A 72,089-nucleotide genomic window follows, 5' to 3' on the forward strand; every position below is an offset into this window, starting at 1 on the left:
TTGATTAAGAACATAAAACACGTTAAAACATTTTATAAAAACATGGTTTTTACCCTTCTAGAGGTCTCCGACACCCGAGGTTCCACCGGACGATAGGAATTCCGATATCGGAGTCTAGCCAGGTATTACATTCTCCCCCCCTTAAGAACATTCGTCCCCGAATGTTCCTCAACTAGCACAAGCAAGACATAACACACATCATACATATAAAACACACATAAAACTAACCTCAGAAGAGATAAGGGTACTGCTGGAGTATGGACTCCCGTGTCTCCCAAGTGCATTCTTCCAAATTATGGTGGTTCCACAGGACTTTCACTATCGGGATTTCCTTGTTTCTCAGCTTCCTGATCTGGGTGTCTATGATCCGTACTGGCCTGTCAACATAAGTGAGATCTTCTTGGATCTCCACATCAGGCTCACTAAGAACCTTGCCCGGATCCGACACAAACTTCCTCAACATGGAAACATGGAAAACCGGATGGATTCTTTCCATTGAAGCAGGTAAATCCAGCTTGTACGACACATTCCCAATCTTTTGCAAGATTTCAAAGGGTTCGATGTATCGTGGGGCTAGTTTACCTTTCTTCCCAAAGCGAACCACTCCTTTCATAGGAGACACCTTGAGCAATACCAGATCCCCCTCCTGAAACTCTACTTGCCTTCTGCGAATGTTTGCATAACTCTTCTGTCTGCTTGTAGCAGTCTTGATCCTTTCTCTGATTATAGGTACCACCCTACGGGTGATCTCTACTAGCTCAGGCCCTGCCAAGGCCTTCTCTCCAACCTCTTCCCAGCAAACAGGTGATATGCACTTCCTTCCATACAAAGCTTCATATGAAGCCATCCTGATGCTAGCATGATGGCTATTATTGTAGGCAAACTCCACCAAAGGTAGATGTTGCATCCAAGAACCGCCAAAGTCCAGCACACACATTCTGAGCATATCCTCTATTGTCTGGATGGTCCTTTCTGATTGTCCGTCCGTCTGTGGATGGAAAGCAGTGCTAAAATCCAACCTGGTACCCATGGCATTCTGCAGACTCCGCCAAAACCTGGAGGTGAACTAGGGCCCTCTATCGGACACTATTGAAATAGGAACCCCATGCAGCCTGACGATCTCATCAACATACACCTGCGCCAACTTGTCCACAGAATAGCCACTCCTGACAGGGATGAAGTGAGCAGATTTAGTGAGTCTGTCCACAATCACCCATATGGAGTCCAATCTGTTGGACGTTGCCGGTAACCCCACTACGAAGTCCATAGTTATATTCTCCCATTTCCACTCTGGAATAGGTAGCGGGTTAAGCATTCCAGCCGGCTTCTGATGTTCCAGTTTCACCCTCTGACACACTTCGCAGGCTAACACAAACTGTGCCACTTCTCTCTTCATAGCTGGCCACCAATAAACCTTCTTCAGATCTTGATACATCTTGGTGGCTCCGGGGTGAACACTGTATCTTGCATTATGAGCCTCTCTCATAATGTCTCCCTTTAGCCCTATGTCATCTGGTACACATAGTCTGCTCCCATAGTGGAGGATCCCCTTGCTGTCGAATCTGAACTCACAATCTTTGCCTGACTGAACAGTCCTGGCAATCTTCACTAACTCTGGGTCCTCATGCTGTTTCTGAGCCACCTGCTCCAGAAACACGAGTGCCACTCTCATCTGGGCTACCAAAGCACCTGTACCAGACAACTCCAACTGTAGACCTTCATTCATGAGCTCGAAGAACTCCCTCATTACTGGCCTCCTCTCAGCCGCGATGTGGGATGGACTGCCTAGTGACTTCCGGCTTAGGGCGTCTGCCACAACATTCGCCTTACCCGGATGGTACTGAATCTTGCAATCATAGTCACTCAGCAGCTCCACCCATCTTCTCTGTCTCAAGTTCAAATCTCTTTGACTCAGGATGTACTGCAGGCTCTTATGATCTGTGAAGATCTCACATTTAACCCCATAGAGGTAGTGCCTCCACATCTTGAGTGCAAAGATTACCGCTGCCATCTCTAGGTCATGTGTGGGGTAATTCAACTCATGCTTCTTCAGCTGTCTAGAAGCATAAGCAATCACCCTTTCATTCTGCATTAACACATAACCCAAACCCACTCGAAATGCATCACAGAAAACTGTGAAATCTTCATTTCTAGCTGGCAAAGCTAACACTGGTGCTGACGTTAACCTCTTCTTAAGCTCTTCAAAACTCTCTTCGCACTGGTCAGTCCACACAAACTTCTGATTCTTCCTGGTTAGTCTGGTCAGAGAAGCTGCAATTTTTGAGAAGTCCTGAATGAACCTCCTGTAGTAACCTGCCAAACCCAAGAAACTTCGAATCTCTGTCACTGAAGTGGGTCTAGGCCAGTTAGCCACAGCTTCTATCTTCTTAGGGTCCACCTCTATCCCATTTTCTGACACTACATGCCCCAAGAACGAAATGCTCCTTAGCCAGAACTCACACTTAGAGAACTTGGCATACAAGCCATGTTCCCTCAAGGTCTGCAGAACTAACCTCAGATGATGGGCATGCTCCTCTGCATTCCTAGAATACACTAAGATATCATCTATGAAGACAATAACAAAGTGATCCAGGTATTGGCTAAACACTCTGTTCATGAGATCCATGAATGCTGCAGGGGCGTTGGTTAACCCGAACGACATTACAAGGAACTCAAAGTGCCCATATCTGGTTCTGAAAGCTGTCTTTGGCACATCCTCTTCTCTTATCCTCAGCTGATGGTACCCCGATCTTAGATCTATTTTGGAGAAACAACCTGCTCCGGCTAGCTGGTCAAATAGATCGTCGATCCTTGGCAGAGGGTACCTATTCTTGGTAGTGACTTTGTTCAACTGCCTGTAGTCGATACAAAGTCTAAGGGATCCATCCTTCTTTCTCACAAACAAGACTGGAGCACCCCAAGGTGAGGTACTCTGTTGGATGAAGCCCTTTTCTACCAGCTCTTGCAACTGTTCTTTCAATTCCTTCAACTCAGCTGGAGCCATCCTGTAGGGAGGAATAGAGATCGGTCTAGTTCCATACATCAATTCTATCTCGAACTCTATCTCCCTAGCAGGTGGTAAACCTGGCAGTTCGTCTGGGAAGACATCCTGAAATTCTCTTACAACTGGCACCGAGGCTGGCTCCCTGACCTGACTATCTAGCTCTCTCACATGAGCCAAATACCCCTGACATCCCTTCCTAAGCAACCTACGAGCCTGAAGAGCTGATATCAGACCTCTAGGTGTACCCCTCTTGTCTCCTCTGAAGACAACCTCTGACCCGTTCTGATCTCTGAACCTGACTACCTTGTCTCTGCAGTCCAAGGTAACACCATGGGTAGATAGCCAATCCATCCGTAGAATGACGTCAAAGTCTGTCAAATCTAGAACCACAAGGTCGGCGGAGAGGCATCTTCCCTCAACAAAAACTAGACTGTACTGGCAGACTGACTCTGCCACTGACGGGTCACACTTGGGTCCACTGACCCATAGGGGACACTCTAACCCAGAGACCATCAAACCCAACCTCTCAATGGCTCTCGGAGCAATAAAAGAATGAGATGCACCCGGGTCCATTAATGCATACACATCAAAACACCCAATGATAAGATTACCTGACACCACGGTGTTGGATGTGTTAGCCTCCTGTTGTGTCATGGTGAAGATCCTGGCTGGAACTGATGGACCTTCACCTCGGGAACTAGAAGAAGAGGCTGCCCCTCTCCCTCTACCTCTGCCACTGCCCGGTGTTGTGGCTGGAGCTGCTGGCTGTGCCACACTACTAGAAGCTGTCTGCTGGGGCTGGCCCATAAAAGGTGCTCTAGGACACTCCCGAGCCATGTGTCCCTCCTGTCCACATTTGAAACATGCATTAGTCCCAGCCCGACACACTCCCTTGTGTGGCTTCCCACACCTTAGGCATTCTGTACCATCTGAGCCTGAGCTCGAGCCACCGCCTAATCCCAGACCGGATTTCAACTTATTCCAGAACTTGTTCTTCTTCGGCTTCTTGGTGGTGTTACTCCACCTCTTGCTACCTGAGCTCTGAGAAGAGGGACCTGGCCCTCCTCTACCTGGGGTCTTAACTCCTGAAGACTGGGTCACTGACTGCTTCACTGACCCCTCAACTATAGCACTAGCCTTCATCCTTCGGGCCATATCCACCACAGTGTGGAAACTTTCCCTCTCAACTGACTGGATCAAAGAGGAGTACCTAGAATGCAGTTTCATAACATATCTCTTGGCTTTCTTTGAATCTGTATCTAGAGCTTGCCCTGAAAAAGGCAATAGCTCCAAAAAGTTATCCGTGTACTCCTCTATACTCATGTGTTCTGTCTGCCTCAGCTGCTCAAACTCAATCATCTTCAGTTCTCTGGAACTGTCTGGAAAAGCCCATCCAGCGAACTCTTTTGCAAATTCCTCCCATGTCATGCCGTCTAGTCTTGGGTCCACATAACACTTGAACCATTCCCGTGCCTTTTTGCACTTTAAAGTGAACCCTGCCATCTGAATGGCCCTGCTGTCATCTGCCCCTAGCTCATCAGTTATCGTCTTCATTACTCTCAGGTACTCAAAGGGGTCATCCCCTGACTTGTATTTGGGAGCATCCAGCTTAAGGTAATCTGTCATCTTCACCTTGCTCCCACCGGCTGAACTAGGTCTAGAAGGTTGAGTAACTGGGGCTGCTGGTTCTGTAGGTGGTGGAGGTGGGGGCGCAGCATTCCCCGAGGTGGGGTTTGCCGGGGTAGGATAGAAGGGTGAGGGTGGATAAGCTGGGTACTGTGGGTAAGGTGGATAGAAAGGTGGATAAGGCATGTAGGTAGGGTAGGGGTTAAAGCTGGAGTAATCCAATGTGCCTCCCATCGGATACCCTGAACCCTGTGGGAAGGGTGGATAATGGGGTGGAAAACCATACCCCGAGGCCTGAGCGCCTCCCTGTGACTCCCCTGTCCCTTCTTTCGACCTGCTGACATCCAGATTCCCATCCCTCCTCTGGTCCTCTTCCATAACCTCCCTCACATCTGAAGAACTTCCTCCTCTATCTGTTCCCCTTCTGCTAGCATCAAAAGACCTTCTAGGGTCCCTTGACACTCTTTCTCTGTTTGATCTACAAGACATTGCCCTAGGTAAAGCAGGAGGACGGGCGCTCGTGCCCTCATCCTCAGGTGATACTCCAGTCAATCTTGCAGATCGACGGGTTCCTCTCATCCTGTTTTCTGAAAAAATAGTACACAACACTAAAAACATCAGCATCATATGGTTCATGTGGAAACACATGAACCTGCATCTCATACATATCATTCATATCATAGCATTAATGCACATGTATATAATCATGGCATTTCACATCATCAAACAAGACAGGACTCCACATCCTATCCTAGTGGACATGATCTTTCCTATTGTGCTTGACCTTCTAGAACATCTATGAGCCCGACACTCTAGGTCCGATCATATGAACCTAGGGCTCTGATACCATTCTGTAACGACCTGAAAATCGGACCGCTACCGGTGCTAGGATCCAGGTCGGCTTAAGGCCGCCGGGACCCGTAGCAAGCCTGACATACAACCTGAAAACCTGCTTAATCCCATACATGATCAACAACATACATAAAATTTTGAACTTTTCTTTTCTCTTACCAAGCTTAACCTGAGCATACACATAACATAAACATAAACCACACACTGGAGTCCTCATCAAATGCTCCAATGGGGTATCATAATCATGCATTAAGCTTGGTCTAACATAAACATTATAAAGAACATGGATCATGTACACAAAAGGGATAACTATACACATAGGGTCAAGCACAATACTAATCCTCAATAACCTCATTACATAACATAACTATCCAATATTTTTACATTACATCAACATATATCTCATGTCCACATCTAGCTATTACATAAACATGGGACTTCATTACTCTTGCTGACCTCCTGGTCTACCCTGTACCTGCAAGCCTGGGGGTTAAGGGAGAGGGGTGAGCTATAAAGCCCAGTGAGCAGAATAATAAAAACATTATATTAACATTTCATGCTCTCATGGAATGCATCACATCACAAACATATCACATCAAGGATGAACTTGTCACCAGTAGCCCTCTACATAATCCAATAGTGCCAGAACGTAGAATGGGTCCTGGTCTTTCTCTTACATAGTGCCAGCGAACGTAGAATGGGTCCTACTAGTCTTTCATTCCATACCGTACATATCATATCGTCACATCATAGATCGAGGGCTATGGATCATCCAACGTTCATCCACATCAACAATAAATTATGCAATGCAACATATTTGTGAACTCTAATGCAAACAACCTAGTATATCTCATGGTATTAATGATGCGAGAATCATGCTAAAATGTCCATTATTTACTTTAAAACGTAATGAGTTATTCCACTCACCTCTGGATAGCTCTGACTAGACACTGGAGCAGCTGACTCACTGCTGGGGTCCTCGGTTCCTCGGGTCCGAACCTACACAGGTGGACTCAAATGAGGGACCAAACATACACGAACATAACTCTAAACTACTCCCCAAAGACCCCCTAGAACATCATGATACAATCATAGAAAAACATGCAAAGGAGGGCTGGACAGGGGACTTTCGGCGGCAGGTTCGGCGGCCGAAAGTCCCTCCAGAGTCGAAAGTCAGGCAGGTTTGGCGGCACCTTCGGCGGCCGAAACTCCCAGACAGATACGAAACTCATGCATGTTCGGCGGCAGTTTCGGCCTCGGCGGCCGAAACTGCCCTCCAGAGACGAAAGTCTTCTTTCGGGGGCAGGCTTTGGCAGTCGAATGCTGCCTCCACAAGCGGGTTTGGCGGCCGAACCTGAGTTTCTCCAAAGTGGCAGAAACTCAGCTCCAACATGCACAAACGCCTCCCAACCCTTTCAAACATGCATAAACCTATTCTACAACACTCCCAAACAAACACAATCAAGCATACAAGTTCATAGGGGTCTCAAACTAGCCTAAACCCCAACTATAACACATCAAACATACTCACATTGCTCATGAACACACATTAAACCCATAAACTCAAAACAACCTAAACATGCATTTCTACTCCATAAACTTGTATAAAACTTGATTAAAACACATCATAAGCTAGAGATCGACTCTTACCTCTTGAAGATCGAGAGTAGAGGCGATCTAACTTGGAGTTGGGAGAGATTTAACTCCTTGGGTCTCCAAGCTCAAAAACTTGTCCTTTTGCTCAAATACCTTCAAAACAAGGTGAAAACTAGTGAAAATCGTGAAAGATTTGAAGGAAGGAACTCAAGATCGGTGAGGGGCGGCAGAGAGCTCACCTTGGCCGAAAATGGGGAAAAGCTCGCCCGTTTTCGGCTAAGGGACCCCTTTATAGGTGGCTGGCCAGGCCACATTCGGGAGCCGAACGTGCCTCTGTATGCATGCCATGTTCGGCGGGCGAACCTGGACTTTCCTCACTTATGCTTTCGGGGGCCTAAAAGCGCTCCCGAAGGCATGCATGTTCGGAGGCCGAACTTAAAGTTCGGCGGCCGAACCTGAGTTTTCCTCCTAGGTTATTTTCATGCAAAAACTCATTTCTTTCTTGATTAAGAACATAAAACACGTTAAAACATTTTATAAAAACATGGTTTTTACCCTTCTAGAGGTCTCCGACACCCGAGGTTCCACCGGACGATAGGAATTCCGATATCGGAGTCTAGCCGGGTATTACAATGAGGTAATGTGATATTCGCATCCATTTCATTTCTCACGCTCTTGGCTCCTATGTTCACATTATCTCCTCCCTACTAAAAAAGATTTGTCCTCAAATATGAAACAACAAAGAGTTAAATAAGAAACATTGAATGTAGCATAAACAAAATACTTATAAGGTAATTTGATGCAGTAAGCATTATCGCCTATGCTCTTTAATACTTGGAATGGACCATCTCCTCGTGGATCTAACTTAGATTTTCATTCCTTGGGAAATCTTTATTTGCGAAGGTGTACCTATATCCAATTGCCAGATTCAAAGATCAATTCATCCCTTTCACGATTAGCTTTCTTCGCATACACTTTATGACATGCAATAAAGTGTGCCATTTTGCTTAACCTATCAACAAAAAAAAATGCTATCCCTTCCCTTCTCAAACCTAGGTAATCCCAACACAAAATTCATAGAAATATTAGTCTAAGATTAAGAAGCTATAGGCTAAGGTGTGTATAGACCATGCGATATAGACTTAAACTTAGCTAGCCTAAATGCAATGCATTGTGCACATGTTCTTTCCACATCTTTTCACATGTGAGGCCAATAAAAATTTTCAAATACCACATCTAAAAACTTATGCACCCTAAAGTTCCCATTAGAACACCACTATGAGACTCAAACACAAGCAGTTCATGCACTTAACAAGTAGGAATGTTTCCTCGGAAAAGAAAACCATTATGCCTATAAAACTTTTAAAAAGCAGCATGTTCATATGTATCATACACGACACTAAATTCCACATCAATAGCATAAAACTTCTTTTATTGCTTAAATCCTAACATTTAGATCCAAGAGTAGTGATAACAGCATACCTGCGAGATAGTGCATCAGCTACTATGTTATCTATATCATGCTTGTACTATCACATATGGGAATGATTCTATGAACTTCACCCATTTTGCATGGCGTTTGTTTAGCATTCCTGTAATACCCGGCTAGAGTCCGGCACCGGAATTCCTGTCGTCCGGTGGAATCCAGGATGTCGGAATCTTTAGAGGGTAAGATTTATGTTTTGTTTTAAAGGGTCTAAAGTACATTTTCATGTTTTTAAGCTAAATAACCTAAGTGTTTGAAAGAAATGAACCAAGGCAGAAAAGCCAGGTTCGGCCGCCGAAGTTGAGGTTCGGCCGCCGAACATGCATGGCTTTCGGCTTCACGATACGCCGCCGAAGGTGGTCTGGCCAGCCACCTATAAAAGGCCCTCAGTCGGTTGAAAGGATAAAGCACGCCACTTCCTTTCGCTTTCTGAGGTGAAACTCTGTCCTTCTTGAGTATTTGACATGTTTTCATCAAATCTTGCAAAGGTTTTATTAATTTTTATGTTATTTTGAAGGTTTTAAGCTAAAAACTCAAAGTTGTGAAGTTTGGAGAGTTTGAAGAAGAGTTGCTCCAAAACTCTATGTTAGGATCATTCATCTACTTGATTTCAAGAGGGAAGTGAAGATCATGAGCTTGTTTTTATGATTTTTGATGGTTTTATGGGGTTTATGGAGAGAGTTGCATGAATAGGGTTAAAAAGAGAGTTTTGATGATTTTTGTGAGCAAAGCTTGTTTCTGTGTTATATGTGTTGTGTTGTTGGGGTTTTTAGGTAGTTTTGACCCCTTTGAGCATATACACGAGTGTATGCAAGTTGAGGAGTTGAGGTGTTTGAGTTGAGATGAGTTTTGGTGCATTTGGCGAGAGGCAGGGCAAGTTTCTGCCCTGCTGATGAACTCAGGTTCGGCAGCCGAAGGTACATTCGGCCGCCGAACTCCTGAGGAGGTGAGAGGAGGTGGTTTCGGCTGCCCAAGCTTGCCCCCGAGCTTTTGGACTTTCGGCTCTGGAGGGGGAGTTCGGCCGCCAAAGGTGCCGCCGAAGGTTAGAGACTTTCGTCTCTGGAATGCCTTTCAGCCCCCGAAACTAGCCCCCAAAAGGGTTCGGCTGCCGAAAGTTGAGATTCGGCCTCGGAAGGTGATTGAGTTTCATATCTGGAGAAGACTTTCGGCCGCCGAACCTGCCGCCGAAAGTGTTCTGTCCAGCTTTCCTTTGCATGCTTTGCATGGATATTAGAGTGAGTTTAAGGGGATTCTTGGGGAGTTTAATAGAGTTGGTCATAAGCTAGTTTGGTCCCTCATTTGAGTTTATCTGTACCTATACAGACCAGAGGAACCAGAGAGAGCAGCAGTGAGTACTGCTCCAGAGTTTTCAGAGCCTGCACAGTCAGTCAGTCCAGATAGCCAGAGGTGAGTGGAACTAAAATTAATTCTTTTAATTGAAACATGGAATGTTTTTGGCATCTTTCATGCATCATGTTTATGCAATACGTTGATTGCATTATAACTCACAAAGATGTGCATTGCATAGCTATATTGTTGGTGTGGGTAAATGCTGAATGATCCAATAGTTCCAGACAGGAAGTCCAGGAGCCTTTGACTACGCCCTGGCAGGTATAGAGAAGTCCAGGAGCCTTTGACTACGCCCTGGCAGGTATATAGTAAAGTCCAGGAGCCTTTGACTACGCCCTGGCAATGGTAAGTACAGAGGTGTTATATACACATATACATATATCACAGGAAGACCAGGTGCTCGATTCTACGCCTTGGCACAGAGTTACTGGGACTATATGGTGACAGGTTTACCTTTGATATGGATTGTCTGTGATATGGTGCATTCCATGAGATCATATTTTACTGAGATGTTTTACTGTTCTACTCACTGGGCTATAGAGCTCATCCCACTCCCTTAACCCCAGTTGTGCAGGTTTAGTGTCCAGTGTACAGGGACAGTCCAGCAAAGTACAGAAAGAGTAAAGAGACTTGTAATAGCTTAGAGTGGACATGTAACTTTAAAGAGATGTAATAGTTGTGTTAAAGTTGTGCTTGACTTAGTTATGTTGTGTTGTAAATCTTTTGATCTGTACATGATCTGTATATGTATATGTTTTACAAACCAGGCTTAACAGGTATGAATGAACCCATCTAGAGCAAGCTCTAGTCATGGAGTACAGAGTACAGAGTACAGAGTACAGAGTACAGAGTACAGAGATAGTGCATGCACAGGTTAAGCCGTGGTTCAGCAAAGAGTTTTTATTTTCACAGAAAATGTATGATCATGTATGAGATTTACAGGTACACAGAGAGTATAGCAGGCTTGCTACGGGTTTTGGCGGCCTTAAGCCGACCTGAATCCTAGCGCCGGTGACGGTCCATTTTGGGGTCGTTACAATTCCTTACCCCTTTAGGTATTTCAACAACTCATGGTCGATATGGATGACAAACTTTTTAGGAAGCAAGTAGTGTTGCCACACATTCAAAGTTCTCACCAATGCATACAATTCCTTATCATATGTGGAGTAGTTCAATTGCGCTCCATGCAGCTTCTCACTGGAGTACGCTATAGTGCATTTCTCTTACATCAAAACTACACCTATTCCCATACTTGAAGCATCAAGGTTAATCTCAAAAGCTTTTGAAAATTTAGATAAACCCAAAATCAGAGCAGTATAAAGTTTTTCTTTAGAATTTAGAATGCTTAGTTCCTCTCCCCATTTAAACCCTATGTCTTTCTTGATAATTCATGTTAGTGGTGCTGCAATGGATGAAAATCCTTCATGGACCTCCTTTAGAAGCTCGCGAGTCCATAGAAACACATTACCTCAGAGATGCTCCTAGATGTCTACCATTCTTGAATAGCCTTAACCTTCTTTTTCATATGGATCTAATAGGGCAGATTTGCAACAATGGTGTGGAGCAACCTTATATCATTCAAATGGGTCAAAAAGGAGTTTAAAATCATATTCATTTGGATCAAATACACTTGGAGCATGCTTCAATTTATATGAGGTAGATTTGGTGCAACACTTGCAATTATGGGCTGAAGGAGAATAATCAAGCCTATGGGCCAAAATTACACAAAGGGAAGGCTAAAGTGAAGATCAAGGAAGGCTTTTATGAAGATTCAAGTCCATTGGGCCTAATTAGAAGGTGTACAAGTCCATCAAACCAAGTGGACAGATTTAAAAAAACATGTGCAATGCATGTACAACTTAAGGAGTATGTGCAAGGCACGTGCACAACTCATAGGCAGCCTTAAGGGATGTGTAATACATGTTATTTAAGCCTTAATGATGTATTTTGTAAGCCTATATTTTTGGGTTAAGCTTATGCTATCTTATTTACTTTATTATTGCTAGTTTAGTTATTTGGACCTAATTTTTTGATCTAGTTTTTGGGCCTTAGTGTACTTCCTCGTTTACTATGGGCTTCTAATTTGGCTAGCCTTGTTTGGAACTTTAGAGTTTAGTTTATTCTTAGTATTTTAGGGTTAGGTTAGTTTTCTCTATATAAACTCCAACCGTCCTTTGTGTGAAGAAAAGTACTTTTTATCAAAATTCAGAATTATTCATGCTATTTGCATGTCTTTGTTATTGTGAGAGTGTGAAATTGCATTCTTCCACTTGCATCAAGGATCAAGGTAAACTTATCAATTCAATTGCGGTATTTTTCTTGTTTCTCTAATCCTCAATTATTAGTATTCTTGTTGTCCTTTGCATTGGGTGCCATAGAGGGGAGTTTATTGTTGATCTTTGGAGCTATTCTATCCTGTCATAGAGTTCTTGAACTTGATCCATAGGGTTCCGCATTAGTTGGTATCAGAGCTAAAGGTCGAGAAAAATTATGATTTATCTTAGTTTAGGTTTTAAATTTGAGTTTTCTTATTTTTTTTAATTTCTGGATTTTCTTTCTTGATCTATTTGTTAAAAAAAATACAGAAAATTAAAAGAAGAAGAAGAAACATAATCCTTGATGTATCTTGTTGGATTCGCTTTCCTTATCTTCATTGACGTAGGATTTGCTTTCCTTATGCCTAAAAAGGAAAAAAAAAAAACCTGCTCCCTTTGCCCTAATTTTCAAATTCCTACTGTTTTAAGGACTGTTTGGATTGATGGTCTCTAATTTTAATCAACTTGTTTTCATACATATGTTGAATATGAAAGTAAAAGAAGAAGGCTTGGAGCAACGAGAAAATATCATCCACATGCAATACCTCATAAGTGGGAAGGTATATGTAATAATAATTGATAGTGACAGCTATGCTAATGTTGCTTGTACAATCTTAGTTGAAAAGCTGGGGTTCAAATGTAAAAAAGCATCCCAAGCTGTATCGATTACAATGATTAAATGATAGTGGGGTAATCAAAGTCATAAAACAAGTTGTTGTGCATTTCTCCATAGGTCGATATATTGATGAGGTCAAGTGTGACTAGTTCCAATGCAACCTAGTCATGTTTTGCTGGGGAGGCCATGGTAATTTGATAGAAAAATGTCGCACGATATGTACGACAATCGATATTCATTCCATTTAAATGGACAAAACTACACTCTTGCACCCTTATCTCCTACTAAAGTATATGAAGACAACTCAAAATGATAAAATCTCAATGTTAGGCTTCAAAAAGTGAGGTGAAAGGAAAAGAGAGCAAAGAGGCCATGAGTGAAAAGAATAAATAAAAAGGCCTAAAAGTGAGTAATTACACAAAAAAGGAATTGAGCAAAAAAGACAATACTTTGGTGAGCAAAAAGAAGACAAGTTTTTTTTGCAAACGAAAGAGAGCTAAAAAGAGCCTATATTGGCCAAAAATCACTAGTGTTAATTAGGCTTAAGGAAAGCTTACTTTCTACTACTGACCTTGACCTCAATTTACTTGGCATGTTTGTTTCATTTGTGTAGAAAATTAAGGATGTATTTCCAAAAGAGATGCTCGCAAGATTACCACCATTGCAAGGCATTGAGCATCAAATAGATTTCATGCTAGGAGCTTCAATTCCAAATCGACCACTCTATAGGAGCAATCCAAAGGAAATGAAGGAGGTACAAAGGCAAGTCAAAGAATTACTTGCAAAAGCATGAACCTATGTGTTATACCTATGCTACTCGTGTCAAAAAAATATTGATCTTAGGCAATATGTGTTGATTGTCGTGTAGTCAACAAAATTACTTTAAAGTATCACCATCCTATTCCTAGATTAGATGACATATTAGATGAGTTGCATGGTACATGTGCTTCACAAAAATTGAATTGAAAAGTGAATATCACCAAATAAGGATGAAACATGGTGATGAGTGGAAAACAACATCTAAAACAAAACATGGTCTATATGAATGGTTGGTGATGTCTTTTGGCTTAGCCAATGCACCTAGCACTTTCATGCGTTTAATGAATCATGTTTTGTGGGAATTCATAGAGAAATTTATTTTTGTATATTTTGATAATATTTTAATTTACAATAAGTCTCTCGATGAATACATAATGCAATTAAGTTAGTTTTAGTTATACTTCTTAAGGAGCAATTGTATAGTAATTTGAAGAAGTGTACATTTGCATAGAAAAAGTGATCATTTTAAGTTTTATAATTAGTGTGAAATGTGTCAAAGTGGATAAAGAGTGATGCGAAACCCTATGGATCAAGTCCAAGAACTCTATGACAAGATGGAATAGCTCCAAAGATCAACAATAAACTCTCCTCTATGACACCCAATGCAAAGGACAGTAAGAATACCAATAATGAAGAATTAGAGAAACATAACTATAAAAGGTGTCGAAGTGGATCAAGAGTGATGCGGAACTGTAACATCCTCAAATCCATAGTTAGAATAGTGACATCACTAGGTATGGGTTAGGCTATTTCACTATTAGAGCAAGTGGCATAAAGGGAGGTGCTAGCTTACCCCGAGTTACTTAGGGGAGGCGCTAGTATAACTCTAAGCTGCTAATAACTGAATTATAGAAAACACAAATAAAGAAAAGGACATATCCTGAAATAAAGTAGACAGTGTGATTAGCGAGTCAGAAATAAGTCACTTTCGGGATGGTGCTTAGGGTTTTCTGACATGCTCGCTTGAGGTGCTTGTCAAAATCCGATGTGCTTACTCAAGTGAAAAGGACTTCTAAAGGCTAAAAGCATAATTTAGTATGTCAACCTATGAATATTGAAAGTTTAAAAACTAAATTGAAACATGGTAAAGAGTTTAGCAGGTTAAAGTATAAATATGAAAAGTTTAAAGGCAAAATTTAATTTTAGTCCTTCATTTTTTCACCTCTTCACCTAAACCCTCTATGTGTTACCTAATTAAGTATGAAAGAAATGACAAAGCAAATGAAAAATGGGTTGTCTTCTTTCACCTAACTTATGGCCAAAGCTTATACTATTTGAAAATAAAAATCCTTTTTTTTTTTCTTTCTTCCATCAAATTCAAGCTAATCTCTCACCAAATCAAATTCTTTCTTTAACAAAAATTCACCTTAAGATCAATCGCTAAAGAAAGAGCTATATACTGAAAGAATTGAAGAAGGAAAAGTTTAGGGTTCCATATGCACTAAGCTTGAAAATCAAAAGTGAGCTTAGAAATGTGTAGAAAATAGCATATTCTCATTTCTTCATGCATGAATTTGAATTATAAAGCCTTAATTTTTAATTTATTCAATCCTTCCCTAAGATATAAATTTACCTAGATGAAGGAACATTAAAGGGAAAGGAGATAGCTAGAGAGTAGAAGTGAAAAAGAAAGAGAAATTCAAGAAAGGTTTGTTATTCATCTGATTTTTTTGTTTTCCTTTGATTTCCTCATGAATATGTAATATGAATGTTTGAATGATGTTTAAAAGGCTTAAAGTAAAGAAATCTAACATGAAAATTAAAAGTGCAAACCTGGCAGGATAGGTTTTAACAGGGCAGTATGTGTTAGCAGTTTCATAACTCATTGTGTAGGTATTGAAATTAGGCCTAAAATATATCGAATGAAAGCTAAGACAAAGAGATAAAACGTTCATAAATTGATCATATTCTGAATCTGTAGGTAAGATGATGTAAATTTCATGTGAACCTAAACTGGACACAGTGATAGAGCATCGGGATTAAACTGTATTGATTGTATCATAACTAATTCTATACTCAATGAAATTATTTAAGACCAATGTCAAATGAATCTTAAGAAGTATGTCTAAAACTTTGTAGAGGATACTTAAGCTTGAATTTATATGAAATTGCATGCATCTGATATGTTTTGTGATACTATAAACAAGTACTAATATTGGACTGATTAAGACTTTATTGAGCAGTTAGTAAAGAAAAATTCATAACTTAAACTGGAGTGATAATATTTGTATGAATTATACCTTATTGAAAAGATAAGATATAAATACACATTTTCTATGTAGAAACTTAAGTCAAATTATAACTTTAAAGTGCTTGAAAAGTTGATGCAAAATATGACAGAATGCAGACTTCTTGAATTATAATGCATAAAAATTGACATGCTTGCTTAATCGGTAAGAGTTATGCACGTGCTTGCTTATCGTACTTGATTTTTGCACGTGCTTGCTTGATAATAAAACTTATTTGTACATGATGATTTGAGTAAAATTTGTCATTCTTTACTTGTTAATGGTATGAAATGCAAGAAAGGAATTGACATGACGCAATATTGGTGTAATACCCGGCTAGATCCCGACATCGAAATTCCTACCTTCCAGCTGAATCTCCGTTGGAATTCGGAATTCTCGGATGTCAGAACCTTCTAGAAAGGTAAAATAAAGGTTTTCTAAAATGTTTTTACATGTTTTTATGGTTTTAATGAAGAAAGAAATTGAGTTTTGAAAGAAAAGACCAAGGAGGGAAAAGCCAGGTTCGGCCGCCGAACCTCATGTTCGGCCACCGAACATTGGGCTCTTGCAGAAGCACCTTTGGCCCCCGAAGGTGGTCTGGCCAGCCACCTATAAAAGGTCCTATGTCCGAAAATGGGCGAGTTTTCTCTCTCTATTTTCGGGCATAGGTGAGATTTTGCCCTTCTATGGTTGATTTTGTATTTTTCTTCAATCCCTTCAAGTTTTTGATGAGTTTTACATTGTTTTGAAGATTTTTAAGCTAAGATCAAATTTTTGAAGCTTGGAGACCCCCGGAACTCGATTTCTCCCAATCTCTAAGTTTGGATCACATCTCCTCTCGATCTTCAAGAGGTAAGTGTAGATCCACGCCTTTTATGATGTTTTAAGTAAGTTTTAAGAAGGAGTTAAGAGTTTTGATGCATGTTTAGGCTAGTTGTAAAATGTTAGGATTTATGTTAGTTTAATGAGAAATGTGATGCTGTAATACCCGGCTAGATTCCAGCATCGGAATCCCTACCTTCCGGTGGAATCTCCATTGGAATCTGGAATTCTGAAGATCCAGAGTCTTCTAGAAGGGTAAAATGTGTTTTCTAAAATGTTTTCACATGATTTTATGGTTTTAATGCAAAGGAAATGGAGCTTTGAGAAGAAAAAGACCAAGGAGTGCATTGCCAGGTTCGGCCGCCGAACCTCAAGTTCGGCCGCCGAATAGGGAATCGTTTAGGGGGCAAGTTAGGCTTCCGAACATAGCTTTCTTTTGGCCGCCGAACCCCATGTTCGGCCGCCGAAAGTGGTGAAGTTTTGGAAGCAGGTTTGGCCGCCGAAAATGGTTGACCAGGCCACCTATAAAAGGCCCTCAGACCGAAAATGGGCGAGTTTTCTCCCTATTCTCGAGCTCAGGTGTGTTCATGCCCTCCTTTGGTTGATTTCATGTCTTTCCTTCAATCTCTCAAGGTTTTTTTATAAGTTTTATGGCTGTTTTGAAGAGTTTTAAAGCTTAGATCAAGGTTTGAGAGCTTGGAGACTTTTGGAGCTTGGGTTCTCCATATCTCTAGCTTTGGGTCTCACCAACCCTCGATCTCCAAGAGGTAAGTGTAGATCCTTGCCACCTTTTATGTTTTAATGAGGTTTTAAGTAAGTTTAAAGAAGTTTTAATGCTTAAGTATGGGTAGATATGCATGTTAGGGTTTATGTGGGTTTTATGCCCAATGTATGTTTATGTGATGTTATGTTGAGAGGTTTAAGCTAGTTTGTGCCCTATAGTGTGTATGCATGTTTGGGAGAGAGCATGTGAGGTTTTGGGTGTTTGGAAGGTTTGGGAGACTTGTTTGTGCATGAGGCTAAGTTCGGGATGAACTCAGGTTCGGCCGCCGAAGGTGGTTTCGACCGTCGAACCTGCCTGTGGTGGCTTGTTTTGGCTGCCGAATCCTGCCCCCGAAAGTTGGACTTTCGGCTCTGGAAGGGACTTTCGGCTGCCGAAGGTGCCGCCGAACATGCATGAGTTTCGTCTCTGGAAGAGACTTTCGGCCGCCGAAGGTGCCGCCGAAAGTAGCTGAGTTTCGGCTCTGGAGGGACTTTCGGCCGCCAAACCTGCCGCCGAAAGTGCCCTATCCAGCCTTCCTTTGCATGATTTCTATGGTTGCTCTAGGATGTTTTAAAGGGTTTTTGGGGATTTGTTTATGAGTTGTTTAGAGTGTGTTTGGCACCTCATTCGAGTCCACCTTTGTAGGATCGGACCCGAGGGACCGAGGAGGCCAGCAGTGTTAGCTATTGCAGAGTCAGTGTAGCGTCTGCCAGAGGTGAGTGGAACTAAACTAATCTTTTATTTTAAAGAAAATCAAATTCCTAAAGCATGTTCATGCATCATGATTATATGTAATAGGTTGATTGCACTAGTGTCACGAATATGATGCATTGCATTATTTACTGTTGATGTGGATGGACCAAGGCGACTTCAATAGCCCATAGATCTGTCATGATTGAAAGTCCTGTGTGAGCTCCTTTAGGGGGGCCGGGCACTATGTTGGGTAAGTCCTGTGTGAGCCCTTTTAGGGTCGAGCACCATGCTATGTGATTGAAAGTCCTGTGTGAGCTCCTTTGGGGGCCGGGCACCGACAGAGGGAGTTTTGAGGTCATGTCCAATCCGTGATGTGAATTGTTTGTGCTGTGACGCATTTCATGACAGCATGTAATAAATGAACTGTTTTTATTGTTTCTACTCACTGGGCTTTTTAGCTCATCCCTCTCCCCTAATCCCAGTTTTGCAGGTCAGAGGTAGTCCAGGAAGACGTCAAGGGTAAAGGTTTCGGCTAGGTAATAGAGTAGTGGACATGATGTAGATTAAAGGAATGTTATGTGATGTAATAGATTGTAAGATAATATGTTTATGGATTAGTTTTGTGCTTGGCCCTAAGGCTTGGTTAGTCTCTTTTAATACATGATGTATGTTATGTTTTGGTATTGAGTTGTGTGTGAACCAGACTTGTGGCATGTGATGTTTACCACGCTAGAGTATTTGACGAGGACTCTAGTGGAGGTTTTGTGTTTTATGATTTGGATGCATGCACAGGTTAGGTTTTTGGTTCATTAGATGTGACCCGTGCTTGATGTATGATATGTTTACCCAGCTAGAGCATTTGATGAGGGCTCTAGCAGGGGGTTCTTTATGTTTCCAGTTATGTAGCATGCAGGTCAAGCTCGGTATATACATCAGATGTTTAAGTTTTTATGTTAATGTTTTGATCATGTATGGGATTTGACCAGGTGATAGGATGTATGTTAGGCTTGCTACGGGTCCCGGCGGCCTTAAGCCGATCTGGATCCTAGCGCCGGTAGCGGTCCGGTTTCCGGGTCGTTATAGATGCTATGTGATGTTTGTTGGGGTATAGGCTAGTTTTATGCCCCTATATGCTTGAATAAGTGTTTATGCATGTTTTAGAATAGTTGAATGCATGTTGAGAGGTTTTGGGTGGCTGGATATGAGAGGCAGAATCGGGTTCTGCCACTTTGGAGAACCCAGGTTTGGCCGCCGAAGCAATGTTCGGCCGCCGAAGCAATGTTCGACCGTCGAACCTGCCTGTGGAGGCAGCTTTGGGCCGCCTAAACTCGCCCCCGAAAGTTTGGACTTTCGGCTCTGGAGGGGAGTTTCGGCTGCCGAACCTACCTCCGAAGGTTGGTGACTTTCGGATCTGGAGGGAGTTTCGGCCGCCGAACCTGCCTTCGAAAGTGCCTGACTTTCGGATCTGAAGGGACCTTCGGCCGTCGAACCTGCCGCCAAAAGTCCCCTGCCCAGCCTTCCTTTGCTTGTTTTGCATGCATGTTTTATGATGTTTTAGGGGGTTTTTGGAGAGTTGTTTAGAGTCATGTTAGAGTTTGTTTGGTCCCTCATTTGAGTCCACCTGTGTAGGATCGGACCCGAGGAACCGAGGAGGCCAGCAGTGTTAGCTGTTTCAGAGTCAGCCAGAGGTGAGTAGAACTAAACTATGTTTTAAAGTAAATGAAATTTTTAGCATGTTCATGCATCACGAATGCCATGATATGTACTAGGATGTTTTGCATTAGAATTCACGAATATTATGTATTGCATAATATGTTGTTGATGTGGATGGATATTGGATGACCCACTAGCCTTCGATATGATATGTTATGGTACGGTATGGAAGTCCAGTGAGGCCCATTCTACGCCCCTGGCACGATGTGAGAGAAAGACCAGTGAGGCCCATTCTACGCTCATGGCATATTGAATATGTTATGTTATGTCATGTTTAAGAGAAAGTTCAGTGAGGCCCATTCTATGCCCCTAGCACAATTGGATATGTAGAGGGTTAGTGGTGACAAATCTATCCTTGTTGTGAATTATTTGTGTTGTGATGCACTTCATGAAAGCATATGTTTATTAAATTATTTTTATTGTTCTACTCATTGGGCTTTAGTAGCTCACCCCTTTCCCCTAACCCCCCAGGTTTGCAGGTTCAGGATAGACGGGGAAGTCGTCAAGGTTGCAGGTTGTGTTAAGTGTATTAGATTAGTAGTGGACATAAAATGACATGTAATGTAATGTAAGGTATTGAACAGTGATGTAATGAGGATTAGTATTGTGCTTGGCCCTAATGTATGATTAATCCTTTTTTTGTACATTATCTCTATGAAATGTTTTTAATGATGTTATTTGATGAACCAAGCTTGATATATGAAATGTGGACCCAACTAGAGTATTTAATGAGAGCTCTAGTATAGGGTTTTATGTTTATAGTTATGGTGCATGCACAGGTCAAGCTTGGTGTATGAAAAGTTTAAAATTTTTATGCAAAAGTATGATCATGTATGGGATTTTATCATATGTACAGGATGTATGTTAGGCTTGCTATGAGTTCCGGTGACCTTAAGTCGATCTGAATCCTAGCGCCAGTAGCGGTCCGATTCCCGGATCGTTACAATTGGAATGCTAAGTCGACAATGTTTTGCACTATTTCTCATGAGTTTCTCATTTTGTTAACCTTGGCATATGTTATATGTATTATGGAAATGATTTGAAACAGCTTCAAATGACATGTATTTATGTCAAACCAATTGATATATTGAATTAGTGATACTTGGCCCTGGTAAACTTAATAGAAGTCGAGGTTAGCTTAAGGGTATGGCATGCCATATAAACATACAAAGTTCACAATACTACTACCGATATATGATCTATATTTGATGTTACATATCAGATACCTCATAAAACATGGCCACGGAGCCCTATTATCACAGTTTTTTCCTTTGAGCCTACCGTTTGGCACCCTGTGCCTACCGTTATAACTCCTTATCTACCTAGTCAACCCTACTATATGTTTATAAGGGCTGAGAATCTAATTAAGATTGATACTCGATTTTGTGAAATTATTAATGAATGTTAACATGTCTGCATCTATTCCATATACTAAGCTATGGTGATTTGCTACAAATATGAAATGTGCAAAAGTGGCAAAAGGAGATGTTTTTATTGAATGTGAAGGAAATTCTTGTCATGCATAAGGATACATATGGCACTCATATCTTATACCAAAAAGTTTGACAAGTATGTTTTGTATCATGTTAATTACACTTTATATGCTTGTAATTGTTTACTTAATTATCCATATACATGAATACGCTTGCTTTATTTTATTATTTGTTTGCAATCACCTATTGAGCATTAGCTCAGCGTGTTGATTTTTACCTCACGCAGGTTGTAGATAAAGTAGACACAGTGGAGGTCATCGGAGATCTACATCAGACTTTAAAATCATTATCGTAGCTAGTTGTTTGAGTCTCTACATCATAATATAGTTATATTTTGTTATGTACATATTAAATAGAGTGGGTTATGAAGGTTATATAAATCAAAATAATATAATCATGTATGGATAAAGAAAAAGAGCTAAGTGTTTGCATGCAATGATATCCATGGAAAAATAAAGGATGATGTTGTTATGAAATGTATGCTAAATTAAAGAACAGTAAGATATCAAATGACAATTGATAGTATAATTATAAATGTACTTTTCATATGTACTACAAGTTAAAATGCTGATAAAACAGAGGAAATTCAGTCAAAATTTTGATTTAAAATCTCACATTTACTTTAATCACTATATGAAATTTACTTGAACTGCCTAATAACTTGGTAATTACACATAAATAAAATTATTTAGTTTTGAAATATCTAAAAATATATAGTTTGTGATAATTATTGCTCTGTTTACACCTTGACAGGGTAAGGGGTGTTAGAGGAACCTTATGGATTAAGTCCAAGAACTCTATGACAAGATGGAATAGCTCCAAAGATCTATAATAAACTCCTCTCGATGGCACCCAACGCAAAGGACAGCAAGAACACCAATAATGAAGGATTATAGAAACAAGACAAACGCCACAATTGAATTGATAAATTTACCTTGATTTTGATGCAATTGGAAGAATGCAATCTCACACTCTCGCAATAACAAAGGAATGCAAATATAGCATGAATAATTTTAAATTTTGACAAAAAGTTCTTTTCTTCACGCAAAGGACCGCTAGAGTTTATATAGAGAAAATTAAACCTAACCCTAAAAACCTAAGAATAAACTAAACCCTAAAGTACCAAACAAGGCTGGCCAAATTAAAAGCCCATAGTAAATGAAGCAGCACACTAAGACCTAAAAACTAGGTCCAAGCAACTAAACTAGAAATAATAAAGCAAATAAGATAGTATAAGCTTAACTCAAACAAATGGACTTACAAAATAAATCATTAAGACTCAAATAACATGTATTACACATCCTCTAAGGCTGCCTATGAGTTGTGCTCATCCCTTGCACATGCTCCTTAAGTTGTACATGCATTGTAAATATTTCTTCAAATCCATCCACTTAGTTTGATGGGCTTGTACATCTTCTAATTAGGGCCAATGGACTTAAATCTTCATAAAAGTCTTCTTTGATCTTCACTTTAGACTTCCCTTTATGTAGCTTCAACCCATGGGCTTGATTATGCTCCTTCAGCCCATAATTGCAAGTGTTGCACTAAATCTATCAAATTGAAGCACGTCCCAAGTGTATTTGATCCATATGAATATGATTTTGAACTCTTTTTAGACCCATTTGAATGATATAAGATTACTTTACATCATTGTTGTAAATTTGCCCTATTGGATCCGCATCATTCGCTTCTTCTTTAGAAAAGATTCATTATCAAATCTTACTCATGTTCATGTCAGGAACGAAAGTTTTAGGAACCAATGCATCTTCAAAAGCAAATAAGATAGTATAAGCTTAACCCCAAAAATAGGCCTGCAAAATATATCATTAAGAGCCAAATAATATGTATGACACGTCTCCTAAGGCTACCCATGAGTTATGCACATGCCTTACACATGCTCCTTTAGTTGCACATGTATGGCACATGTTTCTTCAAATCTGCTCACTTATTTTGATAGACTTGTACATATTCTAATTAGGCCCAATGGACTTAAATCTTCACAAAAGCCTTCCTTGATCTTCACTTTAGACTTCTTTTTGTATAGCTTTGGCCCATAGACTTGATTGTACTCCTTAAGTCTATAATTGCAAGTGTTGTGCCCAAATTTGTCCCATATGAATCGAAGCACACTCCAAGTATATTTGGATCATATGAATATAATTTTGAACTCCTTTTAGATCCATTTAAATGATATAAGGTTGCTCTACACCAATGTTGCCAGGCTGCCCTATTGGATCCGTATCACTTTTGATACATGTTCTAACACTTAAACACATGTTAATATTATAAAATTAAATATTAAAATAAAAACATAAACAAATAACTAAGACCATAGAAACATCAAAATTGGACCTACTGAAAATTCTCACCTGATTATTAACAATTCTGGTACCATAAATCAAAATTCAAAGAAAAATAGTAAATATGATCATAGAATTATGAAATTTAAGGAAATGTTATATATAGAATTCATGGTAGGAAAAAGAAAGACACCTAAATGATTTGTATATTTTGAGATATTGCCATCACAGCAATATTGTTCTATTACATGTCAAATTCTGCACACTAATATTTTTTGCTATATGGCACTAACATAATGGTAGTAACATAAAACATTCAAAACCTAAAAGTTGTAGTAAACTTCACAAAATTAATTTTAGATTAAAGAATCACCTAATTTGGTGATCAACAGACCAAGCTATAAGTCATTAAACTTTCAGATACTACACTGTAATTAATTAAATTTTCAGATTTGCCTTTACAATTTAAAAATTCATAATTAATTCAATATAAATTAAAAAAATATAAATAATATATAAAAATTTAAGAAAATTTTCTGAAAAATATAAAAATAATATTTAAAGAGTCATAATCTCATCCCAACATAATAGAAAGTCCGTACAAATTCGATTACTCACACAATCATGCATAGAATTTCTATTACCTTTAAATTTCATACTAAAATTAATTAATTTGAAAAGTTTCCAACAGACTCAAATCAATTCAAAAATATTTAGAAAAAATATCTTATGCTATAGACTATTTTATTTCAGTATATTACTTTGAGAAAAATAAAATAAAATAAGAAAAGAAAAAGAAATTAAAAAGGGTGATCGATAGCTTGGAGGAGAAGAGGAGAGGCTTCTTGAATTTCCTTATAGCAAAATAGAGAGAGATTGGAGAACTTAAGGGAGAGAAATGGCTTCCAAAGCTAACTGGGTGAATTAAAATTCTAGTTAGGGTTTTCTGAGAGGAAATAAGCTTAAATAGGAAGTCTTCCTCCAAGGAGGGCCGACCATATTAAATAAAACCGGCTTTGGTTTTTATTTATTTTTTGGTTTCACCACTCTCCAATGAAACTACCTTTAAATCTCCCTAAGAGCATAAATTTACAAAATTGCTACTCTTGAGCCCAAAAGTGCTCGAGTTTGGAAGAGGCTCATTCGACCTCCATTTTTCCTTCAGCTATAATTTGTTAGTTCAAAAGCCCAATTGGTCTTTTAGTTCTTTTGAAAAATTTCTAGGACTGAGGAAAAAGTCCAAAATATCCCCTATCTCTTTTTTCTTATTTTTAATTTACTTTATTATTTTTATTTAATTTTAATATTTTATATTATTTTTTCATGGTATAAAACACTCCTCTACTGCTCCAAAAATTCATTTTAAGTATGTTGGAACCTTAACGGGATTCTCAACATCGAGCTCTTATTGCTTCAAATGTCACTATAAGGAAGACTGTATTTTCCGGCAATTTTCTTCAATCATAGGAGCAATTTTAACTACCCCTACATAAGTGTAGGGCGGTTCAACAATGTATTTCAAAACTGCCTCTATAAATAGTGTCTCTATATCCTAGCGGTGAGTATGGCAACTGCCTGGATAGGTATCAGCACACTGTAAGGGCGGTCATAACTGCTCCCATATTATTTGATACCCGTCAAAACTATCTTCCCGCCAATTTTTGGGACATTTTTTAGAGGCAATTTGGGCTGCCTTAAAATATTTTTCACAGTAAATCAAAGAGCATAGGCAAAATATACGATCGATTATAACCGCCCCTATATTATTTGATACTCGCCAAAATTATTTTTCTACCAGTTTTTGAGGCATTTTTTAGAGGTGATTTGAGCTGTCTTAAAATATTTTTCGTGGCAAATCAAATAGTGTAGGCAATATATAGGGGCGGTTTTAATCACCCCTAATTAAATTCATGCCAGAACTTTTCTAGTGCTAAAATTAGTTATTAACTTCCCTGCATTATTTGGTGCCAAAATTAGTTAATAACTGTTTTTTTTATGTGTATATGCAATTTTAACGGATTATAAAATTTAATAGTGATTTAATTTTTTTTTAAATATTTTTATAGGCACAAAAACTAATTTTAATAAGTATAAAAGAACCTATAATTACACAATAAAGTGCAATAAAAAAAACTTGCATTTAATTTCTATGTATTCTTTTTTTTTTTTCAAAATAAATATCAAGAAACTAATTCAAAAAAATTATAAAATATTGCAAAGGAAATGTCATCCATGAGGTAATACATAAAAAATCCTAATACTTATGTAGTATTTACTTCTAATAACGATAGAACTGTCAAGTTCATGGCTTAAATAAGAAGAATTATTATTTGTAGAATGATGATCATCTTAATTGGTTAACCTATTAGAGACACAATAAAGTTTGAAACATTATTATAGAAACTAATGGGTACTTAAATATCCAATCAAAATCAATAAAAGAGCTTTTATTAAATCAATTAAATAGTCTATATATCATTGTCACTAATGATTCCAACAATATATAATTTATAATTGAAATAAATATAAAAAAAATAAAAATTAACTACAAACTATTGTCTCACACACTCACAGTCCCACCCTCCAGCTGTTATGCTTTAATAATTAATTGATGAATAGATTCACATACACTATTTTATGCTTTAATAATTAATATAATTACACAATTTAAAAAATAAATATGAAAAGAAATTAACATATAAATTTAATGTGATTCACCAATTTGGGTATATACACGGCGGTTAGGGTTTTCTTATTTCTCTATGAATTTTTCAAACAAACACTTAAAGAATATTACATATTTATATGCTTAGGAAAAATACAAAAAGACAAAATAATTCTAAAAAAAATTCATCTTAGAAGCATGCTGTACAGTCCATAATATATTATTAGACTCTATATTTTAACATTTTATCCTCATTTGTTCACTTATCACGGAGAAAAAAAAGACGATTAAAATACAATTCTATTATATAGCACTTCCTAAAGCATCATCTAATCATCCACCACATTACATAAATTGATAATATTAAACTGACTGAACTTGCAAACTCAATCCTTTTATATTTGTAAATATATTATATTCTATTGTAATAAAGTATGTAATATGATTTAGTATATTAAAAGAAATTGCAAAGAGTTACCCGAAAGAGATTGCAAGTTTTTGTTTGTAGTTGTCCAGGATATTTTTCATATATGAACCTACACAATATTCTCAAAACTTCTTTTAATTGAGCATGGTCATTATCCACCATTTCCGGTTTGCCTTTCAACTCCTCCTTTTGCTTGATTTCCGCTTGTGTTAGCCTCACATCTTGATCCTACATTATTTGATGTCACATCAAAATAATTTAAAGGAGTTGGCCCAAGTCCCATGCCTCGCACTCAACCACTATGCTCTAGACTCATAATTTAACCACTATGCTCTAGACTCATAATTTCTTGAAAAACTTGTTCATGCAGTTGCTCCAAATTAGTCCCAAAACTTTTGCTTCGCTCAACTATAAGGGCACCAAGCTTTTTCCTATAAAAAAAATATTTAATGAAACCTAAAGTAATATTTGAACATAAGCTTCATAATTAAGGATAAAGAGAGAGAGATTAAGAACAAATACCATAAGCTCCCTAATACTATCATCTACATGTGCATCCTTTTTTTTTATGTGTTGCTTCAAAGAATTCAAGTCTATCTAGTGCTTTCCCATTTGCTTTTTCCTATATTTATATTCATGTTTATTAGTAAATAAAATATAAGTTAAAGCTCCAAAAAAATGCATATAATAGTTGAAGGCATACCATTTCCTTTCTTAATCTTGCAAAACTTTTTCTACCAGAAGTATGTGCATTCTTCCGATTTTTAGCATTTGCAGCGTTGATATAATTCATTTTCTATTAAAAAAAAAAGCAAAACGACAATCAAATTAAAAAATGTTACGACTATAATTAAACACATTACTTTTATAAAATAAATAAAACTTTATTTTTCTCTGCGAACTACTCATTCACTAAAGCAATCCTTTGAGGAGGCAATACATCTTTAGATATTTGTTCCTTAGTCCTCGAAGGATTATAATATTTTGCCTTCAATTCACTTTTATAATCTCTCCATTTCTTATTTATGGATTTTAAAATCTATTTTTCTATCTCAGGTGGATAAGCAAATTTTTTCTACATAATATACAAAATTATTACCTTATATACGAGACATTTAAAGCTATAAAGTAAGACATCTAATGTATAAAATTACATTAAAAAATAAATATGGTACCTCAAGAAGATTCAATATTTGTATCTTGAATGGCTTAAAGTCTTTATCCCATCTAGTGATATTTAGAGGTGCATAAGTACAATTAGTAGCTCTTGTTCCAAGAAAGGATCCAAGTGTAGCACCTTCTTTTGAACACGGCACTCCAAATTTATTCACTTCTATATATATCCTTTCCATGTTCCAAATTGCAGCCATGGTAGATAGGAGTGAGCAGTATTCAGTTCAAATCGAAAAAATCAATCGAATCGAATTAATTTAAAAGTTCGGCTCGATTTTTAATTTTAAAATTTTCGGTTATTTCGGTTTAGTTTGGTTTTGATCAAAAAACTAAAAAAAAAATGAACCGAACCGATTAGTGATAATAGTATATTATTTTTGATAATATAGAGAGATTAGATCATATTAAAGTTAAAATATTTTAATTAAATTTTAAAATATTAAAAATAAAGTGTAAAAAATAAAAAAAATATTAAAAATTCAAACCGAACAGAATCAAACCGAATCAGACCAGTTCAGTTCGATTCGATTTCTAACCATAATCGATTCGGTTTGATTTTTATAAATACTAAAATTTCAATTTTCAGTTTATTCAGTTTGGTTCGATTCAAAATCGAACCGACCGAATGCTCACTCCTAATAGTAGTTCTTCCATGTTTTCGAAATTGTCTTCCACGTACATCTAAAAAAAAATGTTATACTTCAACACAATGTATAATAGATAAATCATTATGCTAATTTATTTTAAAATTTAAAGGCAAACAATATTAAACACAATATTACCAATCATTTCAGTGATATCTTGCTCAATTAATTGATGAGTTCAATTTTCATATTATGAAGAACTCCTTGTTTGGTGTAATTCTTCTTGTGGAACTTCTCATGTAGATTGAGAATCACCGGTCATAATCCTCAATCCTTGTAAGGTTCTAGATCTCTGAGTCATATTTTTAGCTCTATAATATAATACACATTAGTACAAAATAAAAAAAAAAAACAAAAGTAATAAGTTAACTATAATTATTTTTAAAAAAACCTTAGCCAATGAAATAAATAAATTAAATTTTAAAGTGAATTATTATAACTTAAAATAACAATGATAAAGAGTCAAATAACATGTTGTATAACATATTTAAATAGTTAAAGAAAAACATAAATAATATCATCCTCACAAACATCTAACCTCATCTAATTAGGATGATCATTTACAATAGAAATGTCACTACTAATTGGCATTTTAAAATTTTCATATGTCAATACCTCATTGACCATATTAAATAAGTCTAAAGGTTTAACTTTTACAAATGCATGCCAATTAGTATTTTTAGGATCCTGTACATAAAAAAACTTGCTCCACTTGAAAAGAGAATACATATGGATCATCATCTACTTTCTCACCAATGTGTATTAAATGAGAAAAGTTCACTAGTGTATATCCGTACTCATCTTGCCTCGCACCTATATTATGATGGATATCAAACCAATCACATTTGAATAATACAACTTTAAAAATATCATAGTAATTTAATTCGATGATATCTTTTATTCTTCTATAATAGTTAACTCCTTCCACTTCTGAAATGTTCACCACTTTACTATTTTGGGTCAATCTTTGTTCTTCGCTAGCTAAGGTGTGGAATTGAATTCCATTAATAATGAATCCGGTAAATCTCTTAGCCTCCTTAGGACCAATTCTAAGACTCTTAATATCATTAGATATACTTATTCCATCCATTGTCGTTACCTACAATAATATAAATTGTCATTCCACTAAATAATAGGCATAAAATTCTAAGGTGGTGAAAATTTATAAATTTACCCTATTACGAAACCAATCATGAAATTTTTTATTGATCAACTTGTTGACATCATTATCATCCAGACGAGCATGTGGATGACGTTTTCTTCTCTCAATTTGAATGAATTCCCTACAATACATGATATAACTATTGTTAAACATAAAGTATATAGATAACTATCATTAACTATAACTAAGTGGAATTATACTCACTGGCAAAAATACTCAATCTCATCATAATGGCGTAGCACATATCGATGTGCTTGTATTAATGATTTTTCATCTAAGACAATATCTTCAGTTTTGCCAATAGGATATCCATTGGTTGAAAATAAGTATCTAATACTTGGATTTGAAGGTGGTTCAGGATTTCTTAAAGGTCTATTGAAACGTGTCTCAACACATTTAAAATATCGGGAGCAGAATGTGAGACATTCATCAGCTATATAGCCTTTTGCAATTGATCCTTATGGGTATACTTTATTACGTACTAAAGACTTCTATCGAACAAACAACCTATAAATACATATAAGATAGTGAGAGTGAATAGATAATAAATGAAAATTTGAAAGTAATAGGGTACTAGCATAAAACTTGGTTCATATCTTTCCACTGGATACATCCATCTATAGTGTACTGGACCACCAAGTATAACTTCCTCCACTAAATGGACCATCAAATGGATCATAATGATAAAAAAAGATGGAAGAAAGGTCATCTCCATACGACATAGTGTTAATACAATACGATTTTGAAGCTTTGTGAGCTCATCAATATCTAACACCTTTGAGCATATTGCTTTGAAAAATATACTTAGCTCAATAACAATATAGGTCACTTGTTCTGATGGACCGCATGCCTGTAGTGCTAATGGAAGGATATACTCAATTAGAATATAAGAATCATGACTTTTCAATCCACTAATCTTATGTTCCTTAACATTAATACACCTTGAAAAATTAGATGCATAACCATCAGGCATTTTGACATTCTTCACAACTTCACAGAGAATGTCTCTCTCCCTTTGTTCATTGTAAATGATGCTGCAGAGAATGTCTCTCTCCCTTTGTTCATTGTAAATGATGCTGAAGGCAATTTGCACCTTCCATTTTCTCTTAGTTGTGGATGTAACTCACTCCTAACACCAAGATCCACCAAGTCAAGGCAAGCTTTAAGATTGTCTTTTGACTTACCTTTTATATTCAATAAAGTGCCAATTACATTGTATTTTATTAGTACTTATATTGTTAAAAATTAACAAAATTATCACATTACTCGACACGTAATCGCTATGTCAATATGTAACTTAATTATTTTTAATAGGAGATGGGGTGTGGAGACTTGAATTTACGACTCCAAATGAATTACATATATTTTTATCCGCCGAGCCAAGTTAAGTTGGGCAATCAAATCCTAATTTAATCCATGTATTACCTTTTTTTTAAATCCACTCTAAATATTAGTATAGTTTAGAAAAAACATTACAAGAAATTTCAAGATGAAAAAATCCGTTAGTAATCTAATAAAAATTTTAATAAAAATCCGTTAGTAAACAAATTACCAATGGATTACGGTTCGTTGTTAAAAAGTTTGTTAATAAATTTTTACTAATAACTTTCATGTCTGTAAATAATACTGACGGATTTACCAATTGAGTTTCCGTTATTATTACGAACGGAATTTAAATCCGTTAGTAAATTGAGAGAGAAATATTTTATTAACATATGTGAATCGGTTGGTAAATCCGTTAGTAAATTACAAATGGATTGCAATTCGTTAAGAATCTAAATAATTTAAAAAATAATTATTATTTCAATTAAATAATAAATTATATTATTAATATTATCTTTTATTAATTCAATAAGATTTAAAAATTATATTATTATTGTTATTAAAATTTTAATTTATGTCCGATATTTATTAAAAATACTGTGAAAATAAGAGAAAATAAATGATATAAAATGAAAGAAAATGATAAAAAAGAAAGAAAAAAGAGAAGAAGAAAGAAAATGATAGAAAAATAAAAATTATAAAAAAGAAGAAAGAATGAGAGTAGAGTAAAAAGATGATTAGAGAAATAATAAAAAAAGAAAATAAATATGAATGAAAAAAGAAAGAGAAAGAATAGGAAGAAAATGATGGAAATTCAAAATAAAAAAAGTGAAAGGAAAGTTAGGGAGAAAAATAAAGAAAAGAATAATAAAGAGAAGAGAAGGTGAAAAAAATGATAAGAGATGAAAGGAAAATAATTAAAAAAATGAGAGGAAAAAATTATGAGATAAGAAAGTGAAATAAAATAAATAAAAAATAAAATAAAAGAAAGGGAAAGAAAATAAAAGAAAAGAAAATGATAAAATGAATTAATGATAGAAGGAATTAATAATAAAAGGAGAGAAGGTAGTGTTATATTTATAAATGAATTTTTTTTTTTTTTGAAATGGATAAATGGGAATTACTAATCAATTTAGTAATGAATTTACAATCCATACTAAATTTAAAAAAAAAAAAGTGAGATTTTTCTCTTTAAGAATTATCGATGGATTTTAAATCCGTTAGGAAATCTGTTGGTAACTTAAAAATGTGAATTTAAAAAATAAATAAAAAAATTTTAAGCGATATTTTATTTTAAATTTATCAACGTATTTATTAACACATATCTAAATTCAATATTTTTTTATTTATTAATTTAATGAAAAAACTTAGTAATGAATTTTTAAATTTATTAATTATAAATAGATTTAGAGTTTGTTAGTAATTTAAATATTTTTATAAATTTATTATCAGATTTCATGAATTATCAACGGATTTAATAATGAATTTTAAATTTGTTAATAAATTTTAATACTATTGTCTCTTGAAGCAACCCAAGAGGGGTGAATTGAGTTTATAAAAAACAAATTAAGGTAAGGAGACATAAATTAAAAAGGGAGTAAGGAAGGTGAAGAAAAACCAATACAATGGTTTATAGAGGTTCAGCTATCTCAAGCCTACGTTCTCTCCTCAAGATTCTGCTTTAGAGTTCAACTCCATTATCTAATCTTCTTTGAATGAAAATTAAAATCTCTTACAATTCTAAAGCAAAAATCTTGCTCTTTTACAAATCCCTTTTTCTCACAAGAGCACTCCTTTGCTCTAAATCACATGTACTATAATTAATTCACTCAACAACCTTTACTCAATTTTAAAATTCAAACCAATTACAACTCAAGACAGACTTTTAAGAAATTAATGCTATAGCTCAAGGTTTTGAGAGAGAGTGAGTGAGTGAAAAAGGCTTTAATCTCAATAAGTGTTAGCTTAGATGGTTGTCGTAACCTTTTCAGATTAAAAACATATTATATTTATAGTTCAGTTATAAATATGCCCGTTGGAGATGCATTAAATGCAAATAGAGACGTTTGTATACAGAAATAACCGTTATATCATTCTCAAAAAAACTCAGGTTCGGCGGCCTAAGATTAAAGTTTGGCTGCCGAATCATTTAAGGTAAATAACATCTTTCTTGAAAATGGACTTTTGGCGACCTAAAGTTCGTATTCGGCGGCAGAATATATGGAACTTTTACCTCTGTCCCTTCTCCTTCGGAAGCCGAAAGTTACACTTTAGGGGGCATGTTGAAAACAAACTTTCGGCGGCCTAAAGTCTATGTTCGGCGGCCTAAAGTCTATGTTCGGCGGCCTAAAGTCTATGTTCGGCGGCCGAACATATGGAACTTTTGCCTCTGTCCCTTCTCTTTCGGAAGCTGAAAGTTTCACTTAAGGGGGCATATTAAAAACAGATTTTCGGCGGCCTAAAGTCAATGTTCAGCTGCCGAGCATATGAGACTTTTGCTTCTGTCCTTCACTTTCGGAAGCCGAAAATTTGACTATAGGGGCACAAAAAATAATTCCTTAAATCTTTGAAAAATCATAATTTAGGCTATAAAATTTCAATTTTCAATCCGTTTGAATTTTTGCAACCTATATTTTTGGATTTTTTATTTTGATAAAAAAAATTTTGAAATCACTCATTTTGAAAAATTTTATTTTGGTCCCTCAAAGTAAATTACGTAAGACTTGACCATATTTATAATATTTTAGGGTAAAATGAAACATTGAGCCATCACAATTAATTAATTGAAATTCACAATGCATAAGTTGACAATGCAAAGAGAAAATACATTATGATCCCTTTCTTGTGGTATGCTCCTAAAATTGGCACTTTTCACTTTTGAGTATGAAGTGATTTCATTCATTTTAATAAGAAATCTATAAGGTCAACACAAACACTTTTAAAAAATATTTGTAACACGCCAATTATTTATTTATCATCAAAATAAGAATTAGAATATTTAGATCCAATAAATACTAATTATTTTATATATTTATAAAATACTAATGAATTTTGAAATTCGTTAGTCCAACGAATTATGAGGATTGTGAATTTTTATATATAATTTTTTATATTAAAAATTACGAATAGATTTTTAACTCTAATATATAATAAATCCGCTAAAATTATTAGCAGATTAAAATTAATTGATAAAATAGTTTGATAATCCAGCAATTTCTTACAGTGAAGTGACTTGTTAGCATTATATTTGAGAATTAAAATAATAATTTAAAAAAATATTTAAAAATATTTTATTATTTTTAAACTAAATTATATTAAATATTATTTTAAATTATTTTTTAATATTTTATAATTAATATATTTAATAAAATTATTTTTTTAACCATAGTTTTAAAACTGACGTTAAACATTACACATATTAGATAGATTAAAAAAAGTCAATTAAAAACAAAAAAAAATTGTTATTATAAAATTATTAATAAAAAAATAATTTTTAAATATATTTAATATTAATAAAAAAATAAAATACATTCGATTAAATATTAAAAAGACATAATTTAATTAAAAAATATAAAATATTATTACAATCAAAATAAAATATAGAATTTTTTATGATTAATTTTAAATTTTATTAATATGGCATAATCATATGATATCCACAGCATAAATAATGGTCGGATATATTTAAAATAATTTTAAAAAATCAAATTAAAATAAAAAATAAAAAATTATTTTGACAATTAACTCAATTTTAAAACTTCAACATATACTCTATTGAATATTTGTTTAATAAATTTAATAATAAATATGCTTATAATTCATATCACCCTCTTATCAATCATTTTTAAATATTTTAATTAAATATATTATTATTAATTTTAAATATTTATAAATTTCAAATAATTTATAAACCAATGTTATAACTTAATTTTTATAAGTTAAAATAAACCTCCCCAAATAAAAATATATCACTTGCTTATCAATTATTTTAAATATTTTAATTAAATATATAATGATTAATTTTAAATATTTATAAATTTGAAATAGTTTATAAACACAGCTGTTATAACTTAATTTTTATAAGTTAAAATAAACGTCTCAAAATAATAATAAAAAAAAGATGATAGGCTAAAAAATGAAAGGAGGAGTATACGATTTGGATTCTTGCAACGGTCAACGTCAGCTGATGAAGATTAAATAATTGATAACAATTATGTAGAAAAGGTGGCTATGAGAGCGTTAGTCTCATTAAAAAAGTTTCAAAAACGATCCAACGGTCGACTTTCCGCCGTCCGCCCCTGTTTTTAGTTTGTTTTTGGTCAATGTCCGCCCATGTGAGTATATTAGTGACTGGCGTTCCTCTTTATTTTTTTGAAAAACTTAATATTTAGTCATTTTAATAGAAAAAATTTATTAATTTTAAAACTATATTAAAATATTTTTAAAATTTTAAAAACTTTATTAATTAATTTTTTAAAATATATTTAAAATTTTAAAATATTTATAATTAATTTTTTATTAATTTTAATCATTAAATATTTTATTATTTAATCTCTCTATATATACAAATATTTTAAAATTTTAAATAATATATATCTGTCCAAATTAACTGAAAAATTAATTAGTAAATCTTATAAAATATTAGAGATATTTTAATGGATATTTTAAAAATTAATTAATAAATTTTTTATATTATAAAATTAAATATTTTTATAGATAAACATTTTTTTCAAATGAAAAGCTCTTAAAATTCAACTAAATTCTTGTCATTGATCACTCTCAATTTGATCACTAACTACATCCAGTTGACTAAACCTCTTAAACAAAACAACCATTTTGTATGCTGTATCACAATCATCACATAGTTTTAATTTTAATTATAAAAATTTTTAAATTTCAAGTTAATAAATTTTTTAAATTTAAGTAATACATTAAGACTGTATTAAATTTTAAGTTTTATAATTGATTCTTAATTTAAACTTTATATTTATTCTCCATTTTTTTAGACTAAAAATTATATTTTAAAAATAATCTTAATATTTTTATTAACATTTACAATTATCAATGTGTTTATTTAATTTATCCAATTAAAATATTGTTTCTAATTAAAATCAATAATATTATTTATCTCCATTGCTTTTTTAATTAATATCTAAAGTATTCACATTTTTAACTTTTCTTAATTTCTTTTGATTTAATATACAAAGATTATTTTTAATTTTTTTTATTGAAATTCAAACTAATAAAATAATATGATAGTTATTGATATTGTAGATATTATATTAATAACGTGGTTAAGACCTGTAAAGAAGAGAATGTGAAGTATTAAATGTCTATGGTAAGCATTCTGATGATCAAGTCAGTATACTAAAATCAATCTGAGGTCGATTGTCTTAAAATCAATCTGAAGCGTTCAAATATTTTTTTTTTTACGGATGAGACCGCGTATAAATTTAACAGTTAACTCTATTTTATAGTGAGAGATCACGGTCTACTTTATACAAATCTCATGTAATATTAATTTTATAACACATTATTTTAAAAATTATTTATATATTAAGCTGAATTAAATATTTTAATAATACAAATTAAAAGGATACTATTATATATATTTATTTAAGTTGATGAATAATTAGCAAAATTTAACCTAAGGTAATATGCAAATCAACGTTCAACTATAGGCTGGGTTGTCTTCTTCTTCTCCTGCTTTGACTGAGGAAGAGGTGGTGACGGTGGATCAATTGCTTTAGGTTGCGTGAGGTTTTAGACAGCCTGGGTTGAGGTTGAAAGGAACGTGGCCATGCTGTAGGCTCGCGCGTTTGGGTTGATTCTTCCACTGAATTTGAGTAAGTTAGGTTTGAGTTTAAATTTGGATTTGGGTTTGGACTTGTATATCCTCTTTTTTGGTGTACATATCCCTTGCATGATTAAAAAAAAAAAAAAAAGGGCTGATAATTAAAGCTGTTTTAAAGGGATTTGTTGTGCTCACAGATTTCAATCTTCACATGCAGTCTCAGTATATTCACAATTAATTTATAACTTAAAAAGAAATGAACACATATGCACTCTCTTATCCCAATGCTTAATTAATTTGAAAATAAATAAATAAATAAATAATTGGTCAATTTGTTCTCATCCATAACCTATAATATTTTATTAATTAAAGAATATGCCAATAATTCATATGAACATGTTTAACAAGTTTCACCTTATTCCTCCCTCCATCTCCAACAACCATCATTGGCCAGAGTGTTCTTTTAAGACTGGAATCCTTTTAGTATTATTATTAAAAATTATGGTTGAAAAGTTGTAATTTTTTATATATTCAAAAATTAATTTAAAATTAGTTAAATTTTAATATACTTTAATCATAAAAAAATTCAAATAAATAAGACAATTTTTTAGAATCAAATTTTTAAAAATTAACTGAAATAAATCTTTATTTTCTTATTTTAAAAAATATATTAATTCCTCTCAGTATTTTTATCCCATCCCATCTATTCTTTATTGCTTTTATTCAATTTAATGAAACTGTTTATTTTATATTCAAAGGAAAGTGAGTTTTATAATAGAAACTAACTGATTCAAAACTTTTAAAAAATTAAGAGGTTAAAAGAATTGTGTATTTTATTAAAATAAAAATTAACTTGTGATTTCTAAATATTATTTTCTAGAAAAAAAGAACATTCCTTTTTTTTTTCCTTCTTGAATCCCATTATATTCCAATCATTGTTGCTTTTTTTTTTTTTTTTTTTTTTTTCAATTCTTGCATTGTCCTCTTTGATGTCTATATATATAAATATATATATATATATATGCACTCACACACAAATTTATATACAGAAGACTTGAAAAGAGAGAGCTACAGCTAAAGATTAATTAAGCCATGGAAAGCAAAATGAGCTTCCTGGTTCTATCTAATTTTCTTCTTCTCTCTCTCCTTCTTCCTACTTCTTCTGCTCAACTTAGCAAGAACTTCTACAGCGGAACATGCCCTAATGTTGAATCCATAGTCCGTTCTGAAGTCCAGAAGAAGTTCCAGCAAACTTTTGTCACTGTTCCTGCAACTCTTCGCCTCTTCGCCCATGACTGCTTTGTCAGGGTTAGTGTTTTATTGTTTCTTCTTAAGATTTGATTTTCTTTTAGTTTGTAATTATTTATTTCTTGTTAATAGGGATGTGATGCTTCGTTGTTGCTATCTTCGCCGAGTAACAATGCGGAGAAAGACCACCCGGATAATCTTTCGCTCGCCGGAGATGGTTTTGACACGGTGATCAAGGCAAAGGCTGCCGTTGATAGTGTTTCTCAATGCAGGAACAAAGTTTCATGTGCTGATATTCTGGCTCTTGCTACTAGAGATGTTGTATCTTTGGTAAGCAAGGTTTTTTCCCTTTATTTTCGTTAATTTTTTTTTTTTTAAAAATTATGGATTTTTTTTATTTCAATTTTATATCTGATGAGTTTGAAAATGGGTTGGATATTTTGAGTATTCTATTTAATTGAATTTTATTGAAATTCATATAATATATATATGGTAGGAAATACTTTATCCTCTTTAGTAGGTATATTTGGTATAATGAATAAATTTTACAAGTATAATAAAGTTGTGGAGCATGTGCATGATTAATTAAATGAAATGGAAATGCAGGCAGGAGGACCATTTTATGAAGTGGAACTAGGGAGGCGTGACGGGAGAATATCAACAAAGGCAAGTGTTCAACACAAGCTGCCAAGTGCTGACTTCAATTTAGACCAGCTCAATTCTATGTTCGCTTCACTTGGCCTTACCCAAACTGACATGATTGCTTTATCAGGTACCTCTTTTCAACTTTTTCTTTTCTAAAAAGAAATATAATTAATACATTGCCACTTGATTCTGCAAGGTACACGTTGGCTAATACATGTATTTTGAAAATACTGTATAATTTTCCACGTATGAAATTACCTTCAATTTCTAACAATAATATGTGAAATTTTTACATATAGGTGCACACACACTTGGATTTTCTCATTGCAACAGATTCTCCAAAAGGATATACAACTTCAGTCCAAGAAACAAGATTGATCCAACACTCAATCTTCAATATGCACTTCAGCTGAGGGAAATGTGCCCTGTGAAAGTAGACCCAAGAATTGCCATTGACATGGACCCAACCACACCTCAGAAATTTGACAATGCTTACTATGGAAACCTCATACAAGGAAAAGGGTTGTTCACTGCAGACCAGATCCTGTTTTCTGACTCTAGATCAAGACCCACTGTCAACCTTTTTGCTTCTAACAATGCAGCTTTTCAGAATGCTTTTGTCTCTGCCATGACAAACCTTGGTAGAGTTGGTGTCTTGACTGGAAATAAAGGTGAAATCAGAACAGATTGTACTCGTATCAACTAGAAGAGAGTAGAATTGCTTTATTTTTTTTTTTTGGGTTCATTTTTAGGGTAGATTTTTTTTTTTTATGCATGTTTTCTTGAATTTTAAATAATGATTATGGTTCCATCTGAAGAGAGTACCATTATTAATTTGTAAGTGGAAGCAATAAAGTCTTTGAGCTTTATTTCTTTTAATAAATTTATTTATTTTTAGTATCAACAGGGTTATCATTTGGCAAGATTCAATGCTCCCTTTTAAATTGTTAACTATTTGAATTAACCGCAACTTTTTATAAATTATTTATAACTAGTCGACAGCCGTGTGCTGTATAAATTTTAATTATATAGTTATTAATTTTATTGATAAAAAAATAAAAAATACACACTTTAATCAATAGGTGTCTATACTTTTTAACTTAATTCTTCATAATAATTGCATATATCAAATTTCCTTATAAGAAATAAATAAACTAAATCAATAATGTGGCTAAAATTTATTGTAATAAAAAAAATAATAATAATAAAAATTAGAATATTGAGAAGACAAACCTGTGTGGAGAAGCAATCCGAGGCTTAGATTGGTGGAAAGTGCATCCTTGTAGCCTTGTGAGGTCAAAGGTTCGACTTCCCACCCCTATTTCAAAAAAAAAAAACCTGTGTGGAGAAATACAATGGTGACCATATATATATAGCTTCATTCATGTCAAAATACATTTAATTAAATCATAAATAGTAGAAGCTATAAGGCCACATTCAACCCCATAAATTGAAAAAAAAAAAAGAAGTAAAACACTCAATTTATTAATTACAATCTCATCATCAAATTCTATATGAGAAATCAAAAGAAATACTAAAAAGCCTATAGAAGAGAAAAGCCTCCATGAACCGGCTGCACCTTTATTCAATCAAAATCAAAATTCATATTAAAAGTATCTCGTTAATTTTACCTCTTCAAATTAGGGAATTATTAAACCCCTCTTAACTAACTGAAGTGGAACAGCCTCCATGAACCGGCTGCACCTTTATAAAAGCAAATTCAAAAATTGATCCACTTAACCACGTAGTTTATGATCAAATAATTATTCCTACATTCAACTATAGGAATGGGTTGTGTGTTAAAGGGATGAAATGGTGAGTTTATTGTAGCATATCAACAACGAATTCTTGGTAATTTTGATGTTTCTACGGCTGAGACCATAACTTTAAAGAAAACTTTAAGCTGATTCAAGGATGGTGGTTGGTCATCGGTTATTGTGGAGTCAGACGCTCAGTTATTGGTTCGAACTATAGCTGATCCCAATTACCAGGATTTGATAGTTTTTAATTATAAGTCTCTTATTTCGGAGATGATTTCGATAATTTCTATTTCTATTAACTTTGTTCGTAGGTCTGTTAATGGTATAACTCATGTGCTTGCTCGAGATAGCCATGGTATTTCGAACCTAATTGAGGTTTTTTCATCATCTCCTAATTGTATTTCTAAGTTGATCGTTCTTGAATTTTAATGAAATTTACGTTTTTTATTCAAAAATAAAAATAATTACACAGTCTTAATAAAAAAAAATAATTATACAATAAGTGCTATTGACATTAAAAAAATTATACATCGAATTAATTGGATTTTTAAATTTAAAAATAGTATTAAACTATTTTTCATCATTAAAAATCTAACTATATTAATATTAATGAAAGTTCATTATATATTAATAGTAATATTAATATTATTGAAAATTAGAAGGGTTACACAACCCAATTCCATCTCACCAAAATATATGTCCTTATTAAAAGATATATCTTTAAACTTTATATAAAGAGTCATAATTTCATTGAAATTCTTCATATATGAAAAAATTTAATAAAATATCTTATGACCGCTGGATTCCTCCACCCTGGTTTAGGGGCTAGGCCCATGACGACAGCCCATTACCTAAAAGCCTTTAAGCCTCCCGCATGAACCAGATTTGGTCCGCTCAGCCCTAAGACCGGACTCCATCTAGATTTCTCAACCAGACCGGCCCAACCTTTTCGGCCCAATGATCAAATCTCCTTTGGGCTCAGCCTCGCTCTCCTCTTCTTGCCCAGCCCGAAGGAAGGGAGGTGGCCAGCCCGTCCGCCAGGTGAGTCCGTTCGCATGCGTGCCAGGGAGAATTAAATGGCCGTTACGCCTGCAGCAGATATCTGATATTCTCATATGACCGTATCAGTATGGCAGAGACAGGTGGCCCAATAGCGATAAGGCCGTTACACATCACTGGCAGAGAGAGAAAAGGGATAAAAGGAGAGGAATCCTCTCCTCTCAGATTAAGTTTTTTCCAAGTTCACAGAACCCTTGTAAAACCCTATTTTCTAAATCTCAGACCGGGATCTCCAAGATCTCCCAGCAACAGAAGACTGGAATCCCCAAGATCTCCCGACAACAGAAGACCGGGATCCCCAAGATCTCCCGGCACCTCAAGACCGGGATCCCCTAGATCTCCCGACAACAGAAGACCAGGATCCCCAAGATCTCCCGGCAATAGAAGACCGGGATCCCCAAGATCTCTCGGCACCTCAAGACCGGGATCCCCAAGATCTCCTGACAACAGAAGACCGGGATCCCCAAGATCTCCCGGCAACAGAAGACCGGGATCCCCAAGATCTCCCGGCACCTCAAGACTGGGATCCTCAAGATCTCCTGACACCGAGCCGATAAGGTAAAAGTAGCGTAAAACCAAAAATACCGACCTGGAACACGCAAATACAAGCCCGAAAAAATAAGCAAGAAAGGGGCCGAACTCAGGAAGCTCAAGGGCAAACTGAAGCAACACGCCTATAAGAACCGAACTGAAGGCCAAAAGTCAGCCCTGTTCATCACTCTAAAAGGTACATGACCCTTTTTACTTTGGTTATGTGAAGGTCACACGCTCGAGCTCATATTTATTAAATAATAAAAAGAAAAACGAGGGCGTCCTGTCAATTGTTAAAAATCGAGCTTAGGATGACGACCTGATATGGTTGAATCCTGCGAAAGATTAGATAAACATATAGCTTAAAGGTTTTTATCTTTAAGGTAAATCCAGCTCGAGAAAGGCTTGCAGATAGGAAGGCCTTGGGAAGACTGGAAAAATTTATAAGTTAAAGCTTAGTCAATTGGTAGAATTTCGGTTTTGACTGGCTTGAGGGCAAAAGAGGAAAAACGGTATAGTTGATTCCTTAGAAAAATTATGAAGCATATGTTTAAGTGTTTCATTCTTAATATATATGGCTTAAGTATTTTATCCTTGACATTTTGGGATTTTTTCACAGCATAAGCAGTTCGGTAAAGCCTGAACAGCAAACAAAAATAGAAACAATTTAAACATAAATACAAGTAAAGATTAAATTTCATTAAATAAAGAGAAAAATTACAACTCAATCACCTACTCTGCTGAAGGAAAAACAGTCCTTAAGGGACTTACACGCCTAGGTACATCATCACTATCTTTATCTACATTTACATTATCTACAGCACTATTTTCTACATTATTATCTACAAAGGGGATAATCTCCTGCCCCTGAGGCCTAGCATCTTCATTCCCTGGCTCGGCAGCTGCCTCAGAAGACCCAGCTGCAGTACGAGAAGCTCCTTTGAGTAGGGGTCTATCGTCCTCCCCGTAGAGCACCTCCTCGCCATCAGAGTCTTCCTCAGCAACTCGGAGTTTAGCCAACGAGGTGGAGGGGGCATATCTGGCAGTCTTCAGGCCTCGATTATATCCAGAGACGAACATGCGGAAGCTTTTATTCTATATGGCTGTCTTCATTTCGCCAGAAGCTTTAAACTCCGCAAGTCGCTCTTCGCAGGCCTCAGCTATCTTAGTCTTCAGCTCCGAAGAGTCCTTATAGCTCTGAAGATGAGCTTCACAGGCCTGCTGGATCTCCCCTTTGAGCTCTGCCGACCCCTTGTACTCCCTCAAGTGCTCCTCGCACTCCAGCTGGACTCTGTCCTCAGTATGCTTGGCATCCTCAAGCAAGGCCGCACACCTTTTCTTAAGAACCTCGACCTCCTGACAGAGATGCTGATTTTGAAGTTTGGATGTCTCTACTGCCAGGGCTAAGTCCTTCTCATTATCGGCCCGCTTGGTCAGCTCTTGCTCGAGGACCACAACCCGAGCCAGGGCCTCTTCTCTTTGAGCCAACACGACATTAAAATTTATCTTTAGTGACTCGTGCTGGCGCTGGACCTCCTCCTTCTGGCTCAGGGCCTCATCCCTCTCTCGCTGAGTCCCCTCCAAAGTGGACAGCTGCTTTAAAGCTTTGTCACGTTGCTCCTCTGCCTCAGCTGTCCTCCCATTAGCCCTTTTGAGGGCCTCCAGCGCGGTGTGTAGCTTTATCTGGAGGGACCTGGAATGTTCTCGGGTAGCCGCGAGATTGCCCCGGGCGTCCCTGGTTGCAGACAGGTTCTCCTCCAGACGTGCCTCCTCAATCCGGCGATCCACAGACTCCCGGAGAGAGTGGTCACGAGCGTCCACCTCCATGAAGAGGCCCATTGTAACGACCCGGAAATCCGACCCGTTACCGGCGCTAGGATCCATATCGGTTTAAGGCCGCCGGGACCCGTAGCAAGCCTACATACCTCCTGTAAACCTGTGGAATCCCATACATAACAACATATACATGATCTGTAAAAATTTTTCTTTTCTCTTATCCAAGCAAAACCTGTGCATGCACAAAATCATACATAAACCCCACACTGGAGTCCTCATCAAATACTCCAATGGGGTATCATCATCATACATATCAGCTTGGATAATCATGGTCATTAACATCATTACTCCTTAAACACTCTGTACATAATGGGGATTCACACACCTCTAGGTCAAGCACTACTATAATCCTCAATACATCATCAAATCATTCATTACATTACATGGTCATAATTACTCATTACATCATATTCATGTCCACTACTATCTATTACAACATACATGACTGAACTTCACTCTAGCCGACTTCCTGTACCTGCAACTCTGGGGATAAAGGGAGTGGGGTGAGCTACTAGAGCCCAGTGAGCAGAATAATAAAACATCAATTTAAATCATGCTTTCATGTATGCGCCATAACACAAACATTTCACAACAAGGATGAACTTGTCACCATTTAGCCCCCATCTTTCTTACTTATACATGCCGGGGGCGTAGAGCCGTAGCAGGCACACCCGGACTTCCATAATCTGTCATAGTGCCAGGGGCGTAGAGCCGTAGCAGGCACACCTGGACTCACATAGGCTATCATGACATACAAGGGCTAATGGATCATTCAACATTCATCCACATCAACAACAAAGTATGCAATGCAACATATTCGTGTATTCTAATGCAAACAACCTAATATATCTCATGGCATTCATGATGCGTGAATCATGCTAAAACATTTCATTAATTTGCTTTAAAAACTTAAAGTTTATTCCACTCACCTCTGGTTAGCTCTGAAGAGACTCTGAAGCAGCTGGCTCACTGCTGGGGGTCTCGGTTCCTCGGGTCCGAACCTACACAGGTGGACTCAAATGAGGGACCAAACATACCTGAATATGACTCTAAAATACTCCCCAAAAACCCCCTAAAACATCCTGAAAACATCACATGAAAACATGCAAGAAATGGCTAAACAGGGCACTTTCGGCGGCAGGTTCGGCGGCCGAAAGTCCCTCTGCAGCCGAAAGTCATGCAGGTTCGGCGGCACTTTCGGCGGCCGAACCTTCCAGACAGAGACGAAACTTGAGTTTCGGGGGCAGGCTTCGGCAGCCGAAACTGCCTCCACAAGGGGGTTCGACAGCCGAAAGTCACTTCGGCGGCCGAACCTGAGTTTCTGCCGAAGGGCAGAAACTTGGCTCCCTTGTGTCCACAGCCTCCAAAACGCCTCAAAACATGCATAAACTTGTTTCTACACATGCATACTCATCATACATCACACCTAGGGGTCTCAAACTATAATATACCCCAACTACAACACTTCAAACAAGACATTTCCAACATACATTGTTCAATCACAACATAAACCCATAAACCTAACAACAAGCCTAAACATGTATTCTACCCCATCAACTTGCATAAAACTTATTTAAAACACATAAGGAGCTTAAGATCGGCTCTTACCTCTTGAAGATCGAGAGGGAGACGACCTAAACTTGGAGATCCACGAAAATGAGCTCCTGAGTTCCCAAAGCTCCAAAACTTGTTTCAAAAGCTTAAATCTTCAAGACCAAGTGAAAACAAGTGAAAATCTTGAAAGATTTAGAGGAAGAACATCAAAAATGGGTGAGAGACGGCGGAAAGCTCACCTTGGCCGAAAATGGGGAAAAAGCTCGCCCGTTTTCGGCTAAGGGACCCTTTTATAGTGGCTGGCCAGACCACGTTCGGGGGCCGAATGTGCCTCCGCATCCATGAAATGTTCGGCGGCCGAACTTGACTTTCGGCGGCCGAACCTGGACTGCCCTCACTCATGCTTTCGGGGGCCTAACGTGCCTCCAAAACGCATGCATGTTCGGCGGCCGAACTCGACTTTCGGCGGCCGAACCTGGGTTTTCCTCCAAAGATTTTTCATGCAAAAACTCATTTAATTTCTTACTTAAAAACATGAAATACATGAAAACATTTCATAAAATCATAGTTTTACCCTTCTAGAGGTTTCCGACATCCGAAGTCCCACCGGACGGTAGGGATTCCGATACCGGAGTCTAGCCGGGTATTACATTCTCCCCCCCTTAAGAACATTCGTCCCCGAATGTTCCTCAACTAACATACAAAGCATGGCATCAATCATAACATACAACACATAGAACAACTAACACTCACCTCAAAACAGATGGGGGTATTGCTGGAGCATGGACTCCCGTGTCTCCCAGGTGCATTCTTCAATATTGTGGTGGTTCCAAAGGACTTTCACCATCGGGATTTCCTTGTTCCTCAGCTTTCTGATCTGAGTGTCTAGGATCCGCACTGGCTGTTCTACATAGGTGAGATCCTCTTGGATCTCTACATCAGGCTCACTAAGAACCTTGCTCGGATCTGACACGTACTTCCGTAACAGAGAAACATGGAAAACCGGATGGATTCTCTCCATCGAAGCAGGCAAGTCTAGCTTGTACGACACATTACCGACCCTCTGAAGCACCTCGAAAGGACCGATGTACCGTGGAGCTAACTTACCCTTCTTCCCGAACCGAACCACTCCTTTCATAGGAGACACCTTGAGCAAAACCAAATCCCCCTCCTGAAACTCTAGCTGTCTTCTGCGGATATCTGCATAACTCTTCTGCCGACTAGCAGCGGTCTTGATCCTCTCTCTGATTATGGGTACCACCCTGCTGGTAAGCTCTACTAACTCCGGACCCGCAAGAGTCCTCTCTCCTACTTCCTCCCAGCAGATAGGTGATCTGCACTTCCTCCCATACAAAGCTTCATATGGAGCCATCCCTATGCTAGCATGATAGCTGTTATTGTAGGCAAACTCCACCAAAGGTAGATGCTGCCTCCAAGAACCGCCAAAATCTAGCACACACATTCTGAGCATATCCTCTATTGTCTGGATGGTCCTCTCTGACTGTCCGTCTGTCTGTGGGTGGAAGGCTGTACTGAAGTCTAATCTGGTACCCATAGCGTTCTGCAGACTCCGCCAAAACCTGGAGGTGAAGTGGGGCCCTCTATCTGACACTATAGATACCGGGACCCCATGCAGTCTGACAATCTCATCTACGTACACCTGCGCCAACTTGTCCACAGAGTAACCACTCCTGACAGGGATGAAGTGAGCAGATTTGGTGAGTCTGTCCACAATCACCCATATGGAGTCCAATCTGTTGGACGTCGCCGGTAACCCCACTACGAAGTCCATAGCTATATTCTCCCATTTCCACTCTGGAATCGGTAGTGGATTCAACATTCCAGCCGGCTTCTGATGCTCTAGTTTCACCCTCTGACACACATCGCAGGCTGACACGAACAGTGCCACGTCCTTCTTCATAGCTGGCCACCAATACACTCTCTTCAGATCCTGATACATCTTGGTGGCTCCAGGGTGAACACTATACCTGGTATTATGGGCTTCCCCCATAATATCTCCCTTCAGACCAATGTCATCTGGCACACATAATCTGTTCCCGTAGCGGAGGATCCCCTTATCATCAAACTTGAACTCATTACTCTGGCCTGACTGAACCGTTCTGGCTATCCTGACCAACTCTGGGTCCTCATGCTGTTTCTGAGCTACCTGCTCCAGAAACACGGGTGTCACTCTCATCTGAGCCACTAAGGCACCTGTGCCAGACAACTCCAACTGTAATCCCTCACTCATAAGTCTGTGAAACTCCTTCACCACCGGCCTCCTCTCTGCTGAAATGTGGGATAGACTGCCGAGTGATTTCCGGCTTAGGGCGTCTGCCACAACATTCGCCTTACCCGGATGGTACTGAATCTTGCAATCATAGTCACTCAACAGCTCTACCCATCTCCTCTGCCTCAAGTTCAGTTCTCTCTGACTCAGGATGTACTGCAGGCTCTTATGATCTGTGAAGATCTCACACTTTACCCCATAAAGGTAATGCCTCCACATCTTGAGTGCAAAGATCACTGCTGCCATTTCTAGGTCATGTGTGGGGTAATTCAGCTCATGCTTCTTCAGCTGCCTAGAAGCATAAGCGATCACCCTCTCATTTTGCATTAGCACACAACCCAGTCCCACACGGGACGCATCACAATATACTGAGAAGTCATCATCACTTTTTGGCAGAGCTAACACCGGTGCTGAAGTCAACCTCCTCTTAAGCTCCTCAAAGCTTTCCTCGCACTGATCGGTCCATATGAACTTCTGATTCTTCTTTGTCAATTTGGTCATAGGAGCAGCAATCTTTGAGAAGTCCTGAACGAACCTCCTGTAGTAACCTGCTAAACCCAGAAAACTCTTGATCTCGGTCACTGTGGTGGGTCTAGGCCAGTTAGCTACAGCCTCTACCTTCTTGGGGTCTACTTCAATACCCTGTTCTGACACAATGTGCCCCAAGAATGAAATGCTCCTAAGCCAAAACTCGCACTTGGAGAACTTGGCATACAAGCCATGCTCTCTCAAGGTCTGCAAAACTGTCCTCAGGTGATGGGCATGCTCCTCTGCATTTCTGGAATACACTAAGATATCATCTATGAAGACAATAACGAAGTGATCCAGATACTGACTGAATACTCTGTTCATGAGGTCCATGAATGCTGCAGGGGCGTTGGTCAACCCAAACGGCATCACAAGGAACTCATAGTGCCCATACCTGGTCCTGAAAGCTGTCTTCGGTACATCTTCATTCCTTATCCTCAACTGATGGTACCCTGATCTCAGATCTATTTTGGAGAAACAACCTGCTCCTGCTAGCTGGTCGAATAGATCGTCGATCCTCGGCAAAGGGTACTTGTTCTTGGTAGTGACCTTGTTCAACTGTCTGTAGTCGATACAAAGTCTGAGGGATCCATCCTTCTTCCTCACAAACAAAACCGGAGCACCCCAAGGTGAAGTACTCGGTCGGATGAAACCCTTATCTACCAGCTCTTGCAACTGTTCCTTCAGTTCTTTCAATTCAGCTGGTGCCATCCTGTAGGGAGGAATAGAGATCGGTCTGGTACCAGGCATTAACTCAATCTCGAACTCTATCTCCCTAGCAGGTGGTAACCCTGGTAGCTCGTCTGGGAAAACATCTAAGAACTCACTCACCACAGGCACTGAGGCGGGCTCTCTGACATGACTATCTAACTCCCTCACATGAGCTAGAAACCCCTGACATCCCCTCCTAAGCAACCTACGAGCCTGAAGAGCTAAGATCAGACCTCTAGGTGTACCCCTCTTGTCTCCTCTGAAGACGACCTCTGACCCATCCTGATCTCTGAATCTGACTACCTTGTCTCTACAGTCCAAGGTAGCACCATGGGTCGATAACCAATCCATCCCTAGAATGACGTCAAAATCTGTCAAATCTAGAACCACGAGGTCGGCGGAAAGGCATCTTCCCTCTATGAAAACTGGACTACATTGGCAGACTGCCTCTGCCACTGACGGGTCACACTTGGGTCCACTGACCCATAGGGGACACTCTAACCCAGAGACCATCAATCCTACCCTCTCCACGACTCTCGGAGCAATAAAAGAATGAGATGCACCCGGGTCCATTAAGGCATACACATCAGAACAACCAATGATGAGATTACCTGCCACCACAGTGTTGGATGTGTTGGCCTCCTGCTGAGTCATAGTGAAGATCCGTGCCGGAGCTGATGGACCTTCACCTCTGTATCCTGCTGATGAAGAGGCTGACCCTCTCCCTCTGCCTCTGCCACTGGCCTGTGTTGCGGCTGGAGCTACTGGCTGCACCACACTGCCGGAGGCTGTCTGCTGAGACGGTGCGGCAAAGGCTGCTCTAGGACAATCTCGAGCCAAATGACCCGCCTGTCCGCATCTGAAACATGTGTTTGTCCCTGCCAGACATACTCCCTTGTGTGGTCTCCCACATCTCATACATGCTGTAACCTCTGTGCCAGAGCTTGAGCCACTGCCTAAACCCAGACCTGACTTGATCTTGTTCCAGAACTTATTCTTCTTAGATTTTCTGTGGCCTCTGTCCCACTTCTTACTGCCTGCAACTGCTGTACTCAGAGAAGAAGAGTCTAACCTTTCCCCACCTGGGGTCTTGGAACCAGAAGACTGTGCCACTGACTGTTTTACCTTCCCCTCAACGATAGCACTAGCCTCCATTCTCCTAGCCATATCCACTATGGCATGGAAGCTCTCCCTCTCTGCTGACTGTATCAAAGAGGAATACCTGGAGTGTAGCCTCATAATATATCTCCTTGACTTCTTTTGATCTGTGTCCAAATTCTGCCCAGCATATGGCAACAACTCCAGGAACCTGTCTGTGTACTCCTCCACACTCATCTGTTCAGTCTGCCTCAACTGTTCGAATTCTATCATCTTCTGCTCTCTAGAGCTCTCAGGGAAAGCCCATCCTGCAAACTCATTTGCGAACTCCTCCCAGGACATACTGTCCGCTCTCGGGTCCACATAGTTCTTAAACCAACCACGTGCCTTCTTGCACTCCAGTGTGAACCCAGCCATCTGAATGGCTCTACTGTCATCAGCTCCTATCTCATCTGTAATAGTCTTGACCCTGCTCAGATACTCAAATGGGTCATCGCCTGCTCTGTACTGAGGAGCACCCAACTTCATGTAATCGGTCATCTTGACCTTGCTCCCTCCAGATGAGGTAGGTTTGGGTACTTGTGTTTCCGGGACAGTAGGTACTGGTGGTGGTGGAGGTGCAACATCCCCTGGGGTAGGGTCTGCTGTACTGGTATAAGGAGGTGGAGGTGGGTACATGGGGTACTGAGAGTATGGTGGGTAGTAAGGTGGGTATGGCATATGTGGAGGATAAGGGCTAAAACTGGGGTAATCCGATGTACCTCCCATCGAATACCCTGGATGGTGTGAATAGGGTGGGTAGTGATGTGGCTGGACATAACTCGAGGCCTGAGTGCCTCCTTCTGATTCTCCCATGCCCTCTTCCGGCATGCTCACACCGAGACTGCCATCCCTCCTCTGATCTACTTCCATATCCTCAGACTTTCCTCCCTGCACTGTTCCCCTTACTGATCTGCTTCTACCCAGATCCAAAGACCTTCTAGGGTCTCTAGCTACTCTGTCTCTGTTGGACCTACTGGACATTGCCCTAGGCAATGTTGGAGGACGGGCATCAGTGCCCTCGTCTTGAGGTGGCACTCCAGTCAATCGTGCAGATCGACGAGTTCCTCTCATTCTATCTTCTGAAAAACAGCACATAGTATAAGCAATCATTAGCATCATATGGTTCATGTGGAAACACATGAACCCTCATCACATACATAGCATCACATCATAGCATTTATGCACATGCACATCATCATGGCATATCATATCATCATATAGACAGGACTCTACATCCTATCCTAGTGGACATGATTTTCCTAGTGTGCTTGACCTTCTAGAACATCTATGAGCCCGACACTCTAGGTCCGACCATATGAACCTAGGGCTCTGATACCACTCTGTAACGACCCGAAAATCTGACCCGTTACCGGCGCTAGGATCCAGATCGGCTTAAGGCCGCCGGGACCCGTAGCAAGCCTACATACCTCCTGTAAACCTGTGGAATCCCATACATAACAACATATACATGATCTGTAAAAATTTTTCTTTTCTCTTATCCAAGCAAAACCTGTGCATGCACAAAATCATACATAAACCCCACACTGGAGTCCTCATCAAATACTCCAATGGGGTATCATCATCATACATATCAGCTTGGATAATCATGGTCATTAACATCATTACTCCTTAAACACTCTGTACATAATGGGGATTCACACACCTCTAGGTCAAGCACTACTATAATCCTCAATACATCATCAAATCATTCATTACATTACATGGTCATAATTACTCATTACATCATATTCATGTCCACTACTATCTATTACAACATACATGACTGAACTTCACTCTAGCCGACTTCCTGTACCTGCAACTCTGGGGATAAAGGGAGTGGGGTGAGCTACTAGAGCCCAGTGAGCAGAATAATAAAACATCAATTTAAATCATGCTTTCATGTATGCGCCATAACACAAACATTTCACAACAAGGATGAACTTGTCACCATTTAGCCCCCATCTTTCTTACTTATACATGCCGGGGGCGTAGAGCCGTAGCAGGCACACCCGGACTTCCATAATCTGTCATAGTGCCAGGGGCGTAGAGCCGTAGCAGGCACACCTGGACTCACATAGGCTATCATGACATACAAGGGCTAATGGATCATTCAACATTCATCCACATCAACAACAAAGTATGCAATGCAACATATTCGTGTATTCTAATGCAAACAACCTAATATATCTCATGGCATTCATGATGCGTGAATCATGCTAAAACATTTCATTAATTTGCTTTAAAAACTTAAAGTTTATTCCACTCACCTCTGGTTAGCTCTGAAGAGACTCTGAAGCAGCTGGCTCACTGCTGGGGGTCTCGGTTCCTCGGGTCCGAACCTACACAGGTGGACTCAAATGAGGGACCAAACATACCTGAATATGACTCTAAAATACTCCCCAAAAACCCCCTAAAACATCCTGAAAACATCACATGAAAACATGCAAGAAATGGCTGAACAGGGCACTTTCGGCGGCAGGTTCGGCGGCCGAAAGTCCCTCTGCAGTCGAAAGTCATGCAGGTTCGGCGGCACTTTCGGCGGCCGAACCTTCCAGACAGAGACGAAACTTGAGTTTCGGGGGCAGGCTTCGGCAGCCGAAACTGCCTCCACAAGGGGGTTCGGCAGCCGAAAGTCACTTCGGCGGCCGAACCTGAGTTTCTGCCGAAGGGCAGAAACTTGGCTCCCTTGTGTCCACAGCCTCCAAAACGCCTCAAAACATGCATAAACTTGTTTCTACACATGCATACTCATCATACATCACACCTAGGGGTCTCAAACTATAATATACCCCAACTACAACACTTCAAACAAGACATTTCCAACATACATTGTTCAATCACAACATAAACCCATAAACCTAACAACAAGCCTAAACATGCATTCTACCCCATCAACTTGCATAAAACTTATTTAAAACACATAAGGAGCTTAAGATCGGCTCTTACCTCTTGAAGATCGAGAGGGAGACGACCTAAACTTGGAGATCCACGAAAATGAGCTCCTGAGTTCCCAAAGCTCCAAAACTTGTTTCAAAAGCTTAAATCTTCAAGACCAAGTGAAAACAAGTGAAAATCTTGAAAGATTTAGAGGAAGAACATCAAAAATGGGTGAGAGACGGCGGAAAGCTCACCTTGGCCGAAAATGGGGAAAAAGCTCGCCCGTTTTCGGCTAAGGGACCCTTTTATAGTGGCTGGCCAGACCACGTTCGGGGGCCGAATGTGCCTCCGCATCCATGAAATGTTCGGCGGCCGAACTTGACTTTCGGCGGCCGAACCTGGACTGCCCTCACTCATGCTTTCGGGGGCCTAACGTGCCTCCAAAACGCATGCATGTTCGGCGGCCGAACTCGACTTTCGGCGGTCGAACCTGGGTTTTCCTCCAAAGATTTTTCATGCAAAAACTCATTTAATTTCTTACTTAAAAACATGAAATACATGAAAACATTTCATAAAATCATAGTTTTACCCTTCTAGAGGTTTCCGACATCCGAAGTCCCACCGGACGGTAGGGATTCCGATACCGGAGTCTAGCCGGGTATTACACCCATCACCTAGTACGAAAGAAAAACCGCTAGAACAAAGAAGCAAAGAAAGTCAAAAAGAAAACAAAAGAGATAACTTACCATCAGGAGCATCTCCCTGATTCTATCTCCGAGCTCCCCTCGAGGTCGAGACCGGAACGCTGCCTGCTCCCTAGTGGAACTGGCTAGAAGACCAGTGAGGGCAAACAAGCGTGGGTCCGAAGCCTCCGTGATCCCCCCGAACATCCGCTCCCGCAAGATCTCTGCTGCAACGGTCGCTGGAGTTTGGTGAGTAATATCCTCCGCGTTCAGGATGTCGTTGTCAGGAGCAGACAACAGGGGCACCACGGGAGCATCTTTCTTCTTTTCAAGGGAAGGGAGAGCTGGAGCCGGTCTCTTAGAAGCCCGGGATTTCTTTGGGGCAGGAGCTGGGGCAGGCGCTTCGATGGGGGCAGGATGCTTGTCCCCGACCTTCTTCGCAACACCCCCATCATCAACAGGACCGGGTTCCATTCCCTCAGAAACAGGAGCAACCTCGGGGGGGGGGCTCCTGGGCACCTTCGCCTGCCGGAATAACCTCCATTCCTTTCTCCGGAGCCCTCTCTTCATTGGCGGAGGGCTCAAGCCTCACCTCAGGGAGCTCTTCGAAAGGAAGGACAGAATCCGTCCTCACCAGTTCAGTTGTAACGACCCGAAAATCGGACCGCTACCGGCGCTAGGATCCGGGTCGACTTAAGGCCGCCGGGACCCGTAGCAAGCGAAACATACATCCTGGAAACCTGTTTAATCCCATACATGATCAAGGAAATACATAAAAATTTAAAACCTTTATTTCATACATCCAACTCAACTTGAACATACATTACATAACCATAAACATGACCCCTCTGTGGGATCTCAACAATGCCCCAATGGGCAAATACATCATGAGATGAGTTGGCTTACATCTGTATCATCAAATATCTAAGATCATGCATCAAAGGGATTACAATACTCATAGGGTCAAGCACATCTATAACCTCAATATACCTCATTACATACATACTGAAATCTCTTACATTATATCATAATACAATTGTCATGTCCACAGTCTAACTATTTCATAAACATACTTCAAAACTCTGGCTAACCTCCTGGTCTACCCTGTACCTGCACATCTGGGGTTAGGGGAGAGGGGTGAGCTACAAAGCCCAGTGAGCAGAATAGTGAAAACATATAATTAAAATCTCATGCCATTATGTAATGCAACACATCACAACAAATCGCATCTCGGATGGTATTGTCACCTATAGTCCTCTACATAGTCCAACTGTGCCGGGACGTAGAATGGGTACAACCGGTCTTTCCCTTAACATAACATATCATACAGTCCAACTGTGCCAGGGACGTAGAATGGGTACAACCTGGACTTCCTCTTACATCGTGCCAGGGACGTAGAATGGGTACAACCTGGACTTCCATACCATATCATGACATAACATCATCATATCATATGAGGACTAAAGGATTATCCAATGACCAATCCACATCAACATCATAAATGCAATGCAACATATTCGTGAATACTAATGCAAGCAACCTACTATATCTCATGGCATTCATGATGCATGGATCATGCTCAAAATTCATATTTCGTTTATTTTAAAACTTAAAGTTTATTCCACTCACCTCTGGCTAGCTCTGACAACTCTGTAGCAGCTGGCTCACTGCTGGGGTCCTCGGTTCCTCGGGTCCGAACCTACACAGGTGGACTCCAATGAGGGACCAAACATACGTACACATAACTCTAATATACTCCCCAAAAACCCCCTAAAACATCAAGAAACAATCATATAAAAACATGCAAGGAATGGCTGAACAGGGCACTTTCGGCGGCAGGTTCGGCGGCCGAAAGTCCCTCCAGAGCCGAAAGTCAGGCAGGTACGGCGGCACCTTCGGCGGCCGAAACTCCCAGACAGAGGCGAAACTCATGCATGTTCGGCGGCACCTTCGGCGGCCGAAAGTCCCAGACAGAGACGAAAGTCTCCCTTTTGGGGGCAACTTCGGCAGCCGAAAGGCCTGCCTTCACAAGGGGGTTCGGCGGCCGAAAGTCCCTTCGGCGGCCGAACCTGAGCTTCTCCCGAATGGCAGAAACTCAGCTCCCCTCAGCACATTTCGCCTCCCAAGCTCAAATCATGCATAAACTCAACCAAAACATGCATACAAGCTCCTAGGGGCCTCAAACAAACAAATACCCCAACTACAACACTTCAAGCATACTCAAACATGCCACATTGTTCAAAAAATCCATAAAACCTAACATTTACTTAAAAACTCATACAACTCTATACATGCCATTCTACCCCATAAAATCACTTAAAACTTACTTAAAATATGCATTGTGCTTAAGATCGGCTCTTACCTCTTGAAGATCGAGAGAGAGACGACCTAAACTTGGAGATCCACGAAAATGAGCTCCTGAGTTCCTAAAGCTCCAAAACTTGTTTCAAAAGTTCAAAACCTTCAATGCAAGCTTAAAACTCAAGAAAAATGGTGGGGATTTGAAGGAAAAACACTAGATTTGGAAGAGGGAGGTCGGAAGCTAGCTGTGGCCGAAAATGGGAGAAAGCTCACCCATTTCGGCCAAGTGACCCTTTTATAGTGGCTGGCCAGGCCACGTTCGGGGGCCGAACTTGCCTCCGCATGCTTGCCATGTTCGGCGGCCGAACTTGGGTTTCGGCGGCCGAACCTGAACTTCCCTCACTCATGCTTTCGGGGGCCTAACGTGCCTCCAAAACGCATGCATGTTCGGCGGCCGAACTTCACTTTCGGCGGCCGAACCTGGGTTTTCCTCCAAAGACTTTTCATGCAAAAACTCATTAAATTTTCATACTTAAAACCATGAAATACCTTAAAACATTTTATGAAAACATGTTTCTACCCCACTAGAGGCTTCCGACATCCGAGATTCCACCGGACGGTAGGAATTCCGATACCGGAGTCTAGCCGGGTGTTACATTCTCCCCCCCTTAAGAACATTCGTCCCCGAATGTACCTCAACTCGCACACGTAGCATGGCATAACACATAACGTACATACAAGGTACATAAACACAAAGAGATCTAACCTTAAAAGAGATGAGGGTACTGCTGGAGCATAGACTCCCGTGTCTCCCAAGTGCATTCTTCCAAGTTGTGGTGGTTCCACAGGACTTTCACCATCGGGATTTCCTTGTTCCTTAACCTTCTGATCTGGGTGTCTATGATCCGTACTGGCTGTTCAACATAGGTGAGATCCTCTTGGACCTCCACATCAGGCTCACTAAGAACCTTGCTCGGATCTGACACAAACTTCCTCAACATCGAAACATGGAAAACCGGATGGATTCTTTCCATTGAAGCAGGTAAATCCAGCTTGTACGACACATTCCCAATCTTTTGCAAGATTTCAAAGGGTCCGATGTATCGTGGGGCTAGTTTACCTTTCTTCCCGAAACGAACCACTCCCTTCATTGGAGACACCTTGAGCAATACCAGATCCCCCTCCTGAAACTCTAACTGCCGTCTGCGGATGTCTGCATAACTCTTCTGTCTGCTTGCAGCAGTCTTGATCCTTTCTCTGATTATGGGTACTACCCTGCTGGTGATCTCTACTAGCTCAGGCCCTGCTAAGGCCTTTTCTCCTACTTCCTCCCAGCAAACAGGTGATCTGCACTTCCTTCCGTACAAAGCTTCATATGGAGCCATCCCAATGCTAGCATGATGGCTGTTGTTGTAGGCAAACTCCACCAAAGGTAGATGCTGCCTCCAAGAACCGCCAAAGTCCAGCACACACATTCTGAGCATATCCTCTATGGTCTGGATGGTCCTTTCCGACTGTCCATCAGTCTGGGGGTGGAAGGCAGTACTGAAATCCAACCTAGTACCCATGGCATTCTGCAGACTCCGCCAAAATCTGGAGGTGAACTGGGGCCCTCTATCCGACACTATCGAAACCGGAACCCCATGCAGCCTGACGATCTCATCCACATATACCTGCGCCAACTTGTCCACAGAGTAGCCACTCCTGACAGGAATGAAGTGAGCAGATTTGGTGAGTCTGTCCACAATCACCCATATGGAGTCCACTCTGTTGGACGCCGCCGGTAACCCCACTACGAAGTCCATAGCTATATTCTCCCATTTCCATTCTGGAATAGGTAGCGGGTTAAGCATTCCAGCCGGCTTCTGATGTTCCAGCTTCACCCTCTGACACACTTCGCAGGCTGACACAAACTGTGCCACTTCTTTCTTCATAGCTGGCCACCAATAAACCTTCTTTAGATCTTGATACATCTTGGTGGCTCCGGGGTGAATGCTGTATCTTGCATTATGAGCCTCTCTCATAATGTCTCCTTTTAGCCCTATGTCATCTGGTACGCATAGTCTGCTCCCATAGCGGAGGATCCCCTTGCTATCGAATCTGAACTCACTACCATTGCCTGACTGAACAGTCCTGGCAATCTTCACTAACTCCGGGTCCTCATGCTGTTTCTGAGCCACCTGCTCCAGAAACACGGGTGCTACTCTCATCTGGGCCACCAAGGCACCTGTACCAGACAACTCCATCTGTAGACCTTCATCAATGAGCTTGTGGAGCTCTTTCACCACTGGCCTCCTCTCTGCCGATATGTGGGATAAACTGCTTACTGACTTCCGGCTTAGGGCGTCTGCTACGACATTCGCCTTACCCGGATGGTACTGAATCTTGCAATCATAGTCACTCAGCAGCTCCACCCATCTCCTTTGCCTCAAGTTCAAATCTCTTTGACTCAAGATGTACTGCAGGCTCTTATGATCTGTAAAGATCTCACATTTTACCCCATAGAGGTAGTGCCTCCACATCTTGAGTGCAAAGATTACTGCTGCCATCTCCAGGTCATGTGTGGGGTAATTCAACTCATGCTTCTTTAGCTGCCTAGAAGCATAAGCGATCACCCTCTCCTTCTGCATTAGCACACAACCCAGTCCCACACGGGACGCATCACAAAAGACTGTAAAGTCCTCATCACTAGATGGCAGAGCTAAAACTGGTGCTGAAGTCAACCTCTTCTTAAGCTCTTCAAAACTCTCTTCGCACTGGTCGGTCCACAAAAACTTCTGATTCTTCCTGGTTAGTCTGGTCAGAGGAGCTGCTATCTTCGAGAAGTCCTGAACGAACCTCCTGTAGTAACCTGCCAAACCCAAGAAACTTCTAATCTCTGTCACTGAAGTGGGTCTAGGCCAGTTAATCACAGTTTCTGTCTTCTTGGGGTCTACCTCAATCCCATTCTCTGACACTACATGCCCTAAGAACGAAATGCTCCTCAGCCAGAACTCACATTTAGAGAACTTGGCATACAAGCCATGTTCCCTCAAGGTCTGCAGAACCAACCTCAGATGATGGGCATGCTCCTCTGCATTCCTGGAATACACCAAGATATCATCTATGAAGACAATAACGAAGTGATCCAGGTACCGGCTAAACACTCTGTTCATGAGATCCATGAATGCTGCAGGGGCGTTGGTTAACCCGAACGGCATCACAAGGAACTCAAAATGCCCATATCTGGTCCTGAAAGCTGTCTTCGGCACATCTTCATCCCTTATCCTTAGCTGATGGTACCCCGATCTCATATCTATTTTGGAGAAACAACCCGCTCCTGCTAGCTGGTCGAATAGATCATCGATCCTTGGCAGAGGGTACCTATTCTTGGTAGTGACTTTGTTCAACTGCCTGTAGTCGATACAAAGTCTAAGGGATCCATCCTTCTTTCTCACAAATAAGACCGGAGCACCCCAAGGTGAGGTACTCTGTCGGATGAAGCCCTTCTCTACCAGCTCTTGCAACTGCTCTTTCAACTCCTTTAACTCGGTTGGAGCCATCCTGTAGGGAGGGGTAGAGATCGGTCTAGCTCCAGGCACCAACTCTATCTCGAACTCTATCTCCCTAGCAGGTGGTAAACCTGGAAGCTCATCAGGAAAGACATCCTGAAACTCTCTGACAACTGGCACCGAGGCCGGCTCCCTGACCTGACTATCTAGCTCTCTCACATGAGCTAAGTACCCCTGACATCCCTTCCTAAGCAACCTACGAGCCTGAAGAGCTGATATCAGACCTCTAGGTGTGCCCCTCTTGTCTCCTCTGAAGACGACCTCTGACCCGTTCTGATCTCTGAACCTGACTACCTTGTCTCTGCAGTCCAAGGTAGCACCATGGGTAGATAGCCAATCCATCCCTAGAATGACGTCAAAGTCTGTCAAATCTAGAACCACAAGGTCGGCGGAGAGGCATCTTCCCTCAATAAAAACTGGACTGTACTGGCAGACTGACACTGCCACTGACGGGTCACACTTGGGTCCACTGACCCATAGGGGACACTCTAACCCAGAGACTATCAGACCCAACCTCTCAACGGCTCTCGGAGCAATAAATGAATGAGATGCACCCGGGTCCATTAATGCATACACATCAGAACACCCAATGACGAGATTACCTGACACCACGGTGTTGGATGTGTTAGCCTCCTGCTGTGTCATGGTGAAGATCCTGGCTGGAGCTGACGGACCTTCACCTCGGGAACCAGAAGAAGAGGCTGCCCCTCTCCCTCTACCTCTGCCACTGCCCTGAGTTGTGGCGGAACTGCTGGCTGTGCCGCACTACCAGAAGCTGTCTGCTGGGGCTGGCCCATAAAAGGCGCTCTAGGACAATCCCGAGCTATGTGTCCCTCCTGTCCACATCTGAAACATGTATTGGTCCCAGCTCGACACACTCCCCTGTGCGGTCTTCCACATCTCTGGCATTCTGTACCATCTGAGCCTGAGCTCGAGCCATCGCCAAATCCCAGACCGAATTTCAACTTGTTCCAAAACTTATTCTTCTTCGACTTCCTGGTGGTGTTATCCCACCTCTTCTTACCTGAGCTCTGAGAAGAGAAACCTGGTCCTCCTCTGCCTGGGGTCTTAACCCCTGAAGACTGGGTCACTGACTGCTTCACTGACCCCTCAACTATAGCACTTGCCTCCATTCTTCGAGCCATATCCACCACAGTGTGGAAACTTTCTCTCTCAGCTGACTGAACCAACGAGGAGTACCTGGAATGCAGCTTCATAACATATTTCTTGGCTTTCTTCGTATCTGAATCTAGAGCTTGCCCTGAAAAAGGCAATAGCTCTAAGAATTTATCTGTGAACTCCTCTACACCCATGTGCTCTGACTGCCTCAGTTGCTCAAACTCAATCATCTTCAGTTCTCTGGAACTGTCTGGAAAAGCCCATCCAGCGAACTCATTCGCAAATTCTTCCCATGTCATACCGTCTAATCTCGGGTCCACATAACACTTGAACCATTCCCGTGCCTTCTTGCACTTTAAAGTGAACCCTGCCATCTGAATGGCCCTGCTGTCACTTGCCCCTAGCTCATCAGTTATTGTCTTCACTACTCTCAGATACTCAAAGGGGTCATCCCCTGACTTGTATTTGGGAGCATCTAGCTTGAGGTAATCTGTCATCTTCACCTTGCTCCCATCAGCTGAGCTAGGTCTAGGAGGTTGAGTAACTGGGGCTGCTGGTTCTGTCGGTGGTGGAGGTGGAGGTGCAGCATTCCCCGAGGTGGGGTTTGCTGGGTTTGGATAGAAAGGTGAGGGTGGATAAGCTGGGTACTGTGTGTAAGGTGGATAGAAAGGTGGATAGGGCATGTAGGTAGGGTAGGGGTTAAAGCTGGAGCAATCCGATGTACCTCCCATCGGATACCCTAAACCCTGTGGGAAGGGTGGATAATGGGGTGGAAAACCATACCCCGAGGCCTGAACGCCTCCCTGAGATTCCCCTGTCCCTTCTTCCTCCATGCTCACATCCAAGTTCCCATCCCTCCTCTGCTCCTCTTCCATAACCTCCCTCACATCTGAAGAACTTCCTCCTCTATCAGTCCCCCTTCTGCTAGCATCAAAAGACCTTCTAGGGTCCCTTGACACTCTTTCTCTGTTGGCTCTACAAGACATTGCCCTAGGCAATGTAGGAGGACGGGCGCTCGTGCCCTCATCCTCAGGTGGCACTCCAGTCAATCTTGCAGATCGACGAGTTCCTCTCATCCTGTTTTCTGAAAAACAGTGCACATCATACAAACATTAGCATCATATGGTTCATGTGGGCACACATGAACCCTCATCACATGCATCACATAGCATAGCATATCATTAATGCACATGCATAGAGTCATAGCATTTCACATCATCATACAAGACAGGACTCCACATCCTATCCTAGTGGACATGACCTTTCCTATTGTGCTTGACCTTCTATAACATCTATGAGCCCGACACTCTAGGTCCGATCCTATGAAACTAGGGCTCTGATACCATTCTGTAACGACCCGAAAATCGGACCGCTACCGGTGCTAGGATCCGGGTCGACTTAAGGCCGCCGGGACCCGTAGCAAGCGAAACATACATCCTGGAAAGCTGTTTAATCCCATACATGATCAAGAAAATACATAAAAATTTAAAACCTTTCTTTCATACATCCAACTCAACCTGAACATACATTACATAACCATAAACATGACCCCTCTGTGGGATCTCAACAATGCCCCAATGGGCAAATACATCATGAGATGAGTTGGCTTACATCTGTATCATCAAATATCTAAGATCATGCATCAAAGGGATTACAATACTCATAGGGTCAAGCACATCTATAACCTCAATATACCTCATTACATACATACTGAAATCTCTTACATTATATCATAATACAATTGTCATGTCCACAGTCTAACTATTTCATAAACATACTTCAAAACTCTGGCTAACCTCCTGGTCTACCCTGTACCTGCACATCTGGGGTTAGGGGAGAGGGGTGAGCTACAAAGCCCAGTGAGCAGAATAGTGAAAACATATAATTAAAATCTCATGCCATTATGTAATGCAACACATCACAACAAATCGCATCTCGGATGGTATTGTCACCTATAGTCCTCTACATAGTCCAACTGTGCCGGGACGTAGAATGGGTACAACCGGTCTTTCCCTTAACATAACATATCATACAGTCCAACTGTGCCAGGGACGTAGAATGGGTACAACCTGGACTTCCTCTTACATCGTGCCAGGGACGTAGAATGGGTACAACCTGGACTTCCATACCATATCATGACATAACATCATCATATCATATGAGGACTAAAGGATCATCCAATGACCAATCCACATCAACATCATAAATGCAATGCAACATATTCGTGAATACTAATGCAAGCAACCTACTATATCTCATGGCATTCATGATGCATGGATCATGCTCAAAATTCATATTTCGTTTATTTTAAAACTTAAAGTTTATTCCACTCACCTCTGGCTAGCTCTGACAACTCTGTAGCAGCTGGCTCACTGCTGGGGTCCTCGGTTCCTCGGGTCCGAACCTACACAGGTGGACTCCAATGAGGGACCAAACATACGTACACATAACTCTAATATACTCCCCAAAAACCCCCTAAAACATCAAGAAACAATCATATAAAAACATGCAAGGAATGGCTGAACAGGGCACTTTCGGCGGCACCTTCGGCGGCCGAAACTCCCAGACAGAGGCGAAACTCATGCATGTTCGGCGGCACCTTCGGCGGCCGAAAGTCCCAGACAGAGACGAAAGTCTCCCTTTCGGGGGCAACTTCGGCAGCCGAAAGGCCTGCCTTCACAAGGGGGTTCGGCGGCCGAACCTGAGCTTCTCCCGAATGGCAGAAACTCAGCTCCCCTCAGCACATTTCGCCTTCCAAGCTCAAATCATGCATAAACTCAACCAAAACATGCATACAAGCTCCTAGGGGCCTCAAACAAACAAATACCCCAACTACAACACTTCAAGCATACTCAAACATGCCACATTGTTCAAAAAATCCATAAAACCTAACATTTACTTAAAAACTCATACAACTCTATACATGCCATTCTACCCCATAAAATCACTTAAAACTTACTTAAAATATGCATTGTGCTTAAGATCGGCTCTTACCTCTTGAAGATCGAGAGAGAGACGACCTAAACTTGGAGATCCACGAAAATGAGCTCCTGAGTTCCCAAAGCTCCAAAACTTGTTTCAAAAGTTCAAAACCTTCAATGCAAGCTTAAAACTCAAGAAAAATGGTGGGGATTTGAAGGAAAAACACTAGATTTGGAAAAGGGAGGTCGGAAGCTAGCTGTGGCCGAAAATGGGAGAAAGCTCACCCATTTCGGCCAAGTGACCCTTTTATAGTGGCTGGCCAGGCCACGTTCGGGGGCCGAACTTGCCTCCGCATGCTTGCCATGTTCGGCGGCCGAACTTGGGTTTCGGCGGCCGAACCTGAACTTCCCTCACTCATGCTTTCGGGGGCCTAACGTGCCTCCAAAACGCATGCATGTTCGGCGGCCGAACTTCACTTTCGGCGGCCGAACTTCACTTTCGGCGGCCGAACCTGGGTTTTCCTCCAAAGACTTTTCATGCAAAAACTCATTAAATTTTCATACTTAAAACATGAAATACCTTAAAACATTTTATGAAAACATGTTTCTACCCCACTAGAGGCTTCCGACATCCGAGATTCCACCGGACGGTAGGAATTCCGATACCGGAGTCTAGCCGGGTGTTACATCAGTACTCTCTGCCGGCCTAGAGGAGACCCTTAGAGCCTCTGCCATCCCTTCATTAGAAGTCCGTCGAGACCGAGGGGCCTGGGAGGATTGAGGAGCCGAGCTCGATCTGCTACGGCTGGATGGCCGAGAAGACTTGCTACTTCGGGAGCTCGGCTTGGGAGCCCAAGAGGAAGCTGAGACAGGGGGCCGGCTAGCCGGCCTGGAGGAGATGACTTCGGCCACCCTTTGAGTAGCCTCTCCCACAGATTGCCCAGCCAGAAGGGCGTCCAAAGCCGCGTTCATACTCTCCCGAGACAATATAAGATTCTTGGGAGGCTTGATTTGGTCCATCTTCACCTCAGAAGCTGCAAAGATCCAAAATCATGGCAAGTTAAGAGCAATCCTCAACAAAAATCACGAAAATAAAGCAAAATGGGTAAATGAAATAGAGTACCCGCATCCTGGATATCCCTAAGACTGGACACAAACATAAACCTCTTGACATCATACTTCCTTTCGACAGAAGTCAGTCGAATAAACCCTACCTGCTCGGTGAGGCTCAACTGGGGCAGGTCGTTGCAACCCAGCGAGACGTCCTCCCAGTCAAGTTCTACCCCCTAGGACAAACCGAGGTCTTCTTTCAACTCCACCACAACAAAGCCCTCTACCCAGCCCTTTATTGAATCCTTATAACCCGTGAAAATGGATAAGCTACCACGGGAGGCAAAGTAGTAGAAGCACTGACTTGCTCGGACGAGACGGAAAAAGGTCGCGAACAGACACGCCGTGGGCGTAAAACCCCAGCTCAGACAAATGGACTCGAAAGAACACATAAATAAAACGGAGTTGGGAGATAACATTCGGAGGGTTATCCTGAAGTATTGGAAGACCTCGGTGAAGAAAGGAGTGAAAGGAAAAGTTAAACCATAGTCTCTTTGTTTAATAAAAAAGACTAGGCTAAGGTCTTTCTGTGGGTCTATCAAGGCAGGAGGGGGAGGATCGGGAAGAACGATCCTCTCGTTCCGATAGGGAGCTCGAATATGATAAAGAGGTGTGTTCAAATATTTTTGAGAGAAGAAATTTTTCAGATTAGAAGAAGTGATACTAGACTCTAGATTAAAGACCTCAGGAAGTTTTGGGCCGTCCATGGTGAAGAGAGAAGCGTATCTTGAAAATAAAGACAGGAAGATGAAGGTAGCAGAGCGCACGGAGAACAGAGGAAGGCGAGAATTTGGAGAAGACGGAGAAAATTTGAAATTCGAAATGACAGTAAGGTGAACAGATGTTCTGAGGCAAGCTGTACTTAGATGGCGCGGTCATAATGACTCTCGGTATTTACTCCCTCATTAGTCGGGCAATAACTGATGAGAAGGTAAAGGGGCAATTGATGACTGCTGGATTCCTCCACCCTGGTTTAGGGGCTAGGCCTATGACGACAGCCCATTACCTAAAGGCCTTTAAGCCTCCCGCATGAATCAGATCTGGTCCGCTCAGCCCTAAGACCAGGCTCCATCTAGATTTCTCAACCTTTTCGGCCCAATGACCAGATCTCCTTTGGGCTCAGCCTCGCTCTCCTCTTCTTGCCCAGCCCGGAGGCAGAGAGGTGGCCAGCCCATCTGCCAGGTGGGTCCGTCCGCAAACGTGCCAGGGAGAATTAAATGGCCGTTACGCCTGCAGCAGATATCTGATATTCTCGTACGACCGTATCAGTATGGCAGAGACAGGTGGCCCAATAGCGATAAGGCCGTTACATGTCACTGGCAGAGAGAGAAAAGGGATAAATGGAGAGGAATCATCTCCTCTCAGATTAAGTTTTTTCCAAGTTCACAGAACCCTTGTAAAACCCTATTTTCTGGATCTCAGATCATCAATATTCATAAGAATTCTTGAAAATCAATCCTAATTTATATCTATGCATAATACTATAAAATTATCATTTGTCTTACTATATTTAATGTGAATCATATTAAAATTTTATAATCTAAATGTTTATTTTATTTACAAAACAAATATACTCCACATATTTATTGAATATGAGTTTTCAAAGACCAAACACTAAAATTTTTTCTCACTTCGTTTGTGCACAAAGAGTGTTTCAAAGGTTACAATGAAAGGATATAACCCTCTATATATATATATATAACTGATGTTCTAAGATCCAGAAAAGTAAGATTTACAATGGTTGTATGAGCTTAGATGGAGAGTAAGACGTTTCTCTCCTTTTATCGCTTTTCCTTTTGTCTGCTAGTGACGTCTAACCGCCTCTCTGCTACAGTGCCACATGTCTCTGTCACTTAAGTCCGTATGTATGGATGTGTCAGAGCCCTCTCTCCATGCCAGGCGGCCATTTAATTCCTCTCGGCACGCACGCGAGCAAGGCTGCGAATTGACTAGGCCAGCGTCATATCACTGGGTTGGGTTTCTTTCCGTTAGACCTGGATTTACGATGGACCTGGCCTACCCCGCATGTCCGAATCAAGCCTTAAGATGCTGGGTCAGTCTGTTAGAGGGGGGCTTGATGGGCTTTGGGTCAACGTTCCTCCCTTAGACCCGGCCTCGCCCCAGGTAGAAGAAGTCTGACGGTCATCAATAACTAAAGGATATGTCCCTTAATAAGAATATGTCTTTTAATAGAATTGAGTTCACCAACATACCATTCTAATTTCCAACAATATGTGTTAAAACCAGAGTTATGAGACACTTAAGTAAGTGTACTAATTTACTAAAACAAAGTGCAACCACATATAATTGTATAGGGAAAAAATGGTACAAAGAGAAGTAATAAAACTTTTTAGTATTTGATTTTTGAAAACTCTAATCAAACAAGTGTGTGGAGCAATTTAGTTTTGTAAATAAAATATATATTTAAACTATAAAATTGTCGATATAATTCGTATTAACTATATCTTGATTTTATTAGATTTTGTCAGGATTTTATTAGATTTTGTCAGGATTTATAGAAAAATTTTCATGTCTATTTTATATTGAACAATATGTTGTTACTTATGGAACTCTTTATATGATGAGAATATATAATTTTATATATTTCTTCGTCATCAATTTAATCTCTTCACGAGTAATAACATTAGTTGTAAAAACATCAATATCAATTTTCTATCAGTTAATAAAATTTTCATCTTCCTTCAGTATGCTAGAAAGATTGTCATAAATTTATGTACAATCTTATTAAAATGTTTCTTCATCAGTAGGCAAGTGTTATTATTCACATTATTTAGTAAAAAATCACAAAAATATTCAGAACGTCCAATCAAAATAATAAGTGAATCAGAATGATTACCATCTTTAACATAAAAAACTTATTTTGCATGAGAAGCGAGTATAAATGACACTAACTTTCGAGTAGTATTAACACTAATAAAATCATATTTATCTATCTTCACTACTCTACAGATACTATGTATATCTCATCAATCATATTTAAATAAAACAACTCATTTTTCCTCTAAATATTGAAGTTCTACTCTTTTAGTTAAAACTCCCTAACAATTGACGGTTTTATCACACATAACTCCTTTTATCAAAATACCATTATTTTGCTTCTCCTTGTTTTTCTCCAAGTTGTTTAGTATGAAACATACATTTATTACATAGCTTGATGTTGAACATCATTTAGAGGACCTCGACCTAAAGACAATAGCTTTTCATTTACATATGCATTTTCTTCTTTATGCAATTTTACAATCCATTAAAGTAGTTCAAGTTTATTTAAAAAGAAAAATAATTTAACATGTGGAACTGAAATACTTGTGAAATATGAAAATGATAAATTAATAGTCTAAACACTTACTCGGTGATAAAACCAGTTGTGTTACTCCATATTATGCTTGTCTTGCTCATATTCACTAAAAAAGGCATAACAAAAAAAAAAACATTAAAAAAGAACATATAAGATTTTTAAAAAAATGCACAAGGTTTATAAATATACTAAAAAAATAGTTGCACTTCTTCACAGTTTTTCAACATATAAATATGAGCTTATTCGCTTATATTCCTTAAGAGACCTAGATTTATTTTTTGTTAAAGGATAATAACTTTATGCAAATATATATAATCCTTGTATGGATCATGTTAATTGCCTTCAAAATTTATTTTCAACAGGTTAAATTAGACCTCAATGTTATACAAGTATCTTGAGCAAAATAATTAAACTTTCTCTCACTATATAGCCTTCTCCGATAGAATCTTCAGGCTTACTCTTATTACACAGGTAGTATTTCAATTTTCTCAAGAGTATAGGTATGGACATAAGAATATAATTTTCCTCTTAAATTTATATCCATATATACACATGATAATTAAATTATGATAAAAGTATAAAATTTAATATATTACTGCTTAATAGGATACATCTATTGGTATTGTACATGCCCAATTGATTTTGCTACTATTAAATAAACTGCTAAGTGTATCGTAACCTCGAAAAATGATGGTGGGAATATCTTCTCTAGCATAAAGTTATTAATATTTGAGCTAATTCAAGGTGTTCCAGGACATTCTTTCTCAAAACTTTTAAACACAACTCTCTAAAGAATGTACTCAATCCAATAATTGCATCATACACGTTAGTAGAAACAATCCCACGAATTGCCAAAGGAAGAAGCTGCAATAAAAGATATGAGAATAATGACTCTTGAGCCCAAAAATCTTAAGATCTTTTAGATTTACACATCATGATATATTAGATGAATAACGATCTGAAAGTTTTATAGTTTTCAAAAACATATGTGCTTTAGACTTTTAATCCTTAGATAAAATGTAGCATGCAACAGAATAAGACCACTTCTCATTTTTTATAGTTGGATGTAAGTCTTTCTTTATACCCATCTTCTTAAGATCATGACTAGCATTCAAACTATCCTTTGTTTTGCTTTCAGTATCTAATAAGGTATCAATGATATTATCACAAACATTTTTCTCAATATGCATGACATCAAGATTATAACACAACAAATTTTTCTCAGATAAAGAAGTTTGAAAAAAAAAAATGCTTCTCTTCCTCATATTAAGAAGTCTTACCAAATGTAACATTTTAAAGTCTACTCAATTGATTTGGTACATCATTCTTAGACAATCTTTTTGGATTGGTCTTCTCTCTGTAGTTCTATCAAAAGAGCATTTATTCATGTGCCATTTATATTTGTTATAAAGAAATCAACGAGCACACATATTGATGCGAAACCCAGATCAACATGTGATAAAAAATCATGTCACACAATTTAACAAAGATATCTTCTAGAAGGTTGCTTTACTACACCCTTAATCAATGAATGTGATTAGAAACATAGATAATGGAGCGAATGTTGCTCTACCAAACCCCTAACCAACGAATATGATTAGAAACATAGATAACCAAGCAAAGGTTGCTCTACCACTCCCCTAACCAACCAATGTGATTAGAAACATAGATAATTAAGTGATTCCAGCTTTGAGAAAACCACAAGAAATTCTTGATAAGTTAACTAAGTATGGGGGAAATCCATATTAGAACGCCACAAGGTTAAACCTTGATAAGTTGCTAAATAATAGAGAAGAACCAAATATTGTTCATAACATCATCTTTATTCATTGGTTAATTGTGGCTGCCACCTTAAGAGTATTTTTATAGCCTCCAAACCTTAATTCTATTGTAGGAAGATGTAATTACAATATAGGAAGGGTATCTAGTCAAATAGTCAAACTTAGATTACATTAAAGATTATTTTCCTAAATTTTCTTGGAGAAATCTCCTTTCTAAATGGGCTGCACGAAACCTAGATTACATTAAAGATTATTTTCCTAAATTTTCTTGGAGAAATCTCCTTCCTAAATGGGCTGCACGAATTTGGCTTCTAATATAGGCCAAATTAATTTAAAACAAATCTCATAAAATACTAAAATACCAAAATAACAAAATTGACCTAAATACAATTTGGCCATACATGCATTATGCAATTTGAAATTTTATTGCGCATCCACATGTGTTGAAGATTATGTTGCTTATTTTCTCATTCTCCCATATTTCCCAAATATAGTTCTCATCTCATAAGTCTTGAATTAAGTGATAGTAGCTTGATTTGTCATGATTTGGAGTTTTTCATTTTAAATCTTTGAAGCATCTTGTCATTTTCTTGCTCATATCACATATAAAAGAAACTTACGACCATAATTTAGTCGAGTAGAAAGAGTATCTTTATTACATGAAGGCAAGGCATAGTTCCCTTAGTACTCCATCCTGACAAGTTAACATATGCAGAAAATTATTTATGGTCCATAAAAGTACAGCTTACATGCATAATTTCTCATTTCTTGAAGCATTATAGGTATTGGTTCCATAATACCACAACTCTTGCAAGTCCTCTAGTAAAGATTATAGATACACATCAATGTCATTTTTGGGAGCTTTAGATCTAAGAATTAATAAAAATAACATACAATATGGTTGTTTCATACACATCCAAGGAGGTAGGTTATAAACTGTAATAACCACTAGCCAAGTACTATGGAAAACACTTAGGTTACTAAAAGGATTGATACCATCAGTTGCTAAACCAAGTCTAACATTATAAAAATATCTAGCAAAACCTAAGTTTAATTCATTAAAAGATTTCTACGCATCAGAATCCACTGAATATCTAAAAGCCCCATCTTTAGGATGTTTATTGTAACGACCCGGAAACCGATACCCCTCTGTAACGGCTCGAACCACCACCGGCGCTAGGGTCCAGATCGGCTTAAGGCCGCCGGGACCCGTAGCAAGCCAAACATACCTCCTATCACTTGGTCAAATCCCATACATGATCAAAACTTTAACATAAAAACTGTAACATGTGATGTATAGACCGAGCTTGACCTGTATGCGACATAACTGAAAACATAAAGAACCCCCTACTAGAGCCCTCATCAAAACTCTAGCTGGGTCAACATAACATACATCAAGCTGGGATTACATCCAAAGAACTAGAACTTAACCTGTGCATGCATCAAACCACAAACATAAGACCTCCACTAGGGTCCTCATCAAAATACCATAGCGTGGTAAACAACACATGCCACCAGTTTGGTTCAAACTCAACTCAACATCTGACATAACATACATCATGTACTAAACAGGGACTAACCAAGTCTTAGGGCCAAGCACAGTACTAATCCATAAACATAACTCTACTATACGTTACATTACATTACATTATATTATCTTACAATTCATTATATCAATTTACAATACATGTCCACACTAACATACTAAGCTATTACAAAGCCACAACCTTAACTCTTGAGACTTCCCAATCTTCCTCAGACCTGCAAACCTGGGGTTAGGGGAAAGGGGTGAGCTAAAAAGCCCAGTGAGTAGAAGCAATAAAACAGTTGTAACGACCCGAAAATCGGACCGCTACCGGCACTAGGATCCAGGTCGACTTAAGGCCGCCGGGACCCGTAGCAAGCCTAACATACAACCTGTAAACTTGTTTAATCCCATACATGATCAACAACATACATAAAAATTTAAAACTTTTCTTTCATACATTAAATCATACACCAAACTCAACCTGTGCATGCACTGAACATATACATAATCATAAACTTGACCCCTCTGTGGGATCTCATCAATGCCCCCAATGGGTGGCATAACAGTGTTGAGTTGGCCAAACATGGACATCAATAACATTAAGATCATGTATCAAAAGGGATTATATCATACTATGGTCAAGCACACTTCTAACCTCAATATCATTACATTACATATCTATACATCATCATACAATCTGTCATGTCCACTTTCTAACTATTACATACATAAAACT

The 72,089-nt window shown here is 39.1% G+C and overlaps 1 protein-coding gene across 1 annotated transcript; it reads left to right on the forward strand.

Annotated features, from left to right (window-relative positions):
• The first annotated feature begins 37,885 nt into the window (after positions 1-37,885).
• LOC110607888 (peroxidase 16) lies at positions 37,886-39,661 on the forward strand. Its single transcript, XM_021747053.2, has 4 exons — positions 37,886-38,172; positions 38,245-38,442; positions 38,719-38,884; positions 39,057-39,661. Exons 1-4 carry the CDS (start codon positions 37,957-37,959, stop codon positions 39,461-39,463), a joined length of 987 nt encoding a protein of 328 aa, XP_021602745.1. The 5' UTR covers positions 37,886-37,956; the 3' UTR covers positions 39,464-39,661.
• The last annotated feature ends 32,428 nt before the right edge of the window (positions 39,662-72,089 follow it).

Source organism: Manihot esculenta, chromosome 14, assembly GCF_001659605.2.
Source record: "Manihot esculenta cultivar AM560-2 chromosome 14, M.esculenta_v8, whole genome shotgun sequence".
Taxonomy (NCBI): Eukaryota; Viridiplantae; Streptophyta; class Magnoliopsida; order Malpighiales; family Euphorbiaceae; genus Manihot; species Manihot esculenta.

What these genes read in the sequence shown, in the direction of transcription:
- LOC110607888 (XM_021747053.2), top strand. Translation starts at nt 37,957, where the DNA reads ATGGAAAGCAAAATGAGCTTCCTGGTTCTATCTAATTTTCTTCTTCTC. An exon ending in CTAGAGATGTTGTATCTTTG is followed by an intron (nt 38,443 to 38,718) that starts GTAAGCAAGGTT and finishes ATGGAAATGCAG; the next exon opens with GCAGGAGGACCATTTTATGA. An exon ending in TGACATGATTGCTTTATCAG is followed by an intron (nt 38,885 to 39,056) that starts GTACCTCTTTTC and finishes TTTTACATATAG; the next exon opens with GTGCACACACACTTGGATTT.